Source organism: Balaenoptera borealis, assembly GCF_965194805.1.
Source record: "Balaenoptera borealis genome assembly, chromosome: 1".
Classification (NCBI taxonomy): domain Eukaryota; kingdom Metazoa; phylum Chordata; class Mammalia; order Artiodactyla; family Balaenopteridae; genus Balaenoptera; species Balaenoptera borealis.
This window is the reverse complement of record NC_138860.1, coordinates 19,956,995-20,029,083: the sequence shown is the minus strand read 5'-3', so window position 1 is coordinate 20,029,083 and position 72,089 is coordinate 19,956,995. Positions and strand designations below refer to the sequence as shown.

General features: G+C 38.4%; 1 long non-coding RNA gene across 1 annotated transcript; it reads left to right on the top strand.

Annotated features, from left to right (window-relative positions):
* Positions 1 to 27,777: 27,777 nt before the first annotated feature.
* LOC309608897 lies at positions 27,778 to 55,931 on the top strand. Its single transcript, XR_014233150.1, has 2 exons — positions 27,778 to 33,331; positions 52,624 to 55,931. It is a non-coding gene; the product is annotated as an uncharacterized lncRNA (long non-coding RNA).
* The last annotated feature ends 16,158 nt before the right edge of the window (positions 55,932 to 72,089 follow it).

The window sequence follows — 72,089 nt, the reverse complement described above, 5'->3', positions numbered from 1 at the left end:
ATGCATGTACATTGTGTCTATTAAGTAAAAATATGTAAACCCAGACAATGAAGAAGAGGGAGGAAATTCTAAGCAGAGGAAATGGTGTGTGCAAAGTCACAAAGCTGTAGAAAGCATGATGTGCTGGGGGAATTGCAAATATTTCAATTTGTCTCCAGTCTGGGTTAAGAGGGACTAGAAGAGATGAACTTGGAATGTGAATTTTATCTTGTGCCTTATGGAGAGTCATTGATGAATTTTAGGTAGGGGAAGGGGCAGGTTATAAGATGATCACATATGTGTTTTAGAGAGATTACTTTGACTCCAGTGAAGACTGTGGATTGATGGCAGACATTTAGGAGGCTATTACATCAATCCAGGAGAGAAATGATGAAGCTTTTAATTAATTAGGATGTGGGAGTTGTGATGGAGAGGAGGGTTATACTTGAGAGGCTTTAAGGTGGTAGAATCAACAGACTTAGTGATCAATTGCATAGGGAGAATGTGGGAGGGGGAAGAGTCTGTAATGCTTCCCACGTTTCTATATTGGTTAACAGGATGGATGTTGGTGTCATTTTCCCAAAAAAAATAAAAAAAAGAAGGTGAGGCGATGGTGATTAAGTGAACTCTGGACACATTGCATTTGTGATGCCATGGGTAAAGCCAAGTAAAGCAGGCTTTTAGACCCAAAGATCCAGAGTGCCAAAGATTGATTTGCCTAGACACTGCATAACTTGGGAGGCATCAGTGTATAGCTGATTGCTGAAGGCATGAGCAGAATGTGTTTTCCAAGCAGATTAGAAAAGGGTAAAGGATAGAATACTGTGAGACATTGACCTTTGGGAGACGAACAGAAAAAGAGGATCCAATGAAGAAGGCTAAGAAAAGAGAGTGAAATGGAAAAATTAGTGAGATCTCAAGACAAGGGAGGAAAAATTATCAAGAAATCAGGAGAGTCTGGCATTTCTAACAATTGGACAGACTAGATATCTGAACAATCCTCCTTCTGAAAAAAAATGCTGGACAAAATTTTTAAAATATTTTCAAATGAATTGCTGAACTGTAAGTAAGGAAACCTTAGAAACAAACATTGTAATGCAGGCATGGATCCAGAGAAGCAAGCTGGCACTGAGGCCCACTTCCTCAGAGAAATAATTATTGAACTCCAGAGACCCTGAGCTTTCATTTTGATAGCCACGTAGGGTACACAAAGTAGGAGACAATAGAGGAAGAGTCTAATAGGAGATGCTGTAGAAATATGAGGACCCTAGGAGAAGATTGAAAATAAATCAGCCCAGCAGAGGAGGAACACCAAGAATCTTGCCTAGTTTGAGTTGCTTCTCTTCAGTAAGAAGGGGGGAAATATATCACCCTGAGAAAAAAAGTTTCTCCTAAGAGTTCAGAATTGCAAACTAGACCTTACAATATCTGAATATAAAATCATAGTAAGACAAAAAATCCCACAAAATACTAAAACACAAAGTAAACATCACATTGAAACAATAATCAACAGAAATAGCAGAGATTTTCTCTCATGTTAACAAAGATTATATATTCTAAAATTATCAAGCAAAGAGCAACAACAAAGTGTTTAATGTATTAAAGAAATAAGAGTGCATTTAAAATACAATAAAAAGTCCAAAATATTACTAATCAAATTTATGGAAGGAGACAAGTAAGAGACTGAAAGAGAGGTAATATTTGAAGATATTATGGCTAAAATTTTAAAGAATTGATTAAAGAAACCAATCTTTAACTCCAGGCAGCCTGCAAATTTCAAGCAGAATGTGTTTTAAGACGCAGTAGTGATATGCAATGTACCAAAGACAAAGAGAAGATCTTAAAAGTAGACAGAGAGAAAAGAACATTCATAAAGAAAGAGGAAGACCAACATGTGAATTCTCAGTAAAAATAGACAGTAAAATAATATACTCAATGTACTGAGAAAACAAAGCTGTCATTCTAGGGTTGTTTATTCTCTTTCAAGAATAAGAACAAAATATGAAATTTTCAGATAAGCAAAATAATAGTTTGCCATCAACAGGGCTACATTTAGGAAACTTCTAAAATATGTATTTCATAAAGGAGAAAGAATTGGCTCCAGATGGAAGGCATGAGATAAAAAAAAAAAAATGTACAAAGAAACTGATAAGCATGTGGGTAAACATAAATCATTTATTCTTTAAAACCAACACTAATATATATTTATAGGTTAAAAAAGATAAAACTGAAATAAAGGACCAAAAGATGTATACCAATTTGAAGAGGCTGATTGGAGTGTTCTTAGGTCATTCTATTGTCTGAAGAGAGGTAACAATACTGATTACATTTACAGTTCTTTAAGTACATATGTTAAGTGCCTAGAGAACCTCTAAAGCACTTTAAAATTTTTACTTTATCTTTTTAAATTATTTGTACTTTGACAGGACACTTTACATTATTTCTGGAACAATATAGATAATACATATATAAACCAATAAATATAAGAGACTTAAAAATAAGAGACTGACCAATAGTGTTAAATGCACATTTATGTCAAGTAAATTAAAGAGTAAAGTTCTCCTTAAATTTGGAGACTAGAAGATAGTTTACACTGAAACTATACACTGAAAACTATGATATTAATGAAAGAAATTGAAGAAGACACAAATAAATGGAAAGACATTCCATGCTCATGGATTGGAAGAATTAATATTGCTTAAATGTACATACTACCCAAAGCAATCTATAGATTCAATGTAATCCCTATCAAAATTCAGTTTTTCACAGAAATAGAGAAAACAAACCTAAAATTTGTGTAGAACCACAAAAGACTCCAGATAGCCAAAGCATTCTTGAGAAAGAAGAACAAAGCTGATTTCAAACTATATTACTAAGCTATCATAATCAAAACAGTACAGTATTGGCATAAAAACAGACACATAGATCAATGGAACAAAATAGACAGCCCAGAAACAAACCCACACTTATATGGTCAATTAATATACAACAAAGAAGTCAAGAATATTCAATGTGGAAAGGACAGCATCTTTAATAAATGTTGCTAGAAAAACTGGACAGTCACATGTAAAACAATGAAACTGGTCCACACACAAAAATTAACTCAAAGTGAATTAAGGACTTGAATGTAAGACCTGAAACCACAAAACTCCTAGAAGAAAATATAGGTGGCAAACTCCTTGCATAGGTCTCAGTGATGATCTTTTTTAATCTGACAACAAATGCAATATAACAAAAGCAAAAGTAAACAAGTAGGACTCTATCAAACTAAAAAGCTTCTGCACACCAACCATCAACAAAATGTAAAGGCAACCTACTGAATGGGAGTAAATATTTGCAAATCATATAGCTGATAAGGGATTGCTTTCCATGATATATAAATAACTCATACAACTCAATAGCAAGAAAACAATCCAATTAAAAACTAAGCAAAGGACCTGAATAGACATGTTTCCAAAGAAGACATAAAGATGGCCAACAGGCACATGAAAAGACGCTCATCACAATCATCAAGAAATGCAAATCAAATCACAATGAGATATCACCTTATACTCCTTAGAATGGCTATTATCAAAAAGACAACTAGTAACAAGTTTTGGTGAGGATGTGGAGAAAAGGGAACCTTTGTGACCTATTGATGGGAATGTAAATTGTTATAGCAACTATGGAAAACATTATGGAGTTTCCTCCAAAAATTAAAAATAGAGCCAGCAATCATAGATCACATGATCTAGCAATTCCACTTCTGGGTATTTAACTAAAGAAAACAAAAACGTTAACTTGAGAATATACATGCTCCCCACCCCCATTTTATGAAGAAATATATGTATATATATTGCTAGCTTGGGATCAGAAGTACAAGGAAGTTGAGTAGGAGTAGAGGGACTTCAATAGTGAAGCTAATGAAATTTCAGGTCCAGGGCCTCTGATATGCATGCCTGCGAGGACCACAGAGCATTCCCATGCTCATAGGTTTTCTTAAATTTTACAAAAGTAAAATATTTAATTGGTTAAGGCCAATCTCTTTTTCTACTCTATCTTGGTCTGTAACACTTCCCCTCTTGTCAGGTCACAGGCATATTTGTGATCCAGCTTAGGGGAAGTCGAGTAAAGTGTTAGGTTTAATAGAAAACGCTTATGTGATTCACAGACACTGCGACATATAGTTAAGTTACAGTTATATAGTTAATTCCAGGGTAGGATTGGCTTTCAGAAAATCCCTACTGCTCCTCATCGCCTGAACTGTGATACAGATTCAGGGCCAAGAGTCCTCCTGGGGTGTGCATGTGTCCTAGAATTCCTGGCGCCTAAAGGATATGGGAAGTGATTAATGATTGTTGACAATTGGGAGAGCATTGAAGATTAGTCATTGCACAAGAAAACCTGAAACACCAAGAAATCTTAAAGCTCATAAATGAAAGAAGCTTGATAGAAATTTCCCCCAATTTGACAAAAATCCTAAAATTTACATGACATTACCATAGTTACAAAGCTCAAAGAAAACTTTCTAAACTATTAATGATTAAAAATAAGTATTGCAGTGAGAAGCCCGCACACTGCAACGAAGACACAACACAGCCAAAAATAAATAAATAAATTTATTAAAAAAAAAAAAAAAAAAGTATTGATGAACCAAACTAGCTCTCAGCCTGCGATTGCAGCCATCACATTCACAGTGTGAATGTGATTCCACCTGCCAGCAGCTCACTACTTTATTCTCTCTTCTGATATACTTGTGCCTGCATAATTATGTATTGAAATTGTTTTATTTTAAATGTTTCTCTTTTATTATAGTTAGGGCATTATACTGATTTTTAAAAAATTATGTGTTATCTAAAAAAAAAAAAAGGGTGCAAATGAACTTATCTACAAAACAGAAATAGAGCTACAGATGTTGTTTCTGCCCCAGGACTTTTGCACACTCTCCTCCCCAGATTTTTGCATGTCTAGTATCTTCTTGTTTTTGGTTCCCACATTTAATATCACTCTCAGAAAGGCCTTCTGAGTGCCCTATTTAAAGCTGCCCCCACATATTCTCCGTTACATGATCCTGTTCTGGCTCCTTCATCACTCTTACCACTCTTTAAAATTCACTTGCTCATTCACTTACCTTTTTAGTGACCTATCCTTCCCACTGAAATGCAAGCTATACGACAGCAGGGAGCCAGTTTGTCACTTTCAGCTCTGTATTGCCAGCAACTACACAATATCTGGCTCATAATAAATGTTCAACAACAAATAGGTCTTGAGTGAATTAATGAACCCATGTGTGTTAGTCTGCTTGAGGCCCTAACAAAATACCACAGACTGGGTGGTTTAAACAGTAGAAGGAAGTTCAAGATCAAGGTGCTGGCAGGGTTGGTTTCACTTGAGGCCTCTCTCCTTGGCTTGCAGATGGCCACCCTCTGGATGACTCTTCATGTGGTCATCCCTCTGTACACATGCACCCCTAGTGTCCCTCAGTCTGTGTCCCAATTCCCTCTTCTCATAAGGACACCAATCATATTGCATTAGGGCCAATGGCGTACCTTAATGGCCTCATTCTCACTTAACCTCTTCCAACCTTACCTCCAAACACAGTTTCATTCTCATGTGCTGGGGGTTGTGACCTCCACATATGAATTTGGGGGGGCACACAATTCAGTCCATAACACCAAGAGTGGCCCCCTCCCTGTCCTTAAGGAACTTTCAGTGTGTGAGGCATGAATCACTCCAACCTCAGGAAGCCTTTAGCAAACAGTCTGGGCCAGCTAGTCATCAAGTTGTTTCCAAGTTCCTAGGATGAGAGCAATGTAGCCTTTAGGTAGTTTCTAATTCACCTTAAGCATGGCTAGAATGAGTTTTGTAGAGACGGTTCTAAAGCATAATAAGGAGCACCACCCCTCCATTCAACGGTTGTCTCCTGGGCTCGAATCCATAGATCTTTGCCCCTGGGTGGATTTCTGTGTGCTTGACCATCTAGTGATAAGTTGTGAGGGTCCACACGCTGTAGAGAGCTGCCCGTGGCGGGGAGGTCCGGCTGGCTGTGTGCAATCAGCCTGCACCGTCTGCAGCTGTCTGGGGATCAGATTTCCAAATCACCTGCTCTGGCCCAGGCTGCAGGAACTGAGCTGTCAGACAATGCCTGGTAATTACCCCAGACTCATCTACACCTTCCCTGTCTATGTCCTAATTGAGGTTTAATGGCTTTGGTCACAGGAGGGGGCTTTTCCTGCCTTTCTAGACTTAGATTCTTTCATCTGAGCATCAAGCCAATTAGTTTAGCATCTGGGATAACTGACAGAAGTCAGACCTGACTGCGTGGAATTCCCAGGCCAGACAAGTCTCTGTGGTTGCTCTTGGTACTGTGCATGTGTAGTTTTAATGGAACTGGGATGCAAATTTAGAAGATAAGGACAGAGGTGGAGATGGGGGAAGACGGAGCATATGAGGCATTTATGATTTAAGCTGCACATGACCTTTATTTACACCTTCTGTTTCTATCTTAAAATGCTTCTTCTACTTTGTAGGCAACAGATTCATTATATAAAATTGAGTATGACTCATTTGAGTGTCCAATTTTATCATTTTAGCATAATTTATAATCCATTCAGAGATAAAATTCAGACACCTAATTATCACGTTGAGTGGGGTTTCCTCTTGAAATTATTTCTCTTCATGATTCTGATTCCTTGCCTTTCCCTTTTGCCACTCTGTCCTCTGCTGCCCAGCCACAAGCCCCAGCAAAGGCAGTCCAACTAAACATGTTCCTTGAAATTAGATGAACTGAACCCAAGACTAGGGGCACAAAACTCTTAACTAAAAAGCCTGGAGACAGAGACCATGATCTCCTAAGTTTTCTTACCTGCAAGCCAGGAACACCTGTGGAAATACTTGGCCTCCTAGAACTTTTGGAGTGTGATGAATGGAGTCATTGGCAAGAACACATTAGAGGTTCACACCAGTCTGCTGGACCCCCTTTTTTGGGTTGGATTGGATCCACCCCAGAGACAAGCAACAGCTTGGGAGATGGATTATTTCTGGGTAAAGTGATGCCCTGCTGCCGGCTCCAGATGAGATTTTAGTTCTGCTCTAGGCTCTAGAACACACAGTGTGGGTTTAAGCAGCCCCTAAAATAGTCTCACCAGGAATGAGATGGTTATCACCCATGCAACTTGGCTGTGGAGCAACTGGTTAGCTCAGGTTTTCCTTAAAGTATGAAACAGATGATTATAACCCTCAGAAATACTGTTTTGAGAATGGGGAGATGTGCATGCTTATTGAATTATTGGGTGATGTTCCAGTACTCAGTGGAAAAAGGAAGAGGTGGGTGGGCTTTGGAAAGCTTGTGAATGAGTGTGTCCTCTGTTGATTCATATATTTCAAATTTGAGCCCAAAGTGGCTGTCTCATGGGTCATGTTACAGGAGGAAAGTAACAAACACACATAGGTTTCTTTTTTATTATTCAGACATAGATGAGTGAAAAACTATAAGGATCATATATTTAATTCTTGAAAAGACCATTCCAATCAATCAACCTATAAGTACTTCCTAATCTATTCGAATATACTTGGGGTGTTACAGAGCAAATGAAGAAGGATAACATACAGTGCCTGCCATCAACGTGAGGCAGAGGAGAAAAGAGCAGTGTGATAGAAAAAATAGCACAAATTACAGAACCAGCTTAGGGTCAATTAAATGTTGAATTATATAATTTTCAGCAAAAGTACTCTAGCGAGTTCAGGAGGAAGAGAGAGAGGACAATAATTACTAATACTTATTGAGTGATTCCTACATGTCAAGCAGTTTGTAAATACCTGGCAGGCATTAACTTACATTATTAACCCTCACAACTCTCTGTAAAGTGGACGCTATCATCATATCCATTTTACAAATGAGGTACTGGTACATAAAGAAGTTAAATAACTTCTAAAAGGTACACACTTAATGAATGACTTATTCCTTTTCTTTCTTGAAATAATTCAGCCATACAAAAAGATATAAAGAACTATGTTTAAAAAAATACATGTATATCCATCGTCCAGCTTGAGACCTGTTACTGATAGATGAAGTACGCTGAACACCCCTCCCTAATCACGCCTCTTCTTCCTCTTCCTAGAATTAACCACACTCCCAAATATAGAGTTCAGATTCTTAACTACTACCTTAAACTGTATCGCAAAGAAATCAACAAAGATGCTAGCCCTCAGAAAGATGCCATGGAAGTGGTTCACTTGAATGATGACTGGGGTTTGGATCAGCAAAGAGAAGGGAATTTGGGGCCAGAAGAAAGCATGAGGAAGGACCAGAAGGTTGGATTAGGGGAAGGAGATCTGGTACAGGCTTGACTAGAGGAGAGGGGACACATTGGCAAGTGCTCAGAATTACAGCTTTTGTAGAAGATATAAAGTCAGATCATGAATGGACTCAGTCAAAGCATATGTATTACACAGGAAAAAATGATAGAGCAAAATGAGGGAGTCATGAATAACTTATGCTTCCCCAAACTTCACCAGCCAATCACATCACTCTTGTTTAGCACTATACAGAAGGCCTTGCTCAGCGCCTGACACACAGGAGATGTTCAACAAATGTTTGTTCCATCAAAAATTACTTAATGAATTTCTAGAAAGCCTGTGTGTTCCTTTGGTTCATCAAAGTTGCCAGATGTGAAAGAGAGAGAGAGGGAGGGAGAAAGAGGAGAGGAGAAGAGGGGAGGGGAGAGGAGGGGATGGTAGGGGAGGAGAAGAGACTTGCATTATTGAATGCGAGGAAATTTATTGGGCAGTTGAAGAAGTTTGCTAAGAGGCAGATGGAGAAAACCTGGACCATTTCCCAGGAAACATCAGCACATCTCAAATGTGAATCTGAAGGAGATGAGTCTTTGTTCCATTGATGGAAGTGACTTGACAGCCTTTGGTGACACCTGAGTTCAGCTCAAAGAATAAGGCTTCTTTGTTTCCTAGAAAGACCTAAAGAGGGGATGCAGCCATTCCCAAGGGGATACAAATCCAGAAAGTTCCAGTCCTATGGTCTATTGTACTTTCCTTAATATTCATTCTGTTGTCAAATTTTCTAGCAGCAGCTTTAGCCAGCATCTTACCTTCATGACTTTCCACTGTTAATGGACTAAAATGCAAATTTCCTAGCATGGCATATAGCATGGAAGAATCTTTGTACTTTGGCCTGCGTTTACCTTCTCAGCCTCACTGTCCTCATTAAATTTATGCCATGCCAGGGGACCTTGTTCTTTCCCAAGCAGACTAGATACTTCCTACCTCCAGATATTTGCCTATATGGCTCTCTCTAGCCAATATGTCCCCCACTTCCTTGACCATCTACAGCAATCCTATGTCTTTCCCATGGTATAAATTAGATGGTACAGATTCTATGATGTTTTCCCAACATTCCTCAAGGTTAAATTAATTTCTCCCTCCTCTGGGGACATATTTCTATTATAGCATATATCCCATTGCATGGTAGTTACTGGCGCATGTGTCTTCACAGCTAGACTATAAATTCCTCAAGAGTAGAGATTAATATCTGAAACACCAGTATCCCTTAGCATATAAAACATTACACTTATTTCTAATTAAATATATTGGCAGGTAATACAGGGCATACATACTCAGTTCTGGGCCGTGTTGAAGGGTTGAGACATATTTCCAGAATCGCTTTTCATTCACTTGATCAACCTTCAGTCTACTCCAAGAACACCCCCTTTTTAGTGGTACCAGCTATTTAGAGGCTGCCCCTGTGAATGTGTGTGCCAGAAATTTGATGTGCAGACTGCACCCCCCAACCCATCACACACAAATGGGGTTGAGGCTGTCTTCCCCCTGAGTCAGTGCACAATGAGGGACTTATGTTCCAGGGCACTGTGCATGATTCAGCTCCATAAAACCATAATTCTGATTTTCTAGAAGCCTCATGAAGACCTGGGATTTGGTTATGATCAAACAAATGCCAACAAACTACACAGCCCAACTACTCACCAAATACAACATCAAGGTAACAAATGATAAAAACCATCTGGGAGAGACCTTCAGAATGGTGGAGGAGTAAGACATAGAGATCACCTTCCTCCCCACAAATACATCAGAAAAACATCTACATGTGGAACAACTCCTACAGAACACCTAATGAATGCTGGCAGAAGACCTCAGACTTCCCAAAAGGCAAGAAACTCCCCACGTACCTGGGTTGGGCAAAAGAAAAAAAAAAAAAAAAACGGACAAAAGAATAGGGATGGGACCTGCACCAGTGGGAGGGAGCTGTGAAGGAGGAAAGGTTTCCACACACTAGGAAGCCTCTTCACTGGCGGAGACAGGGAAGGCGGGGGGGAAGCTTCAGAGCCATGGAGGAGAGCGCAGCAAAAGGGGTGCCGAGGGCAAAGTGGAGAGATTCCCGCACAGAGGATCAGTGCCGACCAGCACTCACCAGCCCGAGAGGCTTGTCTGTTCCCCCGCCGGGATGGGTCGGGGCTGGGAGCTGAGGCTCGGGCTTCAGAGGTCAGATCCCAGGGAGAGGACTGGGGTTGGTTGTGTGAACAAAGCCTGAAGGGGGCTAGTGTACCACAGCTAGCCAGGAGAGAGCCCGGGAAAAAGTCTGGACCTGCCTAAGAGGCAAGAGACCATTGTTTCAGGGTGCACGAGGAGAGGGGGTTCAGAGCACAGCCTAAACGAGATCCAGAGACAGGTGTGAGCTGCGACTATCAGCGTGGACACCAGGGACAGGCATGAAACGCTAAGGCTGCTGCTGCAGCCACCAAGAAGCCTGTGTGCAAGCACAGGTCACTATCCACACCTGCCCTCCTGGGAGCCTGTGCAGCCCATCACTGCCAGGGTCCCGTGATCCAGGGAAAACCTCCCTGGGAGAACACATGGCATGCCTTAGGCTGGTGCAACGTCATGCTGACCTCTGCCACCACAGGCTCACCCTGCATTCTGTACCCCTCACTCCCCCCAGCCTGAATGAGCTAGAGCCCCCTAATCAGCTGCTCCTTTAACCCTGTCCTGTCTGAGTGAAGAACAGACGTCCTCAGGTGACCTACATGCAGAGGCAGGGCCAAATCCAAAGCTGAACCCCAGGAGCTGTGTGAACAAAGAAGAGAAAGGGAAATCTCTTTCAGCAACCTCAGGAGCAGCAGATTAAATCTCCACAGTCAACTTGATGTACCCTGCATCTCTGGACTACCTGAATAGACAACAAATCATCCCAAATATGAGGCAGTGGACTTTGGGAGCAACTGTAAACTTGGGCTTTGCTTTCTGCATCTAATTTGTTTCTGGTTTTATGTTTATCTTAGTTTAGTATTTAGAGGTTATTATCATTGGTAGATTTGTTTATTGATTTGGTTGCTCTCCTTTTTTTTTTATAAATAGATATATATATGTGTTTACTTCTCTTTTTGTGAGTGTGTATGTTTATGCTTCTTTGTGTGATTTTGTCTGTATACCTTCGCTTTTACCATTTGTCCTAGGGTTCTGTCTGTCATTTTTTGTTGTTGTTTAGTATAGTTTTTAGTGCTTGTTATCATTGGTGGATTTGTCTTTCTGTTTTGTTGCTCTCTTTCTTTGTTTTTTTCTCCTTTTTTATTACTTTTAAATTTTTTTATTTTTTATTTTAATAGCTTTACTATTTTTTCTTTCTTTCTTTCTTTTTTTCCTCTCTTTTCTTCTGAGCTGTGTGGCTGACAGGGTCTTGGTGCTCTGGCTGAGTGTCAGGTCTGTGCCTCTGAGGTGGGGAAGCTGAGTTCAGGACATTGGTCCACCAGAGACCTCCCAGCTCCACATAATATCAAATGGCGAAAGCTGTCCAAGAGATATCCATCTAAATGCTAAGACCCAGCACCACTAAACGACCACCAAGGTCCAGTGCTGGACACCCTATGCCAAACAACAATCAAGACAGGAACACAACCCTACCCATTAGCAGAGAGGCTGCATAAAATCATACTAAGGTCACAGACACCCCAAAACACACCACCAGATGTAGCCCTGCCCACCAGAAAGACAAGATCCAGCCTCATCCACCAGAATACAGGCACCAGTCCCCTCCACCAGGAAGCCTGCACAACCCACTGAACCAACCTTACCCACTGCAGGCAGACACCAAAAACAAAAGGAACAACAAACCTGCAGCCTGAGAAAAGGAGACCCCAAATGCAGAAAGTTAAGCAAAATGAGAAGACAGAGAAATACACAGCAAATGAAGGATCAAGGTAAAAACCCACCACACAATACAAATGAAGAGGAAATAGGGAGTCTACCTGAAAAAGAATTCAGAGTATGATAGTAAAGATCCAAAATCTTGGAAATAGAATGGAGAAAATAGAAGAAACATTTAACAAGGACCTAGAAGAACTAAAGAGCAAACAAACAATGATGAACAAGACAATAAATGAAATTGAAAATTCTCTACAAGGAATCAATAGCAGAATAACTGAGGCAGAAGAACGGATAAGAGACCTGGAAGATAAAATAGTAGAAATAACTACCACAGAGCAGAATAAAGAAAAAAGAATGAAAAGAATTGAGGAGAGTCTCAGAGACCTCTGGGACAACACTAAATGCACCAACATTCAAATTATAGGGGTCCCAGATGAAGAAGCGAAAAAGAAAGGAACTGAGAAAACATTTGAAGAGGTAATATTTGAAAACTTCCCTAATATGGGAAAGGAAATAGTCAATCAAGTCCAGGAAGCACAGAGTCCCATACAGGGTAAATCCAAGGAGAAATATGCGAAGACACATATTAATCAAACTATCAAAAATTAAATACAAAGAAAAAATATTAAAAGTAGCAAGGGAAAAACAACAAATAACATGCACAGGAATCCCCATAAGGTTAACAGCTGATCTTTCAGCAGAAACTCTGCAAGTCAGAAGAGAGTGGCAGGACATATTTAAAGTGATGAAAGGGAAAAACCTACAACCAAGATTATTCTACCCAGCAAAGATCTCATTCAGATTCAACAGAGAAATCAAAACCTTCGCAGACAAGCTAATAGAAGTCAGAACCACCAAACCAGCTTTACAACAAATGCTAAAGGAACTTCTCTAGGCAGGAAACAGAAGAGGAGGAAAAGACCTACAATAACAAACCCAAAACAATTAAGAAAATCGTAATAGAAGCATACATATGGATAACTACCTTAAAGGTAAACTGATTAAATGCTCCAACCAAAGACATAGACTGGCTGAATGGATACGAAAACAAGACCCATATATATGCTGTCTACAAGAGACCCACTTCAGACCTAGGAACACATACAGACTGAAAGTGAGGGGATGGAAAAAGATATTCCATACAAATGGAAATCAAAAGAAAGCTGGAGTAGCAATTCTCATATCAGACAAAATAGACTTTAAAATAAAGACTATTACAAGAGACAGAGAAGGACACTACATAATGATTAAGGGATCAATCCAAGAAGAAGACATAAAAATTGTAAATACTTATGCACCCAACATAGGAGCACCTCAATACATAAGGCAGATGCTAACAGCCATAAAAGGGGAAGTCGACAGTAATACAATCATAGTAGGGGACTTTAACACCCCACTTTCACCAATGGACAGATCATCCAAAATGAAAATAAATAAGGAAACATAACCTTTAAATGACACATTAAACAAGATGGATTTAATTGATATTTATAGGACATTTCATCCAAAAACAACAGAATACACTTTCTTCTCAAGTGCTCATAGAATATTCTTCAGGATAGATCATATCTTGGATCACAAATCAAGCCTTGGTACATGTAAGAAAATTGAAATTGTATCAAGTATCTTTTCTGACCACAATGTTGTGAGACTAGATATCAATTACAGGGAAAAATCTGTAAAAAATACAAACACATGGAGGCTAGACAATACACTGCTAAATAACAATGAGATCACTGAAGAAGTCAAAGAGGAAATCAAAAAATACCTAGAAACAAATGACAATGAAAACATGGTGACCCAAAACCTATGGGATGCAGCAAAAGCAGTTCTAAGGGGAAGTTTATAGCAATACAATCCTACCTCAAGAAACAAGAAACATCTCAAATAAAAAATCTAACCTTACACCTCAAAGAACTAGAGAAAGAAGAACAAAAAAACCCCAAAGTTAGCAAAGGAAAGAACTCATAAAGGTCAGATCAGAAATAAATGAAAAAGAAATGAAGGAAACAATAGCAAAGATCAATAAAACTAAAAGCTAGTTTTTTGAGAAGATAAACAAAATTGATATACCATTAGCCAGACACATGAAGAAAAAAAGGGAGAAGACTCAAATCAATAGAATTAGAAATGAAAAAGGAGAAGTAAAAACTGACACTGCAGAAATACAAAGGATCATGAGAGACTACTGCAAGCAACTATATGCCAATAAAATGGACAACCTGGAAGAAATTGACAAATTCAAACTTCTGAGACTAAACTGGGAAGAAATAGAAAATATAAACAGACAAATCAGAAGCACTGAAATTGAGACTGTGATTAAAAATCCACCAACAAGCAAAAGACCAGGACCAGATGGCTTGACAGGTGAATTGTATCAAACATTTAGAGAAGAGCTAACACCTATCCTTCTCGAACTCTTCCAAAACATAGCAGAGGGAGGAACACTCCCGAACTCATTCTCTGAGGTCACCATCACCCTGATACCAAAACCAGACAAAGATGTCACAAAGAAACAAAACTACAGGCCAATATCACTGATGAACATAGATGAAACAATCCTCAACAAAGTACTAGCAAACAGAATCCAACAGCACATTAAAACAATCATACACCATGATCAAGTGAGGTTTATCCCAGGAATGCAAGGATTCTTCAATATATGCAAATCAATCAATGTGATAAACCATATTAACAAATCGAAGGAGAAAAACCATATGATCATCTTAATAGATGCAGAAAAAGCTTTTAACAAAATTCAACACCCATTTATGATAAAAACTCTCCAGGAAGCAGGCATAGAGGGAACTTACCTCAACATAATAAAGGCCATATATGACAAACCCACAGCCAACATCGTTCTCAATGGTGACAAACTGAAACCATTTCCACTAAGATCAGGAACAAGACAAGGTTGCCCACTCTCACCACTATTATTCAACATAGTTTTGGAAGTTTTAGCCACGGCAATCAGAGAAGAAAAAGAAATTTAAGAATCCAAATCAGAAAAGAAGAAATAAAGCTGTCACTGTTTGCAGATGACATGATACTATACATAGAGAATCCTAAAGATGCTACCAGAAAACTACTAGAGCTAATCAATGAATTTGGTAAAGTAGCAGGATACAAAATTAATGCACAGAAATCTGTTGCATTCCTGTACACTAATGATGAAAAATCTAAAAGAGAAATTAAGGAAACACTCTCATTTACCATTGCAACAAAAAGAATAAAATACCAAGGAATAAACCTACCTAAGGAGACAAAAACCTGTATGCAGAAAACTATGACACTGATGAAAGAAATTAAAGATGATACAAACAGATGGAGAGATATACCATGTTCTTGGATTGGAAGAATAAACATGGTGAAAATGACTATACTACTCAAAGCAATCTACAGATTCAATGCAATCCCTATCAAGCTACCAATGGCATTTTTCACCGTACTAGAACAAAAAATTGCACAATTTATATGGAAAGACAAAAGACCCCGAATAGCCAAAGCAATCTTGAGAAAGAAAAACGGAGATGGAGGTATCAGGCTCCCTGACTTCAGACTCTACTACAAAGCTACAATAATCAAGACAGTATGTTACTAGCACAAAAACAGAAATATTGATCAATGGAACAGGATAGAAAGCCTAGAGATAAACCCAAGCACCTATGGTCACCTTATTTTTGATAAAAGAGGCAAGGATATACAATGGAGAAAAGACAGCCTCTTCAATAAGTGGTGCTGGGAAAACTGGACAGCTACATGTAAAAGAATGAAATTAGAACACTCCCTAACACCATACACAAAAATAAACTCAAAATGGATTAAAGACCTAAATGTAAGGCCAGACACTATAAAACTTGCAGAGGAAAACATAGGCAGAACACTCTATGACATAAATCACAGCAAGATCCTTTTTGACCCACCTCCTAGAGAAATGGAAATAAAAACAAAAATAAACAAATGGGACCTAACGAAACTTAAAAGCTTTTGCACAGCAAAGGAAAACATAAACAAGACGAAAACACATCCCTCAGAATAGGAGAAAATATTTGCAAATGAAGCAACTGACAAAGGGTTAACCTCCAAAATATACAAGCAGCTCATGCAGCTGAATATCAAAAAAAAAAAAAAAAAAGCCCAATCCAAAAATGGGCAGAAGACCTAAATAGACATTTCTCCAAAGAAGATATGCAGATTGCCAACAAACACATTAAAGAATGCTCAACATCACTAATTATCAGAGAAATACAAATCAAAACTACAATGAGTTATTACCTCACACCAGTCAGTATGGCCATCACCAAAAAATCTACAAACAATAAACACTGGAGAGGGTGTGGAGAAATGGGAACCCTCTTGCACTGTTGGTGGGAATGTAAATTAATACAGCCACTTTGAAGAACAGTATGGAGGTTCCTTAAAAATCTAAAAATAGAACTACCATAAGACCCAACAATCCCACTACTAGACATACACCCTGAGAAAACCATAATTCAAAAAGAGTCATGTACTGCAACGTTCATTGCAGCTCTATTTACAATAGCCAGGACATGGAAGCAACCTAAGTGTCCATCGACAGATGAATGGATAAAGAAGATGTGGCACATATATACAGTGGCATATTACTCAGCCATAAAAAGAAATGAAATGGAGGTATTTGTAGTGAGGTGGATGGAGTTAGAGTCTGTCATACAGAGTGAAGTAAGTCAGAAAGAGAAAAACAAATACAGTATGCTAACACATATATATGGAATCTAAAAAAAAAAAAAAAAAAAGGTTCTGAAGAGCTTAGGGACAGGACAAGAATAAAGATGCAGAGGTAGAGAATGGACTTGAGGACACGGGGAGGGCAATTGGTAAGCTGGGACAAAGTGAGATAGTGGCATGGACATATATACACTACCAAATGTAAAATAGATAGCTAGTGGGAAGCAGCCGCATAGCACAGGGAGATCAGCTCAGTGCTTTGTGACCACCTAGAGGGGTGGGATACGGAGGGTGGGAGGGAGACACAAGACGGAGGAGATTCAGGGATATATGTATATGTATAGCTGACTCACTTTGTTATAAAGCAGAAACTAACACACCATTGTAAAGCATTTATACTCCAATAAAGATGTTTAAAAAAAAACCTGCATATGATGCCAAGCAACTTTTGTTTATTTCCCCCCAATGAATAGACTTGTATATCCATTCCTGGGGGCTGTAGCTGCCACAAATTCTTAAATTTTTTTAGGACAAGGTTTTTCCATTACAAACACCTAAGACCTTTACAGAGGCAATTGAGATAGAGAACTCTATAATGCGAAGTACAAGGTCTGTAGAATACAAATCGTCTCTGATTTACCAAAGACCTCAGTGAACACAGTAGGAGCCATGGAACTCCTTTCTTATTCTCTCCACCTTTGAGAATGCTGTGCACTCCTCCAATCATCCGTCACCCCCTCTTCACTATCTTGGAAGTAACTCAAATTTTGGAGGCCTAAGAAACTCAGTGCTGGGACAGAGGGTTGCTTAGGTAGATTAGTGGCTGTAAATTATAAAATTTCAGCTTTGCTTCCAGTAGACTTTCACGGGGGATTTTGGGAACCTAACCTGGACCTGCAGCACTGTCCCTATTGGAAGATGCCTTTTCAGTTGCAAACAATAGGCTTATAAATTAACCCTTCAAACATAACCCATTTCCAAGGCTGCCTGCATCCAACAATGTTGAGGAACCACATAGGAAAATAAATTCCCATGCCTCTTGCACCCTATACTAAAGGAAACTTTTCATAATACGACATGGGGTAGCTGACTCCTACAGTGCATTCGTATGACAGACAGTTGTTCTTTTTGGCAACAGTTAATACTTCTGCCCAGGAACAGATTTTTACATTGCTAATGAGACATGTGATGCATTACTGAGGTTCCCATCATTTCAGTAAGTCAATGTCCTGTTATATGGCTAATGCAGGGTAACCAGTTCAAGATAAATGGCTCTATTTGCTGTTGTGGAAGATATGCATCTTCAGAGGAAGACGAATGGTCAATTGAAAAAGAATGAAGACATCTGGGTTCCCCTTTGGGAGCTTTATTAACGTCACAAATAAACATGTCTTTCAATTTTCAATTAGCAATAATTTTGAGACAGAGTCATCCATGTGAGGCCCGAAATAATAGGTTCAGAATTGTCACTCTGCATATTGCATCCTCTGTCAAAGATCCTCCTAGGTATCAAGGGAAGGACTGTCCGGAGATTTTGAAGTTTCTCACCTTGTGGGAGAGGAAGACAACATGTGAGTAAAGCTTCTTTAATCATAATTTCCAAGAGGAGAAACTGAGGTTGTCTGGCTCAAGTTGGGAGGTGCATTGCCTCTTTGACAAGTCGTTATAAATGATGAACCAGGAGGAGGTAGACAGGAGAAGGAAGGAAAAAAGAAGGATAAGGAGGAAGAAGAGAAAAAGGCAGAGGGAGAGGAAGAAAGAGGAATAAAAGAAAGATGGACCCCAAATAAGAATGTTCAACCATAAACTTGTGCATACTTTTCGTCTGGAGGATATCACTAAATAATATAATATTCCTCACTTTTCAGGTTCTATCTTACTTTAAAATTTTCCAGGAGTTCATGATTTTCTTTATAATCCTTAGAAAGAGAATCTTGCCCTTGTGACTTGATGTGTTTAGTTCTGGTGAGTCATCATTGGTTGTATTATAGAATAGAGTCCCTTATTTTTAAGGAGGGAGAGTGTTTTGAGTGAGGTCTCAAAGCTAGCTGCTGCAGATAATACTTTTTCTTCAATTAGATTGTAAGTTTCTAGAGGAAAGAACAGGTCTTCCACTCATTTTTGAGCCTGTCCCATGCGAGCACTGTGGCTCATCTATCACATAGAGCTAACCAAGTCCCACTGAATGAGCGGAAATCCAATTCTGATTTGATTCACTTCAGAAAGCTACCAAATGCAACTGAGACTGGGTAAGTTGGCCCTTCCAAAGGTACAAGAAATATCTCTCTAACTCATAACATAATATTTGCCAGTATTTCCTATATTTGGGGTAATGTTCCAAGTGCTTAATGCATTCTAAATCATTTAGTCCTCATGACAGCCTAGGTGGTGGGCTCTTTTATCATCATCCCCATGATCAACATCATCAAACTTGTTTTACAAATAAGGATATCGGAGAAAAAATGTTTAAGTAATTTGCCCAAAACCACATAGCAGGTAAGTGGCAGAACCAGGATTTGGACCCAGGCAGTCTGGTTCTAAGGGTCTTGCTCTTAAATGCCATACATTATAGCATCTTGTTACAAAACTTGTGAGAAAGTAAACATTCTCAGAACAATGTTGCTATTGCCAAGAGAATATCTGGGTTTAAAAAAATAATAATCTAGTCCTGATAAGACATGGGCAGGTGCTCAAAATTATGACTCATCATATCAAATTTCTCTACCGGAGTTTGACATATGCTGTTGAATTCGTATGTTTGTTGGTTTGCTTGTCAAGTTTTGCTATAGTGCCCAGTCCATGCAGGGCTCTGACCACACTCAGTGTTTACTGACTTAGGGAATCTGACAATGCATCATGCTAACAGACAAATGTAGGCAATGTCAGTCCCTTTGACACATTGTCTTCTTCCAAGGGATAACTGGAGAAACAAAAATTTTAATATACATGTATATCTTATTTTTGTATATGTATCTTCATATGTATATTTTAATATATCTCATATATGTATATGTATCATATATATGTAATATATAATCTTTGTCTACTAGATATGGAGTGCTTGCACATTTTATCGTATTCATTACTCACTTACTAAAGGACAGAGTCAATGAAGTGACACAACAAGGACTCAGAGTATAGACTGGCTTCAGCTTCTGTGGGTCCCCAGTCACCAGGAGATATGGTCTTTATTAGTTGGCTAGCTGTCTGTGCCTCTTACTAACTCTGTCAGCTCAACCAAGTTATCTAACTTCTGGGAGCTCAAGTTTTCTCATATGTGACTTGTAGATTATAAAGGTTACTCTATCATATTGTTATGAGAATTACATAAGATAAAGTGGAACAACATCCAGCATGTAAGAGCCAATTAACAAATGTTAGTCCTCTTCCTTATCAATAAGACATTTGAAATTCCCAAAGATCTTACTTTGTCCCAAGTGTCTCCCTCCATCTTGCTTGCTGACTCATCTACCCAGAAAAAAATAAATAGGAGAAGAGCTGTGATGCTTTTTACAGCTTCTGAAAACTGCTGGAAAACCTCAATTTATTCCTCAAATGTGGATTCAAAGGCACAAAAGCTAGGCTTTCAATAGAGCATGGCTCAATTGTATAAAGCAGATGGTCCATGACTCTATCTAATCCAAAAGCCGCATCATTCCCAAAGTCAGCGGTTCAATCAGCAGGCCCTGACTCACTGATGGGTCAAAAAATTAATTTACTTAGTTGCTACCAGCATTTTTTTTAAATAAAATAGAATAAAAATAAAATAAAATACATTTTGAAATGTCAGAATTTATGACACACTGGTAGATAAAAGATACGTTTTGTTTTGTGCAACTCTCATTTCAGTTGTGTTTAGTCTGTGCACACTACATTGCAATGTAATTCTGATTTCAACTCATTGGTGGTTTCTTGGAGATGAGTGTCAAAATCAAGGGACTGTTAAGGAACTTCTTTTGTAACCTATGCCAATACAAGTTGACATCCTTATAATAATTTGGTTCAGAAGTTGCCTAACTCTTTTAGCAGTACTGATCCACCTGTGTTGGAGTTTGAGATCCAAAATTAATTTATTAAAGGGTTAGAACCCAAAGGCCCAGGAGGATTGGTGTCTGATTTCTTATTATTGGGTTGACCAAAAAGTTCATTTGGGTTCTTCCATAACATCTTCTGGAAAAACCTGAATGAACTTTTTGGTCAACCCAAAACTAATTTCTGCTATAGTCCCTGCCACTGTATCCTCAGTATTCTTCAGTAAATTTGAGAGGGCTTTATAACCTGATAGACTTGACAAGGGTGTTAGGAAAATTCAACACAGGTGTCTGTTTAAGTAGTGCTTTAAAACCCACGACCCTTAAGAAGTTTCATGAGGATAATGTCCATGTTTTTCTCAGTCATCCTTCATTCCCCACCCTACCCCCTTAGTCATTCTGCATTTCCAAATCCCAGCACAGTGCTTGGTACAGTCTAAGAACTAATTAATATATACTGAATAAATTAACAGTAAGTCTAGCTTCAGATGGCAAAGCAAAATGATGATCGCCCCAACAGTCTAATCCATTTAGCTACCTCTGTATATTTCTTGTACACTTAAAGAATGAAGAACTCAGCTAAAATTTTCTCAACAAGAAATAGTCCTAACAGTACAAGAACAAGTTAAATGACACCACAGGGAAGCAATCAATCAAATCAAAAGTGTGCTTCATTTCTATGGAACAAAAATAGGGATATCACCAACAAATCTGTAGCATAAAATAGAAGAAGAAGAAGGGGAAGAAGAAGAAGGAGGAGGAGGAAGAGGGGGAGGAGGAGAAGGAGAAGACAACAATGAAGAAGAAGAAGAAGGAGAAGGAGGAGGAGGAGAAGAAGGAGGAGGAGGAGGAGGGGGAGGAGGAGGGGGAGGAGGAGGCGGAAGGGGAGGAGGAGGAGGAGGGCAAAGAACTACTGTTGTAGAACAAAAGAGATTAAGAAAGAAACAGCTAATATAATGAGTGGACCTTGCTTGGATTCTGAACTATAAAAAGACATATTTAGGGCCTCTGGGAAAAGTAAATATGGACTGAGTATTAAATGATTTTAAGAAATTATCATTAATTTTTAGGTATGATATTGACAGGGTGATTATGATAAAAATAGAATGCCCTTATTTGTTAGCAATGCATACAGAAGTGTTTACAGAGAAAAAGACATAACATCTGTGATTTGTTTTTATATCTCCAAATAAAGAAGATGTGTATGTGTAGGAGGAAGATTAGATAATATATGAGTAGCCACATGTTTATTGTGAAAGTTAAAGCAGAGATACATGGAGGTTCATTATACTATTAGCTCTACTTTTGTACACATTTGAGAATTTCCATAATAAAAGGTTAAATATAGTTATCCCCAGCAGAGCAGAAATTACAACGTAAAATTTCAGGACTACAATTTCATGCTTTCTCGCAGAGCCGTATTCCAGGGGGACCAAGACAGCATTTACTGGGTTTTGTGCACTGACTTTGAACATGTTCCAAATGTGATAATCTGGTGCAATTGGCTCATTATTTTTTAAAAATAAAAGATCATATGCACCGTTAGAAGCATCAAAACTTCATTCTATTCATCTTAAACAAAACGTTCCTCCCAGTACAATTTTTCCTTGAAAGAGGAGGAGGGCAGAGAGAGGCTGGGGTGAGAGGTCGGGGAGGAGAAACGACCATTGAGTTTTCCACATTCGGGAGAATGGCAAGGTCCGTGGGGAGACAGTAAATTGAAATTAAGGCTGTTTCAGGCAGGCTACAGGATATGCCTGCAAATGTAGACATATCTAAATGGTGAAAAAGTCTGTTTGTGCCCATTCATATGAAGTGAATGCCTTGTAATGTGCTCTAGCCCCTGGGAATGGTGGCTGGGTTGAGGAACGGAGGCCGGAAGAATGGGATGGATTTGACATAAGTACTTTTAAGTGCTCTGAAGGCTTGGCTCCTCCCTGCGGTTTAATAGCAAGGTCCCCTGGGAGCTACAAGGAAGGAGCCGAGTGAATCCCTACAGCTTTTCGTTTTAAGGATAACAAATCTTAAAACAGGTGTGAGCTCAGAAAGATCCTTTTACTCCTTGTTTTCAGTCTGCTGTGGCTAGTCAGCTCTGTGTATTATTATCATTCCACAGAATGAGGTCTGGGGTAAGGGAAGGGAGAAGAGGAAAGAGAAGCTGAATAAACAAAAATTGCTTCGAGTGACTAATATTCATTAAGTCCGCTGGTCATGCGCTATGAAATTTATTAAACTGTGGTTTCCAAGAGAAGGTATTAGCAGAGCTAATGAACACAAATAAAAAAGAGGCCTCCAGGAAATGATTTCCTGGGCCTAGATGAGATTGCTGAGTAATGTGACAAGAGATTATAACGTTAAAAGCTTCTGGTATAGTCTAGAAGGCTGATTATTGGAAGGGGTTGCCCTCGGTGGGGGAAGGGAGATAGGCAAGAGACTAAAAGTCTGACTTGTCTGAAAAGGGGGCCTAAAGCTTTTCATTTATATTCATTAAGGAAGGAGGCTCTGTGCTGAAGCCCTCTGAACTTTAGTGCTGCCATCTGGTGGAAAAGGTGTTTGAGAGGCCATAGAATAATGATGGAGACCACCATCTTTAAAATGTCAGGAATTTGAGTGACACTGGGGGAAATCCTTTGTGGTGTCAGGAGCAGAGACTAGCACTCCTAAAGTCATCAGCTATGCATAATCTGACTTAAATATTGTATAAAGAGAGCTCAGGTATCCCATTCTTGCTGTTCTATTCTATCAGGATCTTAGAGATTCATTTCGTACGATTAATTAATTTTGTAGGATCCTACCTAAGGTATTATTCCTCCTAAGAACATTTGTTTAGTATCCTAGTTCAGTTCCCCCAACCAGAAACCTTGGGGACATCCTTGACTCTCCTCTTTCTCCCACATCCAATCCACCAGCAAATCCTGTTGGCTCTAGAGTCCCAATATCCCAGGACCACTTCTTACCACGTACACTTCTATGACCCTGATTTGATCCATTGGCATCTTTCTCCTGGATGATTACAATTCCCCAACCTGTGCTTCTTGCTTCCAACCTTGCAATCTACAGTCTGTTCTCCACCAGCTACCAAAATGAACCACTGGAACGTGTTAAATCATTTCACTTCTCTGCTCAAAACCTTCCCATGGCTTCTAAGCTCACTCAGAGTAAAATCTAAAGTCCCACGGTATGTATCAGGCCCTAAATGATCTGACCGCACCTCCCGCAAACTGCATCTCTTATGCTCTCCACTCAACTCATTCTGTTCCAGCCACATCCTCCTTGCCAGTCCTCAAAGAGGCCATGCACATCCTTGACTCAGTTCCCTCCAACTGGAATGTTCTTTCCCCAGACACGGCATGGCTCTCTTTCACTTTCTCCCAGGTCTCTAACCAAATGTTACTTTATCAAGGAGGCCTTCCATTACCATCCTATTTAAAATAATCCCTCCTCCTATTCCCATCAGCATTTTTTATTTCTTTTCTTTGATTTAGTTTTATTAACAGAATTTATCACCTCCTAAAATGTTATATATTTATGTCCTTATTTTTCATCTTCCCCAAATCCTCTATAATAGAATGTAAGTTCCATGAAAGCAGGGGCTTTGGAGGAATATAGTATATTTAACACGGTTCCTTTCTTTCTGAAACTTCAAAAGCAGGCCAGCCTGCTCAAAATCCTTATAGACTCTTGCTAATTGTAAGCCACATAAGGGCAGGTATTTTGTCTGACCTTGTCTCCCTCTATTGCCAGCGCCTAGTACTGTGTCTGATAAATGGTATATATACAATAAGACGTTTTCTTCTTTATTTAACAGTTTTACTGAATATAATTTAATTTATTCATTATAAGTGTACAAGTCAATGATTTTTTAAGGCAGATTTATAGAGTTGTACAAGCAACACCACAATCCAGTTTTAGAACATTTCCAAAACTCCAAAAAGTGCACTCATGCACATTTGTAGTTCATTCTCACCACCCACCCCCCCAGCCCCAGGCAATTAATGTCCTGCTTCCTGTCTCTATACATGTGCCTTTTCTGGAGATTTTGTTGATATATATATGGAATCATACAATATGTAGTTATTTATATCTTACTTCTTCAAGTCAGCATAATTATTTTGAGGTTCATTCATGTTGTAGCATGAATTAGTAGAGTCCTTGTTTCCTTTTTATTGCTGAATAAGTACTGCCTTATACTGATATATAATTTTTTAAAAACAGTCATCACTTGATGGACATTTGGATTGTTTCCATGTTTTGCTCTGAACGTTCATATACACACCTTTGTGTGGACATATTTTCTTCGGTAGATTCCTAGCAGTGAAATTGATGAGTCACATAAGTTTATGTTTAGCTTTTTAAGAAACTACCAAACTGTTTTCCAAAGTGGCGGTGCATTTTATATTCCCATCAACAATGCATAATGGTTCTAGTTTCTCTACTTTCTCACTAACTCTTGGTATCATCTGTCTTTATAGTCAATATACAGAGGTATAACATTGCGGTTTTAACTGGCATTTCTCTTACAACTAATGTTGTAGAACTTTTTTACTCAGAATAATTATTAGCAACTTGAATATCTCCTTTGGTAAAATATCTATTCAGATTTTTTGCTGATTTTTATGTCAGATTATTTGTCTTATTATTGAGTTGTTAAGAGTTTTTCATGTATTTTAGATATTAGGCCTTTATAAAAAATATGACTTGCAAATGCTTTCTCCCGATGTGTGGCTTGTCTTTCCATTAGCTTAATGGTGTCTTTGGTAATACAAAAAACAGTTTACATTTTGATAAAGTTCAATTTGTGAGTTTTTATGGACCATGTTTTGGGGTCATATTTAATAATTTTTGCCTACTCAAGATCACAAAGATTTTCCTCAATATTTTCTTCAAGAAATTGTATAGTTTTAGCTCTTACATTTTGGTTTATAATCCATTTTGTCAACCTTTGTGTATGGTATAAGGTAAGGTTCTAAGTTCAGGTTTTTGCATGAGGAATACAGTTGTCCTAGCACTCTTGTTGAAAAGACTTGTCTCCCAATTGATTGTCTTGGCATCTTTGCTAAAAATCAATTACCCTTTAATGAAATGGACTATTTATGGACTCAAATCTGTTTCATTGATCTATTGTGTATCCTAGCACCAATACCACACTGAATTTTTGTTTGTTTGTTTGTTTGTTTTTTACTATGATGTTATAGTAAGTTTTGAAATCAGGTAAAATAATACCTCAAGTTTGTTCTTATTTCCCAAACTAATTTTGGCTATCCAGGTCCTTTGTATTTCCTTATAATTTTTAGGAAAATTTTGTCAATTTTTACAAAAATAACTGCTTGTATTTTGATAGAGATTGCAATGATTATATATACTAATTTGTGGTGGATTGCCATCTGAATCATATTGTTGCATGCTTTTGGTCGAGTTCCAGAAATAGCTGTTTTTATCAATTTTGTCCAGCTTGATAGTTGCCTTTAGAGAGGGGATTTGCCAACCCCATCACACAGCCGTATATGTGAATTCTATAACCCCAATTAAACTCTAAGCTCTAGGAGGGAGCCACCATATTTTCCACCTCTTTGGCACTCATTAAATAAAGTAAATTGCTTTTCTCTATCACATAATGTCCTGTGATGGAAAGGATTTAATAGACTTCAGTAAGATTGGAGAGGATGTTGCTTGGAGATATGGCAGGAAGAGTTGCAAAACAAGCATTGTCAGCATTATTATCTTCAGAAGGAGAGAAATGTCTGACAAGCTTCACTGACTAAGGTCAGGCAAGGCCCAGGCAAGAAAAGTCATGGATACCAATCCAGTGTTCCAGAATTTGCCTCCTTCAAAGATAGGAAAAAAGAAAATAAACTTAAATTCCTATAAAATGGAATTTGATTAGTTTTATGGGGACTTCTGTAGAGGAGAAAACATAGGAATATTTTTCTAAAGTATGTTGAAGAAAATTTATCTAAGGCAACATTTAGGAAATGGGACTATAATTATGTTTCTGTCATGTTTTATATTGAGATATGTCTGAGGCTTGGGAATGGGTTAGAGGGCCTTTCAAAAGTCCCTCCTAAGACTCTTCAAATCTTGATTTATGTATTCTCCTACCACATCCATATCCATACTTGTATTTCCTGAGTTAAAGCACAGAATATTTATCAGTTTTCAACATATAAGAACCTCACACATTTATCTCTCAAGTGTCATGATGGTGGACTTTCACAAGGCCCAAAAGCTTGGCACAGACTTTGAACTGTGTTTTTATTTTTATACCTTTCCAGTACTGAAAGACACATAGTGGAGAGAAAAGCTAACTCTGTAAGAGAGAACACCACTGATAACTACGTCGGGCCACCCAGAATGCACCAGAATTAATGACAATTTGTCCTGACAGCATCCTGACCACAAGAAATGAAGTCACCCTAGGAAGTGTTTTGTAGAAGAAAATTAAATCAGCAGAGTGAAAAGGAAAAGAAAAATTAAAAGCATAAAGTCTGAAATATACATTGTCCAAGTATTTTCCCCCATTAATTTTGGAAGCCCTTGAGTGTTTCCAGGGAAATTTAATCTGCATATTTCTGAGCCATTTACACTTAACTTACCACAACGTTGTTTTGTAAGAGTCATTTGTTGTCCAAGAAGCCCTCTGAACCTTGTTCGTCAAGATTTTTATTAAAGTGATTGTTTTCTTTTTCCTTCAAATGAAATTATGCTTTTCCAGATTGAAATGAACATTGAAATGAACCCTAAATTTAAAACTTGTGAAGTATAAGATGGAGTCACTTTTGATCACAGTGTATCCCCATTCAGGTTTCCAACCCAAGGTGTTTTGGTTTTGGCAGCATTACAATAAAGGGTTGAAAAGACACAGGTTTATTACTTCTTGGATAGTCAAAGTGAGTCCTCTCAGGCCTTTTTAAAAAAGCAAGGTTTGGGCTTCCCTGGTGGCGCAGCGGTTGAGAATCTGCCTGCTAATGCAGGGGACACGGGTTCGAGCCCTGGTCTGGGAAGATCCCACATGCCGCGGAGCAACTAGGCCTGTGAGCCACAACTACTGAGCCTGTGCATCTGGAGCCTGTGCTCCGCAATAAGAGAGGCCGCGATAGTGAGAGGCCCGCGCACCGCGATGAAGAGTGGCCCCCGCTTGCCGCAACTAGAGAAAGCCCTCACACAGAAACAAAGACCCAACACAGCCAAAAATAAATAAATCAATTAATTAATTTAAAAAAAAAAAAAGCAAGGCTTTTTAGGAACCCAACCAGTCTAACAGTCAATCCTGCTTTAGAATGCATCACGAATAAAGCTCTGAACTTGAGCACATGAGGTGGGACACTGGAAGGACTAGAGAGGCTTCATGATCTTAAGGGTTTTGTAGTCCAAGGGACTAAACTGCAAAATGAGGGCAGTAGTAGCTTCTACCTCCTAAGACTGCAGTGAGGATTAAATGAGATCATTGTGTAAAGTGCTTAGTATTACCTAGAACATAGTAAGACTTCAATATATTTTAGCTAAAATAATAACAATTATAATTTATCTTTAGGAGTGTTTGCATTGACGATCAGACCCTAAAACAAGTCATCTCAAAACCAAACACTCATAAAGATAAAAAGACCATTCTACATAAATGCTCATTCATGCATTTACTCACCTGCCAGCTCCAAATAACCCTTGTGAGAATGAATGACTTCTGGGGCTCAAAGTATTTTTGTACAGAATTTTTAAGTCATGATTGAAAGCTTAACTGGAAAACTACCATAAGAAAAGCCATTATAGTATTATGAGAATCGGGTTGAGTTGGGCTCATGAATCAACTCATGTAATGTACATGTACTATATATCAAAAGATTACATGAATGTAGGGCTATTTGTACCATTTAATCGTTAATACCAATAGAGTATTCAAAGAGCCCTTTGTTAAATCAACTACAGAATATTGATGTACTGTACTCTAATTATCGTATCTGTGATGTATCAACTTTTTTTGTATCAACTTGCTTTTTGTTTTATGTATCAACTTGGCTAGAGAATGGCTTAGAGTTGTTTAATCAAAATCGAATCTAGGTGTTACTGTGAATGTATTTTGAAAATGTGGTTAACATCTCCAATCAGTTGACTTTAAGTAAAGGAGATTACCCTCAGTAATGTGGGTGAGCCTCATTCAATCAGTTTAAAGGTTTTAAGAACAAAAACTGAGGTTTCTTGGAGAAGAAATTCTGCTTAAGACTCCAGCATCAATTCCTGCCCCAGTTTCCAGACTATTGACTTGCCCAGTGGATTTCAGGCTTACCAGACCCCACAAACTGATACAATATCCATCCATCTTTAAAGATGTTGATAATTTCTCTGAGTAGAGGCATGACCTGGAAAGTAATAGGCTGTTTTGCCCAATAACTTCTGAAGCAACCTAAATTTTTCGTGTTTCCATTTGGAGGAAGTAGCATTGTCTTCACTGCCTGTCTGTCACCTTTGTGATCCAAGGGAATAGAAGTCTGCCTGCCCTGTTTCTTGAACAGTGTTACTGAGCAGCACATGATACAATGTTTATTAAGTCAAGGAAGTTTCTTGAGTGCCTCCTCTCTACTAGGTACTCATCTAAACACTGTGGAGTAGAGCTGTGAAAAAAAATCAAAAAATCCTTGCCCTCAGGAAGCTTACATTCACATGGTTGGGTGGGGGGGAGATACTGTATAAACAAATAAATAAGTAAAATATATTATAGATCTGATGGTGGTAAGTCCTTTGGTGGAAAACAAGTCAGGGGAGGAGATAGGCAATGCTAGATGTAGGATATCATTTGAAATAGGTTGATCAGTGGAGTCTTCCTTAAAAATACGGCCTTGGAGCAAAACCAATGCATCAGTTATGCTATGTAATATTGCCAACTATTTCTATTTAAAATAACAGAAAATTCTGATTCAAAGTGGTTTAAACAATAAGAAAGACTATTTTTCACATAACAAAATAATAAGAATAGCCAGTGCTTAATTGAGAAGCCACGGTGTGCCAGCCATTCTTTTGAGTGCCCTACATATATGACTTCACTTAACTCACAATAGCCTTCTAAGGTAGGTACTTTTAATACCCCTGTTTCATAGGTGGGGAGACCAAGCCTCAGAGAGAGTAGGAATTTCCCCAAAGTTATGTGACTGGCGAGTGGCATAGCTCTGCAACTTTGTCCCTGGCCAAGTTACCTCCCTGGCTCAGATGCCTGCCCATGAGAGCGAAGGCAGGTTCCAGGTAGAACATATCAGGGCTCTGTCTCAGGTCTTCCATGTGTCTCTCCTAGCTCCGATCTCCTGTCTGTGTTGCCTCATCCTCAGCTGTAGCGAGACGGCTGCAGCATTTCCATGGGTCACACCTAGACATAAGGAAGAAAGAAACTGCTCCCTGGGTCTTCCCAGGAGGCACCAGGACACTTCCCTTCACAGAGCACAAGCTAGCAGTGGGTCATGGTCCCATTCCTAGACCAATCACTACTAAGAGGGATGGGATTAACAGGTTTAGGTCAAATTAATTCTTTTGGGGAGTGGAAGGGATGTTGGGGATTCAGATGAAAGACTCCTCCAGTGATGTATTAAGGGTTTGTGTTTGTGTTACTTTCATCAGATGAGGTCCATCAAGAAAAAAGAATAAACATCAAGTCTTTCACAGCTAGAGTACATGGCGGTATCTTACTGCCCACTTTGGAGAAACTGAATGTTTGATCCATTTGATCCTGTTGTGGATCTCAGATGTGAATACAAGATAGGCACTGGTCATATAAAAAAGGCCACAGCTCCATTTGGGGCACGTGCTGCAAATTCTGTTCTCAACCCTCAAGATTTTAGTGTTGAACGGCTTTATATTATTCTCTCCTAACTGACATCACCAGAAGTGTTGATAACAGGAAGGGCTGTTTATTTTGACTTCATGCTTCAAAGTGGTTGAATTTCTTATCAGATATTTTCAAAAGCTTTTAGTCTGACTAAAGACCTTTAAGAGATTTTTAGCTGTATGCTGAAAGTGAGAGCAGAGAAAGGCCACTGGATATACTTCTGAAATCACACTTGGGTGAAAAAGCAGGAACTACACAAGTGGAAATTATTCTGAAATTTATCTGAAGATAGTGCATGATTATTTCAGCCATAAATTATTGTATAGACTGTGCTTGATGATATTTACTCAGTCCATTATAAAGCCAACCAGTTAAAATGCCTAATCACCTATCCAATTTCATTTGATACCAAACACTAATAGGGAGATTTTCATTATCAAACAAACTTGGGTTTTAGCCCTGTTCAGCATTTGTCTCCAATCAAACTTATTATCTCCCTTCTCATGTTTGGCATGGGAGTATGAGTATTACAAATATCTATATTGTCCGAGCACCCTATAATGGTATTACAATGACAATTTTATTAGGTCCATAAAAATTTTGCAACTTCCCTGCAGCACACTGTAATTTCACCAACAGTTGTAAAAGGTCTTAAATTATATTTGTGCAAAATTGAGATGAATGGGCTTGAGCATTAATGCATTGCTCATTGTGTAATAGGGACTTTTTCTTCCCTCTCTCTTTGCCAAGTACAGAGAAAAGGCTATCCCATTCAACTATTTGTCAACTTCCATTAGAAACATTTAATACTAATACAATTTATGGATTCACTTTCCAAAGGTTACTGCCAGAAGACTTCACGATTACTACATTGGTACTTAAATACAGCCATTGTTCACCTTATAAAAATCTATATGCAGCCTGACAGGTATAAAGTGTAGCTTTGTGTGCTGAGTCAGCATCAGAGACTTTTTTGGTTGAAGTAGAGTTCACGAAATAAAAGTAGATGTGTTCTCGAGCCAGTGAGGAAAGATTGAACTGAAAACATTCCCCCAATAAATATGAAACGGACAGACTATGATGCTATATGCCTATTCTCAACAGAAAAATAAATAATGCATGATTCAATTGACTCCATAGGTAGGAAATAAGTTAATTCACTTTCCAGGTATTATATACAAACACTGACAAATGTAAGCATGAGCATGTGAATTACAAATGTTAAATAAAGTGCTGTCTTTCAAATAGGAAGATTGTGCCAACAGATCCCTCAAGTTGCATTTCTAAAAGTCGAGATGGCTTTGCCTCTATCCACACATATGCACACTGTCATTCTTGGGACCTGATTCTTCAAGCCATAATTGTTTCCTCCTCTAAACTCCCCACATAACAATGTAACACTTTCTAATTTGTACCTTGGTTATTTGTGTATAAGCCTTCTCATTCCTCCCAAATAGGAGCGCCTCAATTTTGGTGCTCTTTATCTTCAGCTGAGCTACAATGACTTGCAAATGGTAGGTATTTCTCATGTATTTGCTGAATTAACAAATGAAAAAAAAAAAGAAAAAAGAATGAATGAGGGGTCTGTCATACAGAGCTATGAAGTCTGTAACCCATGGAACTAACCAGTTCCTAAGAAATAGCATCATACATTGTAAAACAACTATACCCCAATTAAAAAAAAAAAAAGAAAGAGCGTCATGAAAGTAAGGAATTTACAACTATGATGCCATCGTAAATATCAGTGTGTGTTAAGCTAAGTGATAACGGCACAGAGGAGTGTAAGACAGTGGTCATTAAGCTGGAATATGTGTAGCCCTGAAGGTGTACACTGTCAAAGTGGCAACTGGCCTGGGTAATTTTAAGAGAACACGTTTTCTGATCCTCAGCTCCCATATTTGTTCTTTTAAAAATGTATTTGCTTGAAGAAATGTCTGGAGTTGAGATTTCCTGTCAGTTCTTCCTTCTGCTGATTGACAAAGGACAGACATACTTCTAATGCTCAACCTTATGATGGTGCATTGCCCTGAGGTGTAAACCCCCCCATCCCTTCCCCTGTCAAACAGACCGCTTGAAATATTGGTGTTGGTGAAGGCTCCTGTACCCATCAAAGACACCATAAACCAGTGAGAGGACTCCTTGTATTTCCCTATCTTATGCGTATGTTTATAAAATCAAAGTGTGGCGTTAGATCTGAGGTATTATCAACCTAGTTGGGATGTTCTGAAGTTAGATATATTTTAGAGTGGAACAGCAAGTGGGATGAAGATTTTTATTTAATGACCTTGTCTTTTCCATCCTCCTACTATGAACTGTACCTAAGGGAGAGTTCTGTGAGAACAAAGAAAAAAATGCTGGTAAAAAAAATATATATAGGGCTTCCCTGGTGGCGCAGTGGTTGAGAATCTGCCTGCCAATGCAGGGGACACGGGTTCGAGCCCTGGTCTGGGAAGATCCCACATGCCGCGGAGCAACTGGGCCCGTGAGCCACAACTACTGAGCCTGTGCGTCTGGAGCCTGTGCTCTGCAACAAGAGAGGCCGCGATAGTGAGAGGCCCGCGCACCGCGATGAAGAGTGGCCCCCGCTTGCTGCAACTAGAGAAAGCCCTCGCACAGAAACGAAGACCCAACACAGCCATAAATAAATAAATAAATAAATGTTTAAAAAGATTGCCAAGTGGTTATATGGAAGATAGTTTTCACAGATTAATAAAACTAGACATGTCGTTCAAAGGTCTTGACAAAAATACATTTAAACTTGTGATAAGACAAAACAATCTTACTTAAAAATAAAGAAGTATATTTAAATTCACATTATGTTTATTCCTTCAATATCTTCTAAATATATTAGGTTAAACAGATTTCTCTAAGTGAAAGAGCAACAGGTATAATCAGTAGTGTTATTAAAACATTTCTTGTAAGAAGTTATACTTCAAAAAAACTAAGAAAATGAAGGAGCACCTAACTGAATTGCCATCTGATTAATTATTAAAAATAATTTTTGATGACAGATCTCTTACTTGACTTTTAGCACTTAAATCAAAATGTGTTCATTCCCATCTAATTTATTATGTGAACAAAATATCTCAACGCTACATCTGTTAAAATAAAAAATAGAAGTAGTATTGATTCTGAATTTCATTTATCTGGCAATAAAGAGAAGAAATAGAAAAATTTAAATCTCTTCTCATTAAAAAAATTACCACCCATAAAATTTTGTATTACTGTATGAACAATAATCATAAATTGTAAGATTATAAATAATTATAAAATTGTGATATAATCGTGGTTTTTTGATTGACTGTGCACTAATAATGATTGTGATGATTGAATGAGGATGATTCATCCAGCAGAAATTGTTTCCAACATGGAGCCTTATGAGCACTGAAAATTTAAATTAAAAATTAAAATTAAACATTTAAAATGTATAGTGTTGCTAATAAGAATGATAGAATACTCCATAAATGACTTTCAACCATGAAACAACTATTAAATTAGCTCAAAATTCTGAGGGAAGTGGAATGAAAATATAAATTCAAGGGAAAAAAAGAAACAGCATAAAATTTCCAACTGTTATAATAGGGCTTATTTATGTATATTTAAGTAGATGACGGTAGGATCAAATTACTATTGTATATAAAGTACTGTTGGATATATTTAAAATAGTAATGTAACAATTTTATATTAATTGTCAATACACAAGAAATTTTCTTAATTTTGCTTTAACCTATTATGCAAAAATTTAGGCGTCAATATAAAAATGAACAAAAGGCATTGCTTTTCAACATTCTTATAAAAAAGTAAGTAAAAATTTGAAGTTCACTAATTTTAAACTGGTCCCTATGCTGAGAAAATATCCAATTTAGTGGGAAAGGAAGAAAACATAGTTAGAAATTAGTTGACGATAAATACACTCAGCATGATAGCTTTAATTTCTTTTTTCTCTCAGGGGCTGAAAGTACAAATCTCATCATTAACTCTAGTCAAGCCATTCAACAACACTACTCAGCCATCTCTGGCCAGGGCCTATGTCAGATGCTGGGGATATAAAGGTTGACACAACAAAGATGTTACCCTGATAGGGTTCACTGTCTGGTGGGTGAACTTCCCAGCACAAAACAAACTGACCAGAAAATGGCCTAAGAATTTCAGCTACATTAATAGACTTAAAGGATTCCTATAATATGGATTCTTTCTGAGCAATGTTTAATTTCTTTTAAAAATGGTAAAAATTTGTATCATATGCCATGTTCATAGCAGCATTATTCACAATAGCCAAAAGGTGGAATCAATCCAAACAGGGGAAGGGTAAGCTGGGACGAAGTGAGAGAGTGGCATGGACATATATATACTACCAAATGTAAAATAGCTAGCTAGTGGGAAGCAGCCACATAGCACAGGGAGATCAGCTCGGTGCTTTGTGACCACCTAGAGGGGTGGGATAGGGAGGGTGGAAGGGAGACGCAAGAAGGAGGAGATATGGGGATATATGTATATGTATAGCTGATTCACTTTGTCATACAGCAGAAACTAACACACCATTGTAAAGCAATTATACTCCAATAAAGATGTTAAAATAAATAAATAAATAAATAAATAAAATCTAAAAAAACCCCAAAGACATCCAAACGTTCATCAATGGATGAATGGATAAATACGATGTGGTCTGTACATACAATCGAATATCATTCAGTCTTAAAAAGAAAGGAAATTCTGAGACACGCTACAATGTGGGTGAATTTTGAAGACATGTTAAGTGAAATAAACCAGACTCAACAGGACAAATACTGTATGATTCCATTACATGAGGTACCTAGAGTAGCCAAATTCGTAAAGACAGAAAGTCGAATGGTGGTTGCCAGGGCCTGGGTGTGGGAAGCGAGAGGGAGCAATGGGGACTTATTGCTTAATGGGTATAAAGTTTCAATTTGGGAAGATGAAAAAATTCTGGAAATGGATGGTGGTGATGGCTGCACAACAATGTGAATGTACTTAATGCCATTGAACTGTACACTTAAAATGGGTAAAATGGTACATTTTCAGTTATGTATATTTTACCACAATAAAAAGGTGGTAAAAAGAATTGATCAGCTATTTAATTATACATTTTTTTCAAAATATATTTATGAAGCACCTACTACATTCAAACACTGTGCTACTGACACAAAGACTAAAATATGATTCTTGCCATCAGGGATCACTTAGTGTAGTCCTGTTTGGGTATAAATCTAGATTCTACAGCCAGGGAATGTGAATTTTCAGTATGGGAGCAAACAGATAAATCAAGTCCCTGAACTAAGCTTGAGCCCAGCTTCTGCAGCCTGATTATCCATTTCAATAAAATTAACCCAAGCACTAATAAATGCATACTTCATGGTCAAATATCTTTACCCACATTCGACATCTTTTTATAAGTAGAAATTAGTCACACAACAGGAATTCTTGAGAATGACACCTGCTTCTTAAGGTACATGATACAACACAATAGGTTGTTTTTAAAATGATCAGTAATTGCACTATAATCAACTTTCCCAAAAACTCTGTGACTAGTGTCAAGCCAAAAATAAGACATAAAAATTTCATCCCTGTTTAACTCAAATCAAATGAGCTGGAGACCTGCCAAATCTTCATTTGTTTTATGCTCTGTGGAGACAGCCTTAGTCCCTCATCTTTTCAACATTTATGGGAAGTAGATCGCTCACGAGTATCATTCTCCCCACATAGATCGAGGGGGGAAAAAAAACACACTTCTATTCTTTGCCTCAGTCAGAGGATAAGTTGAAAATGTGGTAGTAAGAAAATCCTACCCAATTCCCTTCTTAAACAACAGAAGCAACAACAAACAGGGCATCAAATGAGAAAGTGACCTCAGAGAGAATCAGTCCTTTCAAATCACAGATTGGGAAACAGAGGCTGCGGGAAAATGACATCTCCCAGGGACCAGAAAGGCAGCAAAACAGATGATTGTTTCTTTTAACCTATCACCTGGTGCCCAGTTCTATGCTTTAAAATTTTAATCCCTCTGGGGACTTCCCTGGTGGTCCAGTGGTTAAAACTTGCCTTCCAGTGCAGGGGCTGTGGGTTCGATCCCTACTCGGGAAACTAAGATCGCACATGCTTCACGAGCAAAAAACCAAAACGCAAAAAAAAGAAGCAATATTGTAACAAATTCAATAAAATCTTTTAAAATGGTCCATATAAAAAAAAAACTCTAAACAAAAAAAAATAATAATTTAATTCTCCTGAATCTAAGGGGTAAAAAGTGGAAAATTCATCCCAACCAGTTGCTTAGAATTGCACAGAGCAAAGCAAAGAGGTCACTGTTGATTTCAATGGTGGTTTAATGTGTTTACAACACTCAGCATCAACACTTAGACTGCTCAGAGTCTGGATGGCCATTCTAACGTCTTGTGACTGCTGTCCCCTTGGTGAGGAAAATCAATAATGACAGCAGGTAGCAAAGACCATCCCAGCACTTCTGAGACCTTTCCCAGAGCAAGACTCTTTCTCCTAAAAGAGTACATGGACCATCTATGCATCACTATTCTGGGGGGAAGAGGGTGGTCAGCCGCAAAACAGCCTGTGGAATCCAAACTGGGCCCCAAATACAAGGAGGAGGAGGAAGATGAGGTGGAAAGAGTTGCATGAAACCCCCACAAATCTTCACAAACTAGAAAAACTAGGAAGAGAAACCTAATTTCCAGAACACGTTGGGGAGAGGGGAAGGAATGTAGAGATTTTCTATATGCCTTCCCAACCTAAATCCCACTTGCAAAGTGGAGTTGTTATAAAAATAGATTTAAGGATAATGGGGGCCTTGTAGTTGGGGGACTAGGAAGGTACAGCTGACCAAATTTAGAAATAATAAAGACTTTCACAATGAGGTTTTTCTATGTTTTTTGATTATCAGTGACTACTCTGATATTTTTTTTTCCTTCTCAATATTCTCTACAGTAAATCAGAAACCACACGACCTTCCTTTCTCCTGCTGTAATTTACAGAGATGCAGTATAGCAAGAAAAACAAATGATACTGACTCAGATTCCAAAAGACCCAAGGATCAGATTTCCAGGCAATAGTTGTGAATAGCATTTATCCAGCCATGTAATTTTTTTAAGTGTATGACTTGTGTGTGTGCGTGTGTATGTGTGTGTAAGCCTGGATCTAGCAAACAGAGGGTGGAAATAAGAGGGTAAAGGGAATAGTAATTTTAGTTATCTGAAGAGAAGGCTTTTTTATGCTTTACATAAATGCTATAAATCCCACCAAGTTTACTCTGGGTTCAGAAAGAAAAGAAGGGGAAGAAAGCATGAAAAAAGGAAAGGAGGAAGGAAGGAAGGAAGGGAGGGAGGGAGGGAGGGATAAAGAAGCAAGAGGAAAAGAAGGAAGAGAAAGGGGGAAGAGAAAGAAAAGGGCCCAAAAACAAAAAGACTCATACTTAGGTGAAAACCACTACTTGGGAGAAAAACAAAGTGAGGCCCTATTTTGGGGAATAAATGTGTTTCCACATGTGAACGCCAATATATTATTGACTTACTCTGAGTCATAAATATGACAATTTGCCTCATTTCATAGTGAGGTCAGGCTCAGCCCAAATAAGCAGCTATCCTCTGCTTACTTAATGTTCCTAAATATGAGCTTTCCCCAAAGCTCTCTGCGCATATAATATAACGCCGTGTGCATATGCAGTGGGGAGGAGAGATTGGGGAGGTGACAGAAAGCAAGCTGTGAACACAAAGATACTTTTAAGCTGAATACTTGTACATGATATATAGAACAGAAGATCGTCCATCATGGTTATTGAAACTGTGACCAGCAAAGCTATAAACCTGACACGAAAGAAGAGAAAATATGACTTGTTAGGTTGAAAAAGCACCAAAGAGGGAATTATAAAAGGGAAAATTTCATGACAAATTAGTTTGTATTTTTTGTTTTCATTTCTGACACATGGTAGGAAATGCTATATGTTTGCTTAAGGAAGTGCAAATTTCTCCACTTCATCCATTAAAAATCCTCACCCTTAGGCCTTTTGTACTGAAGCATAAAGTTTGGAGACCTTAAATAGTCATAATGTTTCCCTGAAGAATTTGGCCTCAGAAACATATTACAATTCAGAAGGGCTAAAAAGGAAAACCATTTTACAGCAATCTGGCGGTGTCTGCTTCAGACGGTTCATAAGGAGCATCAATTCATTCTCATGGTTTCTTTACCATATTTGATGAAATATTAGATGCGATTGGAACAAGCGGCTCAAACAAGAAAGCCATAAACTTGGAAACGGTGCTGTAAAACATAAGTGCGCTAACGTGAAATAAGTCTCAGATTGGAAAAAAATGCCCAGTGGCTTGCTCATAGCATAGTCATACAATAGGCTGGAAAGTTACAGATGTTGAGGGCCAATCTGCTTTTTTACACACATTCCCCTTCTGGGAACTAAGATTTGGAGTTTATTAATAATGATTCCCCAGCTCTGGGGAGCAGATAAAGCAGAGCAAATGAAAGAAGAATGCTTAAGTTCAAGAGAAAGTACTGAAAAGTCCCTATTTTAAATTTCTGTTGAGGGGGAGAGGTGGGTAAAAAGGTTGGGGTGAAGAGAAGACAAAATGATAATAAGGAAATTCCCTCAAATGCAACATATTAGTAGCTACAATAACAATAATACTGTATTATTAGTAGAATAATAATATCTTTCAGTTGCAGCTGCAATTTAACCTTTAAAGATGTCAACTCTCCCTAAACTGATCTACAAAAAAATTATGGAATTCTACAACCCCGATCAAAATCTCAACAAAATGTTTTTAACTTGAAAAATAATTCTAAAATGTAGCTGAAAGAATGAACAAGCAGAAATAGCTAGGAAAATTCTGAAAAGAAGGATTAATGGGGGGAGGGGTACTTATCCTAACAGATATTAAAATTAACTATAAAATCACTATCACTAAAACAGTCTAATTTTCAGGCAGGAATGGAGTATAAAAGTAGTACCAACATATATGTAAACTTAGTGTATATCAAAGATGGGATTTCAGATCAGTGCAAAAAAGATGGCATATGCTTATAATATAGTTGGAAAAATCTGTCAGTAATTTATAAAATAAATTAAGCTGCATCCCAACTCACTCATGATTCCAATATAAATTTTAAATGAATCAAGTATTTAAGTAAAAAGAAATGCAAACATAAAATCACTAGGAAAATATAGGTGAATACTTTTATAATTTTGTGATGGAGAGAGCTGTTCCAAGTATAACAGAAAATTCAGAAACCATAAAATATAATGAAATTTTGCTGCTTAAAAATAAGATGAAATGTTGTGCAAAAAAGAAATCAGCAAAGTCAAAATACCAAAGACAACAAACTGGGAAATACATAAGAATATTATATTTTTATTTTAGCAAATTATGTTATATAAATGAATTCATGCATTTAAGTCAGTATAGCTAATATACAAAGAGTTCTCAGAAATAAATAAAAGGATGACCCTAATAGAAAATGTATGAAGAATATGTATATACAATTAACAATGGAAATACAAATATCCAATTTAATTAAGAAAAATATTAAACTTCACTATTAATTAAAGAAATGCAAATAAAATGCCAAAGAGACATCATTTTTGTCAATCAGATAGCTGTGATTTTTTAAATAATTATAGGATTGTTGAGAATCTACCAGCAAATCCATCTATGTGCCACTTCTCACCACTTTGACAGCTACCAAGGCCAACAACTCTCCCCTCTAAAATCCTGTAATAGCTTCTGAAGTGGCTTTCTATGCTTGCCCTTCTATAGGCAATTCTTCTTACAAGGAGTATCATTTTGAAACATAAATCACATAATTCCAGGATCTGGAGCCTGACTACCTGGGGTTGAATCTTAGTTCTGCCTCCAACTCATTTTGGGAACTTGAGCAATTCATCTAATCTTTTCGTGTTTGTTATGTTATTTGTAAAATCGAGTTGATACCAATAGTATCTAGTTCTTGCACTGAAAGGATTAAGTGAATTAATATATGGACAACGCTTAGAACAACATCTGGCATATAGCAAACACTTATTAAGTATTAGTGATGAGGAAGATGTTACTGCTGCTGCTGATGTTAATGGTGATGATGCCACACCCCTGCACAGAACCTTCCAGTGACATCCCATCAAACTCAGAATAAAATGCAAAATGCTCATTGCAGCCTAGGAGGTGCTACATGAACTGGGCCCTGCGTATCTGCAGTCTAACTATTGGGCCTCCTTTGCTCAGTTGCAGCCACACTTGCCAACACCTCAGACACCCCCCACGCTTAGTGTCTTTGTAATTGCTTTTTTCTAGCCTGGACCACTCGTTCCCCAACCATGGCTCATTGCCTCCTTCCCCAGGTCTCTGCTCAAATGTCACCTCCCCAGAAGACTTCCTGAAACACCCTATCTAAAAGAGTCTCTGCCTCCACCCCAACCATGTTGAATACTGCTATATATGATTGATTAAAACATAAATTAATACTACTTTCCAGGGAGCAATTTAGCTATATATGTTATAACCTAAAATGAGCATTCCCTCTGACCCAGCAATCTCACTCCCAGGCAATTATACTAAGGAAGTAATCTGACAAGTATGTGAAGATCTATGCAAATATTTTTTCATCAAAGCATTGCCTATAATAAAGAAAAACTAGAAACGATCTAAACGTTCATCAATAAGGTCATCAATTATCAATTTGCTATAAAAAAGGCATCCCAAAACTTAGTGACTTCAACAATAACCATTTCTTCAGCTAATGAGTTGTGGGTTGGCAAGTTGGGCAGAGTTTAGCTGGATGGTTCTTCTCTTTGCCTGGCCCCACTCATATGTCTATGATTAGTTGTCAGCTGGGCTTGTTCACATAGCAGTTTGGCAGGATTCCAGGAGAATAAATAGAAGCATGCAAGGTCCCTTGAAGCCTAGGACCAGATCTTGCATAATATCATTTGTATTTTACTCTTTCAGCCAAAGCAAGTCACAAGGACTTCCCAGATTCAAATGATGGAGAAATAGACTCCACTTCTTCATGGCAGGAGCAGCAAAACCACATTGTAAAGGAGCACAGATACAAGGAGAGGTAGAAAGCGTGGCCATTTTTCAACCCACCAAAATAAAGAACTGGTTGAAAGTATTATGGTAATAATTACATTAGACTATTTTGCAGCTATTAAAAATGGTAATGTCAATCTATATTTGTTGGTTAAGAAAGATGCTTATGGCATACTTACCCATAAGCAAAGCATTTTGCTGAACTTCTGATTTACATCCTACATACAAACATACCTATACATGTAAAAGATATTGTGAAGGATGTTTTTCAAAATATTAATAGCACTTAGCTCTCACTAATAGAATTCTGTGAATTCTACCTTTCTTCCTTCCTTTCTTCCTGATATCTTTTCTTCATTCCTAATATATTTGTTCTTCTCAGCCTTCCTTCCTTCCATCCCTCTTTCCTTCCCTCTTTCTTCTACCTTCCTTCCTGAATTCCTATATGCAGGCATCCCTTCCTAGGGTGAAATGACTAGACTCTGCTCCTTATGATTCATCCATGGTAAGTTAGTCTAGACATTTTCTTATGACACTAGAAGAACAAGAGTATTAGCATAAGCTTGCAGGCATGTTTTAATTCTCTGCCTGCACCAAAACTACTAAAGCAAGTCTCAGAGCTAAACTCAGAATCACCGAGTCAGGAAAGAGACTCCACCTCTTGATGAGAGGAGTTGCAAAGTCACATAACAAAGGGTGTGAGTAGGAAAAGGATAAAGAATTGGGGTCATTAATGCAATCAACTACAACAAGAATGGAATGTTGATCTAGCTGGAAGGAGAGGACTAGGAGATTTTTGTCTTAAAGCTGTGCTTGCCCAGCAAACATATTGTCTTTTCTTAGAAAAGTTATTTGCTTAGGAAATGATAGAAGGCTAATGGGGACTATGTAAGGTAAAGCATCCCTACCACGGTTTGACATCCATGTCTGATCAATGTTACTAAAAAAATAAAATGAGATAAATTTTAAAGTGCTTTGAAAATTTTAAAGCTATGTACAGATGATTATTCTATGTTGATTTCTAATTGCCAGGTAATGTCTTTCGGGCCTCCGTTCCTTTCCTTGGAGTATTCAGGCAATGCAAAAATCATTTCAATAATCGAGTAAGCCCAACATGATTGAGTACATAAATCTGTTGCTGCAAAACAAAGACAACATCACAGAATATCTACCAAAGCCAAACACAAATTACCTCGGGGAAATTTACAACATTAGTGTGAATAATTGAAATTTAGCTACATTATTATCATTATTCTTTCTCATACTTGCATCTTATGTCTACCAAAGGACTTGGTGATATTTAAAAATCAGATAAATTCCATTAAACTATTGCTTTCATTAACATGAGTCTCTTTGCCTGCAGGGATTCTAAAATGAGTCATTGTCTCTTGAAATACATCCAGTTGCTGTAGCAGCTGTAAACTGTGGGAGTTGATACTCCTTAATATTGAGGTGAAAGAGTCACTGAGCCCCACCCTTTGGAAACTACTTTGGCTACAACACTCACACAAAGTTCAAGGCCTTCATGAGGAGGCTTAAAGCCTTTAATTAATCTATTTGTCTCTGCAGCTCCTGTGGTCCCTGAGTACTCTACCACTGCATAGCAACAATCCCTTATATTTACTCATCATTTTTCTCTGAGCAACAGTACACAGTTTTAGGTGTCTTACCCAATGTCCAGTTAAGAAAAAATAAAACTTAGCAAAAATCTCACCAGGAAGATTTATGCCCAAGAGTAGGAAACACAGAATTTTTTTTTGCAAAACCTTCCTAAGATATAAGGAATTTCTCCCTTCACTCCAAATAACTATCTAGTCTTCAACTGCTTGTCTTTTCTATTCATTTTCTTTCATTAATTAATTCAACAAGTATTTATTGAGCACTTTCTCTTTGTTAGACATGGCGATAGGCACTGGCAGTAAAATCTATGTCATAGTTTAAATTAAAGCCTAAGAAGACTTCTCAAATCAGTTCTATCTATCTTGTCACTCAAAACAAAAACAAAAACAAAAAAACAGTTTTATCCCTTTTCCCCAATGCACCTTTGCTTAAGCTTTAATAGAATATAAAGGGCAAGGTGCTCCACTCTCCTATACCTTGTATAAGTAGCCAAGGTGAGCTAGTGGCCAAGGTGAACTAGTGGACTCGGCAATGTCATAGGTTTACTGCCTCTCACATCTGTCTCTCTGGATCTGCCTGTATTTAGTACAGCTGCAAAGAAAAAAAGAAGGAAGGAAGGAAAGAAAGAAAGAAAGAAAGAAAGGAAGAATGGAAGGAAGGAAGAAAGAAAGGAAGGAAGGAAGGAAGGAAGAAAGAAAGAAAGAAGGAAGGAAGGAAAGAAAGAAAGAAAAAAGAAAGAAAGAAAGAGAAAGAAAAGAAAGAAAGAAAGAAAGAAGGAAGGAAGGAAGGAAGGAAAGAAAGAAAGAAAGAAAGAAAGAAAGAAAGAAAGAAAGAAAGAATGGAAGGAAGGAAGAAAGAAAGAAAGGAAGGAAGGAAGGAAGGAAGGAAGAAAGAAAGAAAGAAGGAAGGAAGGAAGGAAAGAAAAAGAAAGAAAGAAAAAAAGAAAGAAAGAAAGAGAAAGAAAAGAAAGAAAGAAAGAAAGAAAGAAGGAAGGAAGGAAGGAAAGAAAGAAAGAAAGAAAGAAAGAAAGAAAGAAAGAAAAAGAAAGAAGGAGGGAAGGAAGGAGGAAGGAAGGAAGAATGGAAGAATGTCTGGAAGGAAGAATGATAAGTGATCCAGCTGTGGGCATTAAAGGGAAGGTAAGATAAATTGAACAGGTTAGACTGCTTTGGTTTGAGATTATTTTGGACTAGCTATCATACAATAAAAAGAGCCTCTCATGTGGTTGAATTTTCTGATTAGAATTATGCCTTGGAGTTTAGAGCTAAGTTCCATCGAATAACAACGTATTGCCTAATTTCCTTCACTTGTCAATGTTCTTGGTACAGATTTTACCTAGAGACATATTATCGGAGATCTAGAACAATTTGGGGTGTGGTTTAATTCCATCAATAAAGACGTTAATCTCACTATCATTTCTAACACTATGAAAATCACTTCCTTCCACACACATCCCCTTCAATTACCACCAGCCCCTGTATCCAAAATGTCTTTAGTTTATGCTACGATTGAATGAAAATTTAGCAGGATTTACAACTCTAACTAGAGTTCCCTCCCACCACCACCATTTTTGAACATATGATCCCATCTCTTTCTGGCTTCTACTGATGCTTGTGAAAAGTCAGCTATTAGTCTAATTGTCCTACCTTTGTAGATAATCTTTCTTTTTCATTTCAGCTGACTTTAAGATCTTCCCTGGAATTTAACCATGACATATTTAAGTGAGATTTACTTTTATATATCTTGCTTGGGAGATTTATGTCTTTTACTAACTATGGAATATTCTTGTCTTACCTTTTAAAACATTGCATATCCTGTATGATGTTGAAATATCCCATCTCATCTTCTATGACTTTTCATCTGTATATATATACACATATATATTATATATATAATATGTACATATATAATATATATTATATATATAATATATATATAAAGGGATGGTCCACATCAGAAAACTCACTATATGTCATGTTAGATTCCCACATGGACTGCATGTGACCACCTGCCATCCCTATAGTACAAATTAAGCTATAAAAACACACAGAACTATTTCCCTGAAATTCTGTAAGTACATAGTCAAGATACAATGTGAAGAATTGTTTTAAAAAGTCCTGTAGAAAGTTTGTAAGAAAACCAGTATTTGAGCAAACTGTGGAATATAAATACAACTATTTTTAAGTAAAAATATATATATATTATTTATATAATAAGTATATAATATATATGTATATATTATATATTATATTATTATTGTATATATAATATATACATATTATATATTGTATATAATATATACATATATATTATATATATATTTTTATTTTCCAATTTCAAATTTTTATCTTATTGGGCTGCCTCTGGTAATTTCTTCACATCTATCTTTCAGTTTACTCATTTTTTCATCAGTTATATCTAACCTGCTGTGTCATCTATTCAATAGCTACTGAGCCTTTTAAAAATTTTTCTAGAATTTTTATTTGATTCCTTTTAGAATCTATTTTGATAATATTTCTGTGTTTATGTTTTTAATCCTTTCTTTTTAATGTCTTTCATCATCTAAGACATACATATTTTATTATCTCTAAACAGTAGTTTTGTTATTTGAGTATTTTGGTAGCCTAATTCTTCTATTTTTTTTTTTTATCTGATTCTTATTTATGGTGGATCTGTGTTTCATAAATTTGGATTATTAATTGATCTTTAGCAGATATTATTATGGGAATCTTACACAGCCTAGACTGAGAGCATGTCCCTCCAAAGAGATATTTTACCTTCTGCCAGTCAATTTAGGTATATCATCAAGCCCAGGACCTGCTTCATACTTATGCCATAGTCTGGATATACCTGGGCCACATTGGTAGTAAAAATATTGAACTATAATCCCACATGAACACAACTATCTATTTATTTCAAGGGAGACATTTTGGAGTTTGTTGTTATTGTTGTTGTGTGTTTATTTCCTAAAGAGGTTTAATGCCCAGGCCCTCAGATCTTGAAGATCAAACTCCTCCCCATGGCCAAGGTAAATAGAGCAACACCTCAAATGCTTACCATCTTTTTATTAGTTGTTTCCATATTTTCCCTTGAAAATTTTCTTTCCTTCTTATAAACTTCACTGTATATTTAATCAATGTTTATTATATTTTATGTTTATTCTATTTTAGTCTATATTTTTAAGTATTTCTAGAAGAGGATTTTCATGAAACTTAATCCAAAATATGTCCAGAAACTGAAGTTCTCCACCATTTTCTTGATATGGTCAACCCGAAATGTCACCCAAGCAGGCTGACATATGTATGAATTTTAACACAGAGTATTCACAATTGTAAATTAGTGAGTGACCGTCTTATAGTTAGAGGCAATGCCTGTGTCCTAATTCAATTATGTGTTGGATAGATGCTTAATAAATACTTCCTAATGGAATTATTTAATTAAAATATTTTTAACTGATAAGCTTCTTGTCTCTTATGACTACCCCTTGTTTCTCTATGGCAAGAATGTTTTTATTATTATTTTAAAATATGTAAGTGTGTGACTCTAAAGTAATGAGGCAAATTTCACAAACCATGCACAAAAATTGGTGTTAGTAATTTGTCAATAGTCACTCGTTCTATGACAAAGACTTACTAACAACTCAGAGTCATAGCTTGTTGCTGTGACAAGGAGCTATAGATATGGAGATCGTATGTTCTACTTTTAATTTTTTAAATAATCCTTAAATATATCTGGACAATTGGTTAGTTTTCAAACACCACAATAAAACCTAGCTTTAGAAATAAAGACTACTCATCTCTCTGGTAAACTGAAGACACTAAGACAAGTTCTTTATATTTGCTTCCCTATGAGCTGGAAGAAAAATAAATCAATTGATGGTCAAATAAAATAAAGATTTTAAAATCTATGTTGTCTTCACAGAACATAGGCCTATAACTTAGTCACTAAGCAAGTCACTGTTTAATTATTTCCTTGATCTGCATAGTTCTAAAAATAGACCCCATATTTCAAACAGGGTGGTAAGTGAAATGGCTGCTGTTCGTATTTCCCAGGGTTGTGGTGACAGCCCAGCATGTAGATTGCTGCTTCCTTGCCAACAGGATGCAAAAGACCATCAATTTACTGCTAAACATGGATGCCAGAGAAACAGGGTTACTTTGTAGGCAATGCCTTAGTCCAAGTAGGAAATTTCATTCTTTGAAAGAGTACAAAAGGGGACAAAGGAAAAAGGCCAGAGAGTAGTGAGGATATATGCAACTTTCAGTGGCTTAACTTTGAGATTAAACTTGCCCATCTACTAAGATAATTAAAAAAAAAAAAAAGCCCACTCATCTCAATTTCATTTCTGAACTCAAAAAGCATGAAATTTAGAGATAAGACAGCCTGGGACAAGGCCTTGTGCTAACTTACTATCTGAGTGAACTTAGGCAAATCTCTAATACTGGTTTCCCCAACCATAAAATGGGAATAATAAAAATACCAATCTCATAGGATTGCTATTATAGGATTAGCAAGATGATAAATATAAAACCACATGGTGTCTGACATTAGTAAGTATTCAAATATGTGCTATAACCATTATGTCAACAAACATTTAAGTACTTATTATGAGCAAAACTTTGTGCTAAATGCTTTGGTGGATACCAAGATAAGTCAGACAGATACCCTGTCTATCAGGAGCTTAGATTCTAACAGAAGAGATGAGATAAGATGAAGTTATAAACTTCATGAGAGCAAGGACTCTATGTGTCTTATTCACCCTTATGTTCCTAGTACCCAAAAAGTTTCCAGTATAAAGTAAGTATCCAATAAATATTTGTTATATGTAAAAATAAATAACTCTCTATATCACAGAAAAAGCTAAAAGTGAACAGGAGAAATACAAGAGAAAATCCAGGTAAGTATCAGGACCTTGAATATCAGTCACAGAAACAATGTATCCATAGTTTCTCACTTGTCAAAGGACAATAATAATTGAACTTGGTTTGCTTCCCTCATAGAGGTTTTGTAAAGCTGAAATAAGAATGTGTTTACCTGACAGCAGCAGATGGAGAAGGCAAGCAACAAAATGATGATGAATTAACCGGAAGAAAATTAATATTTACAAAGAGTCCTGCAGCACTTAGTATGTGCTAGAGACTGTTCTGAGCCCTTCACATGGGGTAACTCATCTTCTCTTTGCAACAACGTTGTGAGATAGGTCTTATTATTATCTTTATTTTGTGTAAAAGGAAACTGAGACACAGAGAAGTTAAATCATATGCCCAAGATCGCACAGTGAGTAAGTTACAGAAGAAGGATTTAATCTCTGGCAGGGTAGCTCCAGAGCCTGCATTATGAAGCAAAGGGTACTTTGTCTCCCAGACAGTGCAGCCAGGGGTTCAGACTGTCCTCTGTTATTTTTACTTATTGGAAAACGCTGGTCCTTTCAAAGCAAGACCCTCCAAACTCCATGCTCAACTTCTGTCTCTTTCTAGCAACCTTCTCCAACACTTTCTACCAGAAGCTTAATTTCATTATCTGACTGCTTCCTGGGAAGAGGAGGAAGAGGAAGAGTGAGCTATAAATATCCCTTCCTAAGGGCCCCCCAAAGTGGAACCACCTGTGGGGCCTGTGTGAGGTAGAGGGAGAAGCAGAGCCTCCGTGGTGGAGAGGGGTTTGCAACTCATCACTCAACAGAGGGTTTTTAAGACCTCTTGTTGGGCTGACTGCTCCAAAGGGGAGGAAAGTAAACAAGCCGTAATGAATGGTGTCATTACAGGGTTTTATCATCTACCTGCTTAATGATGTCAGTAAGAGCTCAAAGGCAAGTATTGGGCAGATAAAGCATTCTGAGAAAGCTGAGCTCTAGGTATACTGCACCCCCAAACTACACAGCACGTTCTGAGGTCCTGGGCCCACAGGCACTTCTTAGGTATATCCTGTTTTCTTGCACCATGTCTTTCAGTATGGAAACACTCTGTAAACTGAAACAGAACAAATGCTTCTATGACCAAGTAACACAGAGAAAAGGCATCGATGGGGTCTGGCTTTCTTTTGAACTGGACGAGGAAATACATTTTCTGCAGGTGTCTGGAAGCAGCGCTTTCTACATTGCAAAAGACAATTGGTCCAAGGTCAGAGAGTAAGTCAGTGATTAAACTTGGTTTTCCAACTCCATCCTTATTGTTCTTTAATCCTCAGCTATCTAAGGTGGACACAGGGATGAGCCAACTAGCTCTTCTAAAGATCCGCTCACCCTGGACAGACCATTCTGGAGGGTCAACTCCAGGGCAGAATTGAATTAGCAAAAAGTTGTGCTTGCTTTTGGTCAAAGAGCAAGATTTCTCTTGAAACACCCACACACAATCGCGGTTGCACCATGCACACACACACAGACAACCACAAGGAATTTTTATTTTCTCCAATCTGAATCCAGAGTCAGACACAGCTGCCAAATGAGTCCCTCTGACAGCACCTCCTACACAATGAGACACCGGAGCTGCAAACTGCGCTCCACAGGCGTTTTAATTTTGAATCCAGATGCTCTACCCCTTCGGTTCTCCGCACTGACCTTTCACTTGAAAGTCAATTTGTCAGTCTGCTCCATGTGTCTGAAGAAATCATCAAAGCCGCCCTGTGGAGGAGCTCCCCGTAGGTTTCTCTGAATGCGGCTGCAACACAGCTACACTACACTAGGGAGAAATGTGCAGGTGGGGGGCAAGAGAGCTGGCAGCCCCCCCTCCGCTCAGGGCTGCATGGGTGCATTCTGTTTCTCAGGGAAGACTGCATCACCAAGGGCTGGACCCTGAGTACCTTTGGGGAGGGAAGGAAGAAACAGGCACCTTCCCCCATCACATTTCCACCAGCAGCTTGCCCATAGGACCCAGTGAAATGGGAGAAGAGAGAGATCCTCCAGAGCCTCCAAAATCCAGGCAAGTCTGATTTTCAGTCTGAGTTTCAGTATTCTGCCAGCAAAGTCAAAGGCTCAGTCTGGAAATAAATACTCTTCTGTACAGAGGTCCAAGGAGATAGGTATCACCAAAGATACTCTAAGTGTGAAAACAGCTAAAGAGGCACCAGGGGCTGACTGAGGACAACTCTGTCACCTTAAATTAGGGGACTCTCATGGGTATACTCTCTAGTTGATAGGAAGAACTAGAAAGGGCTAGGCCAGTAACACCCCCTGCCGTCCCCAGGTACTTAGAGCTCTCTTTCTAGTTCCTGCCCACCCAGAGCAACTGCTCACCTCTAGACCTTACTCTCCTACACTACCCACAACTGCACTCCCCCTGCCACCACACCTACATACTACACATACACACACACACACACACACACACACACACACAAACCACCATCACCACCCCGACCAAAGTATAACTCCTTACGAATCCTGTTGAGCTCTGTTGAGTGACTAGTCAATCTGAGAAGTTAACTGTTGTTAAATATGTGCACTGGAAGAGCATCCTCTAGGAGCCAAACAATCAAGATTATAGCTAGTTCTACCCCTGGCTAGTTGTGTGAGCTGGGGTATATCCTTTAACAACTTTGAGCCACTGGCTATTTGCCAGACCATCATGGAATGCACTTGTCTTGTTTTGCTTTGCTTTGCTTAAGTTAGAGAATGGTCATTTGAGCAGCCCTCCTAGGCATGTTAATATAGAGTAAGTAATCACCCATTGCACTGGAATTAGGATTTGATTGGACTTTTTGTTGTTTCTGTATTGCTTGTTTGCTGCATAGGGTAGTGGAGACAGGAGAAGTAGAGAAGGTGGGCCAGTTTGCATTAGAAGACAGAACATTTTGGAAGGAAAGGGACAAGAAACCTATAGTTGGAACACCATGATTTGCATCTTGGGAGATGATTTGGAGAAGGTGAGGATAATCCCAAGGAAGGTCCAGTAACAGAGAAGAACTGTAAGACTTACAAAATAACATTTTCTATAGGAAGAAAAGGCTAATTTGTCCAGGCATACAGCTAGCACATAAGGTAATGTGGCCCACAGATGGACAGTGTTAAAACCATTGAGGACGAGGAGGGAAATCTGCTTAAAGGGGGATTTCTTTGCTTCTGGCCATGACAAAGTAACTGGTCCCAGACTAACCCACACACCATAAAAAACTATAAAACTAGAAAAATATATAAGCAACTGTTTTTAGGCTTTGGACAAAAAGCAGTGAAACACAATGGTCCCTGAGATAAAAAGATCACATAGTAAGCTGCACAATTGTGCTAGGGATATGTTCATAATCATAGTGCATTGAGCTGAAATCCATGCAGAGCTTGGCAGTCCCACTGAATTGATTAAGCATATATCTGAGTTTAGAATTATTAAGCAGCTAGAATCTAAAGGCTAGGTAATCAGAGAGGAAGGAACTATTCAAAACCCCAAGTGAGAGAATCTGTGAGTCCTTGGTTGAGGGTTGCTGGGCTAAACATGCACAGGGCAAGACTACATGAGGTTATCAAGAGACTGGCTACTGTGTGTGTGAGAGTAAAAAAGAGATATGAGAGGAATAAGAAGTACTTGGGGATGTTGGAGTTCTGTTACAGGCAGAGTGAGAAACTTTGTTAATACCTTGTTAACATCCCAGGCAACTAGCTGAGATGTCAGAAAGACCAAGCCTGAGGAGTAAGGAGCATACGCTAGAGTAATTCCTACTCTGTTTCTGCCCTAAAAATGCTGCAAACTAAGCCCTGACAAAAGCCTCAAAGGAGGCAGAGTTTGGAGATTCTTCCACCCGGTCCCAAGATGCAGGGGGTTGGGAAACACTTTGGGGTCTCCATAGATCTGTCATAATAAAGCAGAAAACTAAAACTTTACAAGTTCAGTGTAAACAGTTAGTCATTGAACTGCCTACTAAAACAAAACTCAACACCCTTCAGAGATTCTACAATGTAGCATTCACTAAGTTGAGCACACAATCAGGAATATCAAGATATGCAAAGAAAAAGGAAATTGTGACAGTCAAGAAAAAAAGCAAGCAATAGATATCTATCCTGTGATGGCCCAAATATTGGATATAGCAGACAAAGACTTTAAAATGGTTATTATAAATATTGTAAAAGAAATAAAGGAAAATTGGGGACTTCCCTGATGATCTAGCAGTTAGGATTCAGTGCTTTCATTGCTGTGGCCTGGGTTCAATCCCTGGTTGGAGAACTGAGATCCTGCAAGCTGTGTGACACAGACAAGATAAAAAATAAAAATAAAAAATAAAAAATACATTTATAAAAAGGAAAATATGTTTAAAGTGTTAAAGGAAAATATGACCGTAATGAGTGAAGATACAGGGAATATCAAAAAACAAATGTAATTGTAAAATAAAGAATCAAATAAAAATTATTAAATAGAATAATAATTAAATTAAAAATTCAATGGATAATGGAGATGGCAGAAAAATAGCAGACTAGAAATGGCAGAAGAACAGAAAAGTAACCATTGAAGAAAAATAAACAGATGCTCAAGTACTTACATACAATTAAAACTAATACACATGTATTTGGAGTCCCAGAAAGAGAATAAGTAATAAATGAAAATTTCCCATATTTGTTCAAAAATATTGGTTTACAGACCAAGAAGTTCAACGAACCCCGAGCCAACTAAATACAAACAAAAGGAAAAAAAGAAAAGAAAAAAATTCACATCTAGCCACATCACAAACTGCTGAAAATAAAGATAAGGAGAAAAGCCCTGAAAGCAGCCAGAGGAAAAACATAGGTTATATAAAGAAGAACAACAATGCAAATGACAGCTAACTTCTCATCAGAAGCAATAGCAGCCAGAAGATCATGGAATGTCATCTTTAATATAACAAAGGGGGAAAACCCCACTATCAACACGGAATCAAATAAACAATTAATATTCTTCAAAAAGGAGGGTAAAATAATGGCATCTTCAAATGAGCAAAAGTTGATAGAGTTTATTACAAGAAAATCCAAAAGATTTTCTTCAGGTTGAAGATAAATGATACCAGATAGAAACTAGAATTCACAGGAAGAAATAAAGAACACCAGAAATAATAAATGAGTGGTTTACCATAAAATATCATGTTGCTTCCTCTTATAAATTCCTTAAAAGAAATTGACCATTTAAAGCAAAACTAATAACATTGTAAGGTGAGGTTTATAATGTGTATAGAAGTAAAAGATACAGCTAAAATTTAAAAAGCTTACAACACCAAATTTTCCGGAGCATGTAGAGCAAGCGAGACACTTTTACATTGCTGAGAGGAGTATAACACGATACAACCTCTTTTAAAAACTGTTAGGTATTTTCGTATAATTTTAAAGATACATTTACTCTATAACACAAGAATTGCACTTCTAGGTAATATTTACTAAGAGAAATGAAAACATACATCCAAACACATACATGGCAGAAATGTTCATGGCAGCTTTATTAATAATGGCAAAAATAAACAAGGAAACAAAACAAACAAAAATAATCCAAAGAACTATCAATAGTACAATGGTTAAATAACTTCTGGCATCGTGATACAGCAATTAAAAAGAGTGAACTACTGATTTGCACAACAACATGAATGACTCTCTAAAACAACATGATGTTCAGTGGAAGAAGCCAGCCACAAAAGAGTAAATACCATGTGATTCTATTTAAATAAAATTCTAGGACAAATATAACTTATTTTTTGTGATTTAAGAAATTGAAATAGTGGTTGCCTAGAGGCAGAAATTGACTGAGAAGAAAAATTAGAAGAAACTCTGGGATAATAAAAATGTGTTTTATTCAGAGGTGTTGGTTCTATGAAATGTATACATTTGGCAGAATCACCTGAGAATACACTTAAAATTTGTGATTTCACTGTATGTAAATTTTACCTCAATTTTTAGAAAATGTACTCATCCTTGTGAAAAAAGCTAAGTCAGGTAATGTCATTCTTTGATACAAACCCTCAAACATCTTTCCATCTCAAAGCCAAAGTGTGAATCCTTACAATGGTCTTAAGATCCTATAAGTTCTGGTTCCCCACTAAATCTAATAATCTCTCTATTGCTCACTCTGCAGGTACATTGCCCTTTTCATACTTTTTTGAACATGTAAGCCTGCTCTTGTCACACCCCAGGGCCTCTACCCTGATCTATTTCTCTCAGTAGTACTTAGCACCATTGAACATAATTCTTTTAAACCTGTTTACCCTCTGTCTCCCCCAAATAACTGTAAGACACTTTATTTTGTTCATGTATAAATCTCCAATGACTAGGGTAATGCCTGGTGCATAATAACTGCTCAACAAATACTTCTGAATAAAAATTTTAAATGAATAAATTATCATTTTTTCCATTAAAAACATTTTGTGCTTCCATTATTCTCAATGGGTCTAAGCTAAATTTTATCACTAAATGGAGCTCTGTCTAGCCAAAACTATGGATCTTTGGCTAAGCCTCCCAAATTCCCTGTGTTTCTGTTGGGACTGGGGGTAGTTTAAAATGTATTAGAGTAAGGAACACTAAGGAGATAAAATGCTTAATGTCCTAAGAGGTGGTCTGGAAAGAAGAAGGTTGGAGCATATTGGAGTTAATTGCTAGATCCACAAAGTGACTTTACATTACAAAAATGGAAGGTAAATTAGCATACCTTTAACTTCATGGGAAAGGAACTCACCTTGAGTTAAGGTAGTCAGAGCTCATCTAATCAATTGTCACAAAAGAGCTGGGATTAACTTCGAGGACAATTTTGCTTGGTTCATAGTGATAATCTTACATTGTCTCCTAATCCAGTCCTAAGAAAAAACATGCCGTACTCTAAAAGGGAAAGGGTTTTTATACTAAAAAATGAAGTATGGACAGCCAGTACATGGAAAGCCAGATCAGGAACAAGTCTTTGGTGAAAAGAAGAGTCTTGTACCGAGACAGTGACCAATCCCAACATGACCACAGTGTCTGCCAATTTCATGAGAAAGGACTGCAGTGAGGTTATCCAGGTGGAATGAATGGCACCTTGAGCCATTATACCACTGTACAAATAACAAGATTTGACTCTAGCCATCTCAAGCAGGAAAAGAATTCATCAGAAGGATATTGGATAGCTTCCAAATCAACATGAAGCCTGGAGAACCTGACTCAGAAAATGGATGGCAATCAAGGAAAGTTGGACAGCTAAAAACATAGCTGAGTTCGCAGCACTGAAACAATCTGGTTAAAATATCTCCAGCTCTCAACATGTGATGTTGCTTTCATTGTCACCACATCCACCTTGGACACTAGCTGACCCCACCTCAAGTCTCTCACCTCTGCTGTCCCTGTCATCATAAAAAGCTTCTTACCTGATCCTTGGTCTGTACATCATTCCTTCAGGTATCAAAGTCCTGGGTGGGATCCTAAATGTGATGGACCAAGTCTAGGCCACATGGCCATACTGACATCAGGAAGCAGAGAGAGGAAATAGCTACCTCCTTTGTTTCCCTAGTGGAAAGTAGGGTCCTGCTTTCACACCTATTTGGGGATTCTGCCAAAATAAAAAGAATGTTGAGATTCTGGATAGTCAAGTCTATTATAATGTATTCCTTTGTCTGCCTTACATCCTCATAAACACTTCCTCCCAAACTTACACTTCCAAAAATATTTTTACACAATATTAGTAACCCATCTCATGCAGCCAAAAATATACTCACTTCTTCCCCAGAGAAAATGGTAAGATTTTTTATCTATTCCCTCCAGTTTCATTCCAAGTTCTCTGGCCATTGACCATTCTTCCTGTTACAATCCCATCTTGAATTTCTAAAATTGAAGATTATATAGTAATTATAACCACCACCACCACCATGTTCTATACACAACAGGCTTCTCTACGTGTAGACCATAGCTAGTATACGCAGCTTTTCCCTCACCGCCATTCCTTGTTCTCTGCTCCAGCTAGCACAGAGTAGGGCAACTTAAACCAGAAACTTCATGCTTTAGAAATCTGAACCCTTATTGTTCCTGCCTGAATAAACTTCCAATAGTCTTCTATTCATCTTTCCCACCCAAAATAATAGTACAAAATGTGCCCTTAGGTTGTGTCCATGGTCCTTCCTTTCCTTCTTTTTAGTTGTCAGGATCAATCAACCCAGCAAAAATTCAACTTCCTCTTTTCACAATTTGTCAATGGCATGAGAATCCCTGAATGTCCAAGCATATGTTTCAGCTCTCAGTTTTATAGAATTATTGTAATATCTCTTAGTTGAATCAAATCTCCACTGGGGACTAAAATTATTAAACCATCAAGGCCCAGGGACAGAATGCAAAATTTTGGTAGTGGGTTATTAGATGTGATTGTGAGTGGTTACCCATATTTCTTCCCCAAGGCTCCTGAATCTGTGTGTTCTAGAACAGGGAGAAAGAGGGCCATTTATTCACCATTAACTCAAAGTAAATGTTTCATCCTAGGGATAGCACCCCAAATGTGCAAGAAGTTGTCTACCAGTTGGTAGCCAGTTGGTATGATACCTGAGTCTTCAATAGATCATTCCATCTTTCTATAAGGTCAGTTGCTTCTGAATAGTGGGACAGATGGTTAGAACAGTGAATTCTATGGCCACTAGCCCACTTCCTTATTTCTTTCTCTGTAAAGTGAGTTCCTTACAGCAATCTACTTACAATTTAATTTTTATCGTAGGTCGGTTATATAGAGTCCTCTTAAATGTTACATCAGCAGATTTAGAAAATAAATGTCAAGAAAATCACAATGATTTTATAAAACAAAAGTATGACTTTTGTCATATGACTAAACATCATTATGATGTTTAAGAGTTTAAATAATTTACATGATGAAAGTGTTAGCAGAAGCACAGTGGGGCAGTAAAAACAAACCTACATGTAGAATAGGTGTCTATTTCAGTGAGGGCAATTTTTGCCCCTTCCATGATGGAAGTGTCCAATGTGATCAGTTTCTACTGTGTAGTTGACTGGCCTTGCAGATACAGTGCCATCCTGGTGTTCAGGCCTCGTTGCTACTCCTGGCCAGTGGGGGACTCAGCTGAGGTACTAGCCATAAGTCACCATAACGGGAGGATGTCCTTGTCATTAGTTCGTGTCATTAGACTCATTTCTGCCAACATAGCTGTTTTATTTATGAGTCCATTGATCAAACACCAGGAAAATACCCTGATGGATAACTTCAGTGAGAGTCATTCTGTCCTCCTGGTTATTTAAAAATCTTTCCATAGAGGACTTTTGATGAGCATGCAGATTTGGTACAAATATTCTCATATTCTGGGTTCATTCTAAGAAGTGTATCCAGCTTTTTCCCTAAACTTCTGTATCACCAGTTCTCCAATATTTTTCCTTCTGAGCCTCAGGCTGTCTGGCCAAACCATTAGCCACTGTCTAGGAATTGGATCTAGATCATTGCCTTAGGCAACTTCTCCTGGATAATTAGATATACCACTGAACATCTGCTCCCAGGGGAATTTTTATTCTCCATTGTGCTTTGGGACCACCCTTGAGGGCAATGCCCTGCAGCAATTTACATCCAAGAAAATTGACTGGCCCTTTGCCACATGCTAGAGAGAATCTGACTTGCCACAGGGAGGACACTGGATCTCTGCAAGACCCTACAGTGAGTGGGACTGGGATCCTTACAACTGCATCTGAGGGAACCCTGGAGCGGGGCTACTGATGTGGTAGCTCATATTCCCTTTGGTTCTGCCCTAAATTCTGGTATCACTGGAAAATCCCACCAAACCACTCAACCCACTTGGGAGGTGTACCCACCAGTCTTCACCCCAGGTCTATATTCCAACACAAACAGAGGCTGTCAAAATACATCCTGCCTCTGTGGTGGGCAGAAATCTGGAGAAATTCAGGGGGAAAAAATGCTTTGGAAATGGTTTTATTTCTGAGAACTTCTTTAATTTCCAATCTTCCCCCCATAACCGCATTTCCTAAGAGCTCGAGATCAGAGGTTGACTACCCTGGTGGCCTTTGAACCCTAATTAACCCAGGAGCCCATCTGGTGCCCCCGCCTCACTGAACTGCATGATGCAGCTTATAAAAAGATGTGGCCTCTAGTCTGTCAAATACTGCACATTCCACTGTTCTTGCTCAGGCCACTTCCTTCCCTATGGAGCCGCTGCCTGACTTTTCCAAAGCTGATATTAATATCACAGACCATTATAATAGAGTTATTTTCATGGAAGGCAGGGAGGAAGTCACGTGGCATTAATTGGTCCCACAGGGTCCTGAAAGTCTCCGTTTAGCATGTTGTTTTTACTCACATAAGCAGCAGTGAAGTGGAAACAGTGAGGAAGTCGCTGTGATTGTATTAAATGAGTATTTTCTTTTTCTAGGACTTGTTTGGTTAATGAGTCATTATTCCTTTTTTAATTGTATGAACATATGCAGTAGCTAGGCCAAAGGTACACGTGCGTTTTCTTAAATGCACACACACGCACACACTCACACACACATAAACGCACATATCTTGGCCACTGTCTGTTTGCCTTATTTTAGCCTCTGCTGTGATGTCAGCTTATTGAAAGGCTGGGACACAGAGAATCTAATCAAAGTGTGTGAGTTTTGGTAGTTTGGGGGAAAGGAATTCAAAAGCTCCTGAGCATATAAAGATATATTTCATCCTCTTTAATTAAGTTACTGAACAAAGTGGGTTTCATATCGGAATGCTAACATCACCAGAATCCATTACTTTGTGTTTGTATCACAAATGTTACCTTTCAAAATCCCATCATGTACATCATCCCTTTTGACCTTTATAGTGAGCCTGTGAGGTAGGTAGGGCCAGAATTATTATCCCTGTTTCTAAAGCGGGAACTGATCTCATAGAGGCACAGTGGCTTTTTAAAGATCCTGTAGCTAATAAGTGATGGCCTGAAAATTAAGGAAACCCAAGAAAGAAGTTGGAGCTCTAAGGAGACTTCACCATGGCTTAGAGGCCTTCATGAGCTGTACAGCGGACATGGCAGATTTTGGAGGGTGAGCCTGAGCTGTCACCAAGTTCTGCAAGTCTTCCTCTCCTCCCCAGGCAACTGCACATGACCCGTTGACTCTGTGTTCTCAGGACTGTCTGCACTAACCTCAGTGATGAAATTCTATTTTGTAGTCAATAAGTCACAAGTAAATGATGAAAAACCCTCCTGAAACATTTTCTTTTGGACGGTGTTGATATTAGCGTAATTTGTGGATTCCTTGGACATGAAAAAAATTCTTTTGACAAAGATGCACCAGAAAGACATCTATCATGTATCCCTCAACATGGCAGAGGTCGCGGATCATGAACTCTACTTCTCTTGAAGATCCTGAAATAAGAAAAATAAGATTCTAAAAAGAAAATTATTATTGTTTCTCAGTCAAGGAGAGCTTTAGTGTGGTTCACCCTGACGGCTGAGTGTTAATATGGATAAAGTTTCGTAATTCTTTATACCCTACTTATAAAATTTCATTCTCATGGCCAATAGGTCCTTCAGTCAGGTAGGAAACAAGTGCACATTTACTTAATTTAGTTGGGGCAAGGTACTAAAAAGCTGTTCAGTTACAAGAGCCAGTTTACTTCATATAAGAACAACCCACAAATAGATGAAAACTGCTCCTTGACCACAGATGTGACACCCTCTTTGACTCTGTCACCAGATCTTTACACAAATGCTCATAAGCATTCCCACCAGAAGACGGGGCAGAGAAAGCATGGCTTCACTTATGTCATCACTATGACCAGAAACATGACTGAAAGGGCTGCTCGTACAGATGGTTTTTAGCTGTCTCACCTTTGCAGAGGAGAGCATATCACCACATTGAGCTTTCAGAACCCACAGAAGTTCTGCCCCACTTGAGAGGAAATCCAGAATGGCCAGTGGGACTGCTTGAGATGAAGCTGTACACAGGCAATGGGAAATGAAGGACAGCTCACTAAGCAGCTTGTGAATGGACTAAGGCCACTGATTCTCCTCCTCCTTGTCATCTAATTGTTCACAAAAGCTCTATGAGGTCAGTTGAAGCAGTAGGTGAAAAATAAACTCAGATCGTCTCTATTGTTTCTTCTGGGTCATTCTAGCTGAAGTGTGTTAAGAGGAGAATGTTGAATATGCTGGCTGGCTTGAGGACAGAAGGTCATGGGTGGGTTTTGATTGCCCATAGCATCCGTGTCCAAACCCAAAGGAGAGTCACAGGAGCAGAGAATGAGGAGTTATGGAGACAGAGCAGAATTATTTTTCAGTTCCTCACATTTTACAGATGTAGAAACTGATGCTCAGAGAGCGTAAGGGATGTGGCAATGTCACAGAACCCACTATAAGTGCTAGAATAAAGCAAAAATGTCATTTCATATTTGATAACTAGCATTGATTAAATTGAATATATATGTATATGTTTATTGAATATATATATTCAATATATTTTATTTATGGAACGTATATATTCAATAAAAATTTCATCTCTGGCTTAGCTTTTTTTTAAAAATTTTATTTATTTATTTATTTATTTATGGCTGTGTTGGGTCTTCGTTTCTGTGCGAGGGCTTTCTCTAGTTGTGGCGAGCGGGGGCCACTCTTCATCGCGGTGCGCGGGCCTCTCACTATCGCGGCCTCTCTTGTTGCGGAGCACAGGCTCCAGACGCACAGGCTCAGTAGTTGTGGCTCACGGGCTTAGCTGCTCCACGGCATGTGGGATCTTCCCAGACCAGGGCTCGAACCCGTGTCCCCTGCATTGGCAGACAGATTCTCAACCACTGCGCCACTAGGGGAGCCCTGGCTTAGCTTTTTCATAACAGTTGTTTTCCATCACAGAACTGCTAGGACGATTTTCACAAGTCATCTGTTAATAATATTTTGTTTCAGGAGCACACTATTCATCAGGCAATCATGACGTGTGCTCTGAGGTGACATGCCTTTTGTTTTACAGAAGGGAACAGAATGAGATACATCTGATGACTAAAGCACGAAAATGCCTTTGAACCATTAGCCAACCTGCTCCTGTTTCTGCAGAGAGATCTTAAAGGCCTATACAAAGTGAAGGCCAGTGTTCCTCTTGGGAGATAAGAAAAGAGAGGGAGGGGGAAGGGGAGAAAGCACAATGAATGTCTCCATCCACCCATTTTCTCGTCACGGTGCAAACTCCCCTTATATTTGGAAGGTATGATTTTAAATTTTGCAAAATCTTGAAAAAGGAAAGTTCTCTGTTGACACTGGAGAGACATAGGGCTTGGCATTGGGAGAGATGAAATTCTAGTTACACTTGGGACAGCTTTAATTGCAATTTATACTAAAACTCTAATTCAAGGCTCTACTACAGACAGTCAGTAGAAAACTGGATTCAAGAACAGAAAAGCTTCTGGGGAACACAGTAGGCACAGGAAGTAACTGTTGGATGGAAAAAGGCAGGAAGAATATAAGAAGAGGAGAAAATAACCTCCAGCAAATAAACGAGGTTCTCCCCAACCCGTGGAAAAATCAAGAAATGCATATTAACTGTACTGTGGATTGAAGAAAAGCCACATTAACAATCGATAATGATAGATTCATCAAAAGTAACTACTGGAGAAAAGGGCAGGACCAGCCTAATTCCAGAGGAAACTGCAGGAAGAAACATACCTTTTATTTTCCCTTACGGAAACAGAGAAATAGGTTCTGGCAACATTGAGTTTCTCAGAAACCTTACTGGCCAGGTTCACTCCTCTCATTGAAATTTTGATACGTGTGACACGAATTATTTTCTGGTAATTAAAGCTCTTAACATAACTTTGTGGGAAGAGTGCTTGTCTGGTATTTCAGACATTCCTAAGATTCAAGGGAAGAAGATTCTACAACCCTGTAGATTTCCAAGAAACTTATAACCTGGGAGAATTCACCAACTGTGCTTGTGTGAGGAAGCTGCCTCTCGCTTCCAGAGCAGGTGAGAAACTTCTCAATGGTCTTCTGTTGTGTGTGGTGCTCCCTTCCTTCTCTTTAGCCCAGTCAGCTCTTTGGCAAATTGTGGAAGGTGGCGGGGGGGAGGGGCATTCAGGGATGTCAAAGAGAGTGTGAAGATGGGGGGCAGAGGACAGAAGAGGGAAGAAGGCAGTTTGCTCAGGGCCAGAGAGAGGGGTCAGGGAGAGGCAAGCTCCGGGCCTCATGAGAAGCTCCTCTGCCACATTCACCCAGTTTATCCCATCCAGGAAAAATGTTCAGAAAGAACAAATAACGGTTCCAGTTTCCTTCAGTCTTAATATAGAAAGCCCCCAAAGGTCCAAAACAATTTTAGAAAAAGAGCTGCAGGGCGGGGAGGAAAGAGTATTGTGCACCTCTGAGGAAATGAAGGGGAGGACAAACAATATTGTTTTAATGCGACTGCTACAATCTTTGTGGGCTCTCAGCGCTGATCAACTGCAGCCTTCTGACCCCGAGACACGTATTGTTAAATTTTCTAAAGAAGAAGAAAAAAAAAATCTGCTTTGGACAGAACACCCTGACTTATTCTATTTCACAACAAACTATTTAAGGAGGCTAAGCTATTAGTACTTTGACGCATTTGTCTCGTCGAGGAATGAATAGACAAAACCAAAAGCCTCATTTCCCTTCTCACTGAGTCTGTATATAGTTAAAGGGATCGAAGAAAGAAAATCTGACTTGACTTTATAGAAAAGGAATTTTGTAAACGCTCAAAAAAATATCATTCTGGAAAAGTCATCAGAAATCAATAAAAAAAAAAAAACTTCAAACATAGTTTTCCTTCCATTTATTGTTCAGTCATCTTCCCCTTCTTTATATGGTGTCGGGGATGACCTAAATCTCATGCAAAATGAGGCTATATCACTACACATGCACAATATGCTCATTAACTCTAGAACCAGAAAGCTCTAGCCTTTCTCCTATTGGGTAGAGTCTTGGCCTACATGCCCGCCAGAGTATAGATCACCATAGTCAGTATCTGAACACTGACCACGCCTAAGAATAGTATACTCTGTGATATTTAACCACCAATAGAGGTAGGAATATGTCTGAGTTATCAATTGCTGTGTAAAAAATTACCTCAACAGTTAGCAGTTTGGATAATATGTCATAATTTCTGTGGGTCAGGAATATGAGCGTGGCTTAGCTGGGTGCATTCTGGTGCAGGGTCTCCCACAGAGCTGCAATGAAGGTGTCAGCTGGGGCTTCAGTCATCTCAAAGTTTGACTGCGGGTGGATGCACTTCTAATCTCACTCATGCGGCTGTTGGCAAGCTTCATCAGTTCTTTGCCATGTGGGTCTCTCCATGGGGCTCTACACAATATAGCAGCATACTTCCCCCAGCATGAGGCTTACAAGAAAGAGAGAGCTCGAGAGGATACCCAAGGTGGAAGCCTGTCCTTCTGCAACCTAATCTCGGTAGGGTCGTTCCATCACTTCTGCCATATTCTATTCATTAGAAGTGAGTCAGTAAGTTCGACCCACCCTGAAAGGGAGAGAATTACACAAAAGCCTCAATAGCAGGAGGAAGGGATCATCGAGGGTCATCCTAGAGGCTGCCTACCACACAGTTCCTGACACACGACAGCAGCTTGAAACATTAAAGCTTCATAGAATTAATATATCAATGGGGCAACTTCTATTAACAGAAAAAATACCAGCTGAACTGAATTTAGGGTGATTTATAGATAGGTAACTTGTAAAGGCCGTAATCTGAATGATCTGCCAACTATTGGAAACAAAGTATGACAAATTCCTTGTTATCACCACTATCAAATTAAGAGACTAAAGAGAAATAGTGCATTCACTCTGATGTGTTGGTCATGCTACATTGGTTATGGTTACAATTCAGTCATTCGGTGAATGTAGCAACTTGACATATGAACTGCCTTTGAGGGAAATTTGGTTTAGAAGCCTCAAGACTTCATCTCAGAACAATTTATCACTGAACCTACACAGTATAAATGTAACCAATCCTACCTCGAGTTGCATGTGTGTGTGTGTGTGTGTGTGTGTGTGTGTGTGTGTGTGTGTGTGTGTGTAAAAGGCAAAAAGGTTAACTGTGTTCTGTATATGAAGTTGAAGATCTTTTCAACCTATTGCAGCCAACAGCTCTATATTATGATAAAAGCTTATCAACCACAATTCAGAAATTGAGGATCTTGGCCATGTCTTCCTAGATTAGTGGGGATTATAAAAACCAAATGGAATTTAGAAGTAGCTGAAATAGTATTTTTAAAAAAGAAAGAAAAATAAACAACTATGGAGAACTTACTAGCCTACCAGAATTTGATTTCCTAATCTATTAAGTAAATTTACTCTCTCTGATTTGATTTTCTACTCAGAGCTTGTCACTTAGAATTCATCTTCTGATTCTCTAGAATGTTTTAGGACAAGGCTAACACGAGCATAATATGTTTTTGTATGGCTACAAAGATATCACATATCCATAAAGTGAAGTGTAACATGTTTGGGGCTCATTGTGTTATCTTTGAGAAACCCAAGTGCACAAGATCATCCAGCCTTTAAGTGACAATCTGGCTACCTATTCTACCTACCAACCATCCCTCTAACCCACACATTTACATTTTCCTTAACCAGGAGGCTTGCTGCCTCTACTTCTTTAAGTGTAGCATGATTACAACCCTGAGAAGGCTTTTGTTCTCTAGTATTTGGAATCCTTAAAATTGTGTGAAATTGCACAGTTACGAAAATTGTTGGGAATATAAAAGTGTTTGGCTCCTTTCCCCTGATCCAGAAGGTACTGTGTGTTCTTTGGATCTCAGACAACTTTCTGGGCAGTTCCAGATAAGGTATCCAATAACTTCACTCCGTGTCCCCGTTTTTCTTGCCCTCATTCCAGATAAAGTTGGAGAGCTGCCTTCCAAATGATTTTATTGTGAGGAAAGTTATTATGAAAATGTACTCCACTGATTTTCACTGACCTCCAAAACACACTCCCTAATTAAGTGCAAATGGGAAACTGACTTGGAGCAGGTTGTCTCTGATTTTGGACTTGGGAGAAGTATTAAAGTTTATGAACTCGATATGTAAGCTCCGTCTGCCAAATGAGGAATTTCTTATTTCATTTGGTAACTGCACTGAGATTATATAATGCTCCTCGGAAAGCTCTAAATGCTGAAGATGCGTAAACCATCTGTCTGTGTTGAAAAGTCAAAAAATACACTACCCGCACAATGTGTCTCCGGGCATAACTAATTATGTATCCAGAGAAATTTCATCAGAGAGTTTTGGTAGGGGGGTTTAACATTGAATTTCTACATAACCATAAATTCTTACAGCACTAAAGAGGCAATGATTATATCCATGCTCTCTCATCCTTTTATAGGAAGCTAGGGTTATTCAGATTTAATATTTAAAGAAATCTGAAGCCCTGGCAGAGAGAAGTGGAAGGGAGTAGGCAGGAAGGCAAATTGACTTTTAGCTCTTCCATCGCCTCTTTCCCTCCCCTGCCAGCAGGGGGCAGAAGTAGCAGAGGAAGTGAAGCTTGCTTTCTCTGAACGTGAAGATGTATAAACAAGGAGAGAGGGTGAAAGTTGCCTGAGGTTTCCCTATTCTCCAGTGGCTTCCTACTGGCAGGGCTAAGCGTCAGGTGTAGTTCTGAATTCCAGTTCCGTCACGTACTAGCTTAGTTTATAACAAATATTTATGATAATAATAGTAACTAACATTTTGAGACCATATTCAGAGCCAGGCACTGCATTAAGCACTTTATGTGCATTATTTTATCCCATCCTTCAGCAAAGTAGGATGAGTAGGTACTGTTATTTATTTGTCTCTGAAAAATGAGAAAACCGAGGCTTAAGAGATTAAATAACTTCCTCACGGTTACATAGTTCAAATTATAACAATTATGAACAAGAACTGGAATATTCATCTTTAACCCAGGCATCAATTCTCAACTTGAATCAATTTGTTTTTATGCACTTCCTTTTCATTCAATTCTTTAACCTGACAAAGCAGATGCAACTATTTTTAGTTATTTTGTTATTACCCAAAGTGTAATACATGGAATACACAGTTATTGGGTGAATTTGAATGTGTCTGTGTTGCCAATCAGAGTAATTCAAGAAAATTCAATTTTCCCCCAAATTACCAAATTGGCTAAGAACAGTGATATTTTTGAGTAGTATTTTTCACTTAGATATTATGTAGTCTCCCTTTCTTTGAATAGTGTAGCCACACATTGGATATGTACCATTTGTTGCTATAACCCTCTGTAGTTGTTTTGGCAACAATGTGGGACATAGTTAACAGCTCAGCGTTTATAATCAGACCAAAGGGGTCCTCCCCTCAGCTCTGCTCTTCCCTTTCTGAGCCTCAGATCCCTCATCTGTAAAATGAATATATTCATCATTCGGGACTCATTCACCTGTTGAGGGTTAAACAAGCGAATGCAGGTAAATTATTTAGCCTGGCTCTGGCACATAGGAAGTACTCGGTGGCTGTTATTATTCTGACACAATGTCAAACTTGGAAAACAAGTGTCGAATTCCAACAAATGTCCAGATGTTTTGGTTCTGGGTGCCAAAAGTCCAGATGTTTGAGAAACCTCAGATGTTAATTGTTGTTAGTGTTCACTGGTATAGTTGGCACAATATGACCACAGATTACGTTCAAGGGCAAATGGGGGTTAATGTTCTTCCCATTCATGCACAGTCGCCCTTTGTTAGGAACTAAAAATACAAAGATATAAAGGCTTCCCCTTTCCATGCCTGCCGAAGAGATTACTGACAGTCAAAAAGCAACTTTTTTTTTTTAAGGTACTTAAATTCCTTTTAAAATATTAAATGGGGGTAGAAAAAGCACTTCTTTATTTCCTATACTTTCTTTTCAGCTTTCAAACGTACCACAAAAATCTAAATATAATCCAATATTATTTTCTTCACTCTCATCTTGAACAGCCCCGCGTTGAAAATAAAGATCCACGATTGATCATCTCCTTTTTTGTTGTTTGTACATATACATACAATTTTAAATAGCTGACTCCTCAAAAATAAATAACTTTTATGAACCATAAATTCCTTTCAGTAGAAAGTTCCTTCTTAAAACTCTGCCCATGTAATAAAATCTGACATATAAAATCAGAATTAACACATTAAATACATTAGAAGGTAATTGTTTGTATGATAGAAGAACTGGCCAAAGGGCATAATTCCTAATAATTGTAAAAATATGACATTATTTCACACACTTAAATTTCCTCAGACATTTCCATTTTATTGGCCCTATTTTAATTTTTCTCACTCTTCTCCTTATGTATTCTACATAGTTTAATAGTTTTCAAAACACACATAACCTCACAAATTTTTTTTTATGCTCAAATGAGACAAAGTTATTCCTTGTTTATGATGTCTTGGAGTATGAGAAAAATAAAATATAGAATTTTCCTAAAATCTATCTCAAACCATAGACGCTATAGCTAATCAAAGGGAAGTGGGTGGATAGCTTTGAAAGTAAGATTTTAAAATAGTTTTCTATGAAAATTATAAATTACCCAGTTCCTATGAGGTCGGTCCTTCTAAAGTTAGAATCTACTCCCGTTTCTGCTTTTAAACCTCTACGAAGGACTATTCTAGACAAATCAACAGACAAACCACTGTACTGGCCCCAGAGTCAAGCGCTGAGCTGGACACCATTCTAGAATGAAAAGGGCAGCACTGTAGATCCCAGATAATCAGTCCTTAATAGGTTAGCATAACCTGGGAACCAAAGTGGTCACCTCAGATATGCTTCAAAATCACTTTATTATTGATCTGTTTGATCAGGACTGGAGAAGAAGACCCAATTTATCTCCTATGGTTGTAGGTCAATCAGGTGGAAGAACCAACAGGGCAAGGTGGTAAATTAGTGCAGTCTTAATCATAGAGGATGAGTATGAGAGAATGCCTTTAACTCGCTTATATCCTTATCTTAGAATACTCTGTGGGACTATTTGTGAACTTGATGAACCAATTAGTCAACTCTATGGCTAGCACCTAGCACATAATAGGTGTTCAATAAAAAGTCTGATGAATTAACAAATTTAGTCCAATCCTGTCATTCTTTTCTCTTGATGGCCAATCATCTACTGAGTCATATAGCTGCCTCCAGGCTTTTATTCGAAGACTTGCAAATTCTCTCCCATGTCTCCTTGTTTGTCTCCTGTTGAGGAGCCTGGCAAAGAGGGCAGTAGGGGTGGAGAGTGAACCTAGACCAAATGGAAGGCTCGCCAGCTCGCTGGGGAGGTGAGAGACCCATCACCCCCTCTCTGGCTCTTCTCTGGTGACTTCAACCCATGATGATGCAACTTCATGCTCTCAAAGGATCCTAGAAACATCAGTGTCATTTCTGGAATGCTGGAATCCAAATCATCTAAAATGACTTACAAAGAGTTATAACAAAAATAATGATGTATTTAATGATAATTTATCAAAATCTGAGTAATTCTATTATATAAGCCAGAGTAATAACAATCCTCAGTGCAATTTAATATAAAGAGAAAGGCAATACATTTTCTAAAAGACTAATAATCATAATTATTTCATTGACATTAGACTACCTGTCTCAGTAGGAAGTGACAGTGTTAGAAAGTTCCCCATTTCCCCAATTTTCCAGATATTCTATCTAGGAAGATCTTTTAAAGGCACACACACACACACACACACACACACACACACACACACAAACAACCAATCAAACAGCAAAACAATTAACTGGCGCACACACACACACACACACACACACACACACACAACCAATCAAACAGCAAAAATATAAAGAGAAAGGCGATACATTTTCTAAAAGACTAATAATCATAATTATTTCATAGACATTAGACTACCTGTCTCAGTAGGAAGTGACAGTGTTAGAAACTTTTTAAACTATTTTTAATATAATCATTTCCACCACTTCTTTGGTAGCAGATACATGCCAGAGACTTTATAAGCCTTCTCTCTAATCTCTGCATAAGCCCTGTGCCAGGGTCTTGAATTATTGTTGAATCATTATTCAAATTTTTAAAAGTCAGGAAGAGACACTTGTCCTTTGCAAAAGATTAAACGCAGCAAATGTATCCCCAACTCCTTTAAACTGTCCAGGCCACATGAAGAGGGAAGAGAGGTGGTTGGTTCGTGCACGTAATCCACTGCTCTCTCACTGATATCAGCCCCTCCTACACTCTCAGCCAAATTCAAACAGGACCAGAGTCAGGAGATCCAGCAAGGAGTCCTGGTTCTGTGGCCTTGAGTCCTTCAACTCTTCTGGGTGTCAGCCTCTGCACACACATAAACAAAAGTGTTAGATCATAACCTAACTGCTAACAGGGTCCCTTCACACCCTTGTCTTCTGTAACCAAGATATGTGGCTGCTTGATCCAGTGGGGAGCTATAGATGAACTCAACATGGTACCTGAAGTCCACTCTTCCAAGGACAACTCAGAGGAGAACATATCAATACCATGCTTCTAACACTGAAGAACATGGGCCCGCGCGGGTCTTTGGCATCCTGGTAGCAAATATGCAAGCCCCAGAAAAGCATGAAGTATCTTCCTGGTGTACTAATTTTTCTTAAAAATGTTCGAGGAAAATCCATTCTTTAATGTCAAAACGAAGAATTTATGGTGTGGAATTTAAAATTCTCACAAACATATAAGATAAAACAGGAGGCAGTAGAGGTGTTTGTCACTAAGGGTGTGGTTCTTTAGATACACTTTATATCCTCTGCAGTAGGAGTTCTTTGGTAAAAAATTATGTAAAGTTGTTAACAGTGATATTTGGAGGACAGGTACACTCTTGTATTGTTTTCTTTCTGAGTCCTTGGCAGTCACAGAGTGGGAATGTTATTCTAAGATAGCAGAGAACCCCAGAATAGGATGGAGATCTACCAAGGCCTGAGTAGCTAGAGCTGTCATTAATAAAGGCATGTCGACAGGAAGAGCCCATTAAAATGGGCTGTTTCTTGATTTTGTTAAAGGCAAATTCTTGGAAATGATGCTTGCCTTTGAAACTCCATTCCCTGAGATTTTTGGCTAAATCTAGATGTATCCCCAGAGTCAGCTTATAAATGAATTTGGTCTTCCCCAAAATCCAGACTTGATGTTTTGCAAACCATTAAAAACCATCTGCCATAACTGAATCATTACCTTTCCTGGGGAACTGCAAACACATATGGTTATCCCTTTGTTATTTCCCTGTCACTACGCCAGGTGAGTGTATCCATAACCCAACTTCCAGGTCTAACTCTCACAAGATCTCAGACCTCTTTTCTTGTCTGATATGAATGGAAGATGATACAAATGCTGCTGAATAATGTGAAAGAAAAGAAGTGTGTGTTCTGTTTGTTCCCTCTAGAAATCTCCCGATGGGAGGAGGAGGGAGGAGGGAGAATGGGATGGGAGGGGCAGGGGATTGGGCTGCAGGCAGGCAAAACTATACAACATGTAGACAAAGATGAGCTCATTCCCAGGGTCCCAGTCCTCTGGTCAGACTTGCCAGGTTTGGCCACAGCCCCTTATCCATTTTCCAAACCCACAAGTTTTTTCATTACTCATTTGGTGGCAATACTTCACCTGATCTGAACTCATTTGATAGTGAAGCCTGATCTGAACTGATGTGATGCTATTTATAGTCTTTATTTGTGTGACCTAGTGAGGATATTAATCGATTTCACAACAGAAATAGCCATGTATTTGACTACAGTTGTTGCATCAAACCCTGCTGAGGATTTTGATGACAATCTACGCACCATATAGCGTTCTATATGCTGTCAACAAAACAATGAATCAAACCCTCGTTTGCACTATGTATCTATTTCCATGGTGTAAATACTCGTTTCCATGATGATATCATTGAATGTGGAGTAGGAAACAAACACGCAGTTGTTCGCCATTATACATTATTTTCACCACAAAGTTACTCTCCAGGGCTTATATAACAGTGAAATGTGGTGAAATAACTAGGAAATAAAGAGTTCTGAGTATTTATTAGTTTGATTTCCTTACAGTTTATTCCAGTATAAGCTTTTATAATTGAAATTGTAATAATGGCTGTGGGTAACCACTAGCTCACAGAACCCCTAAAAATTTAACCCTAGGCTCTCCTGAGCAGCTCTGCTCTGGCTTTGGCAACCGCTTGACTCCAGCCACTGAGCATTTGGCTGGACCCACCCACCGAAATTCCCAGAAGCAATTCCACTCCAGGCAGCAGGCAGCCTTTACCACAAACTGCTTCTCAAATAACTGTTTGCCCCTTTTTCTGATGCCATGAGCCGCCCTGGACGGTTGTCATTTTCTTTACTCACTATTAAGGCCTTTCTTAGAGGTTGTTCTAATCTTTTCAGCATTTGAAATCTTATTAATTAAAATAAGATTCTTGGGCTCCCCAGGTGGCGCAGTGGTTAAGAGTCCGCCTGCCAATGCAGGGGACACGGGTTCGAGCCCTGGTCCAGGAAGATCCCACATGCCGCAGAGCAGCGAAGCCCGTGCGCTAGAACTACTGAGCCTGCGCTCTAGAGCCCGCGAGCCACAACTACTGAAGCCCGCGGGCCTAGAGCCCGTGCTCCGCAACAAGAGAAGCCACCGCAATGAGAAGCCTGCGCACCACAGGGAAGAGTAGCCCGCGCTCGCCGCAACTAGAGAAAGCCCGCGGGAAGCAACAAAGACCCAATGCAGCCAAAATTATATAATAAATAAATAAACAAATTTATTTAAAAAAAAATAATAAGATTCTTCTGAGATCAGTAGAGGTTTCCCAATAATCCTCTTTGCTAAGATGCCTGGACTACTTATATCCATGTCCAATATTTTTAAATATATAAATGGACTAAACAATAAACTGTTTCATTTAAATCTGCTCATTGCTGGCAGTGGGTTACTCA